Source organism: Natrix helvetica (assembly GCF_964273705.1).
Source record: "Natrix helvetica genome assembly, chromosome: 12".
Taxonomy (NCBI): domain Eukaryota; kingdom Metazoa; phylum Chordata; class Lepidosauria; order Squamata; family Natricidae; genus Natrix; species Natrix helvetica.
In genome coordinates, this window is record NC_138556.1 from 1,046,177 (window position 1) to 1,116,911 (window position 70,735).

The 70,735-nt window shown below is 47.8% G+C and overlaps 2 protein-coding genes across 10 annotated transcripts in view; one reads left to right on the forward strand and one right to left on the reverse strand.

The window, feature by feature from the left end:
• The first annotated feature begins 408 nt into the window (after window positions 1-408).
• On the forward strand, window positions 409-45,976 carry LOC309398231 (transducin-like enhancer protein 3). 6 transcript variants are annotated; one of them, XM_081964927.1, is made up of 20 exons: window positions 409-712; window positions 1,257-1,357; window positions 2,739-2,802; window positions 4,383-4,427; window positions 14,956-15,018; window positions 16,815-16,934; window positions 32,780-32,984; window positions 33,434-33,450; window positions 34,278-34,400; window positions 34,659-34,709; window positions 34,979-35,125; window positions 38,189-38,321; window positions 38,749-38,921; window positions 39,743-39,807; window positions 40,107-40,356; window positions 41,122-41,369; window positions 43,088-43,235; window positions 43,685-43,835; window positions 44,188-44,264; window positions 44,507-45,976. In XM_081964927.1, exons 1-20 carry the CDS (start codon window positions 689-691, stop codon window positions 44,612-44,614), a joined length of 2,313 nt encoding a protein of 770 aa, XP_081821053.1. In that variant the 5' UTR covers window positions 409-688; the 3' UTR covers window positions 44,615-45,976. The 6 variants fall into 6 exon arrangements, with proteins under 6 accessions (XP_081821053.1, XP_081821054.1, XP_081821055.1 ...); XM_081964928.1 differs by having other exon boundaries at window positions 32,783-32,984; window positions 44,507-45,975; XM_081964929.1 differs by having other exon boundaries at window positions 16,860-16,934; window positions 44,507-45,974.
• Window positions 45,977-67,910: 21,934 nt separating this feature from the next.
• The window catches only part of KIF23 (kinesin family member 23), a gene marked incomplete at its 3' end in the record, with an annotated part of 44,091 nt that continues 41,266 nt past the window's right edge, over window positions 67,911-70,735 (reverse strand). For 3 of the 4 annotated variants that reach the window (XM_081964921.1, XM_081964922.1, XM_081964919.1), the window contains 4 exons: window positions 69,980-70,062; window positions 69,308-69,389; window positions 69,150-69,220; window positions 67,911-68,468 (listed from right to left, as the gene is read on the reverse strand). In XM_081964921.1, coding sequence (XP_081821047.1) covers window positions 68,453-68,468; window positions 69,150-69,220; window positions 69,308-69,389; window positions 69,980-70,062 — 252 coding nt within the window. Of the gene's footprint in view, window positions 68,469-69,145; window positions 69,221-69,307; window positions 69,390-69,979; window positions 70,063-70,735 lie in introns of those variants that run through there. The other variant, XM_081964920.1, reaches the window with a different exon arrangement.

Here is a 70,735-nt window from a genome sequence, read left to right on the forward strand (position 1 = left end):
GACGCCTGCCATCTCGCCCGGCGCCGAGGCTTGGACGGCCCCGAGATGCCCCGGCTGGAAGGGGCGGGAGGGGCCCCGGCGAGGGCATGGAGGGAGCCCGCGGGGGCCCCGGGACGCTCCCCGCCCCCTCCGCCCAGGCCCCAATCAGAACGGGAGCTCCCCACGTGGGATCCCGGCGCGGTGATTGGCGCAGAGCGGCGAGGAAGCCCCCCCCCCCTGCTCGCCTCGCTTCCCTTCTTTCTTCCTCCGGCCGCCGCTTCCCCCGCGCCCCCCCCCTCCACCACGCGCAGCTGGAGCGAAGCCCGACGGTGCGGGGCGACCTGGGAAGGAGCCCGCGCCGCTTGCGCCCCGCCCGGACACCGCCGCTGCGAGTGCGCGCGGCTCTCCGGCTTGACTGAGCGGCGCCGGATCGGGATCGGGCCGGCGAGAATCCTCGCTAGCCTGGGGGGCTAGGATGCCCGGGAGCGGCGGCGCAGCCAATTCGGCCGCCGCCCGCCCGGGGGAAGGTCGGCCGCCGCTGCCGCTTCACCCGGAGGAGGACGACGACGAGGAGGAGGCGCGCCAGACTCCCGGGGCCGGCGGGGGGTGTGAGGGGGGCGGCGGGTGCTGAACCGCCCGCGCTCGCCTCTTTTGTCCCGGCTTCAGGAGAGTCCTGGTTCCCGTGGCGGCGGGCCTGCTGGGGCGGGCCATGTATCCGCAGGGGCGGCACCCGGTGAGTGGCGCTGGGCCTTGCCCGGAGAACCTTCCTTTCTCGGGCAGAGGGCCGCCTCCATCTCCCAAGGTTCAAAGCAGCCCCCCACTCCCCTCGCCCCCGCCGGCTGGGCTAGCGATGCTTTTCCTCCGCTCCCTCCTCCCTTGCAATCAGTTAAACGGGTCGGGGGGAGACGAAGCGATAGATTCGCCCCGCCGGCTCTTTGAATGCCTCCAGGGTCCTGGCAAGTTGGTTTATTTGACTTTTGAATCAAATGTGTGTAAAACCACATCTCGGGTGTCAGGGAGGGTCTGGAGTATTATTATTAATATATTATTTGTTGTCATTTGCTCACTAAGGGCCCCCTCCAATAGGCCTTTCTTTTCAAGGAGCCCCCTCCCCAAGCTAGACTCTAGCCAACCCAATGCTCTTTTGGGAAGGGAGCCCAGATGGTTCTCCTGTGATGCTGGGAGGGGAAGGGTCTGAAGTCCCACCCCTGTGGTGCTGGCATAGGGAGGGGTGGCTGGGCTCCCCCTAGCCTCCAGTCAACGTGTCTCTTCCTTAGGGCCCTCACCAGCCTGGACAGCCTGGCTTTAAATTCACAGTGGCTGAATCCTGTGACAGGATTAAGGACGAGTTCCAGTTTCTGCAGGCCCAGTACCACAGGTGAGCATCCTCCACTCCTCCCGCTGGATCCTGCAGCCGGGCCTTCAGGGGGCCGATAAGGGGGCAAGAAGTTGGCACGGCTTCTCTGTGGAAAGCCCCCTCCCCCTTCAAATGCCGTTTTCTTCCTCCCTTTCTCCTCCAGCGGCTCCCCTGAGAAATGCTTTGGATTTCAATCTGTGCCCTAAAGCTTCTGGGCTTCAGGGCCCCCATTTGCTTGGGAGAAAAATCCCATCATTTCTCCCGCTCCTCGCCCCAGGTTCTGCCCTCCTAGCAGTTCGAAAGCAGGCAAATGCAAGGAGATGAATAGGTACCACTTCAGTGGGAAGGAACAGCGTTCCGTGCGCTTTTGGCATGTAACCATGCTGGCCACATGACCATGGGAATTGTCTTTGGACAACGTTGGCTCCCTTGGCCAAGAAGCGGAGTCGGACATGGCTGACAGGGAAACCTTTACCTTAGGAAATCCTGGTGGTGCCGGAGCTCTTGAATGAAGGGCTGCTGGCTCTTTTGCCTTGGCAGTCCCATCTTCTGGCTTGTTAAGGAAGCCCAAAGCAGCTGGTGGCTTCCTCCCCCCTCCCTCCACTGGCTTTGCCTGCTGTTTGTTTTACCTGTACAGGTAGTCCTTGACTTATAACAGTTTATTTAATGACCGTTCAAAGTTACAGTGGCACTGAAAAAAGTGACTTATGACCGTTTTTCAGTTATGACCATTGCAGCATCCCCATCATTGTGATCAAAATGCAGATGCTTGGCAACTGATGCATACTTATGACTGTTGCTGTGGTCCAAGGTTCAGTGATCACCTTTTGTGACCTGACAAGCAAAATCAATGGGGAAACCAGATTCACTTATCAACCGGGTTACTAACTAATCAACTGCAATGACCCGCTTAACAATTTTGGCAAGAAAGGTGCAAAACACACTTAACAAATGTCTCACTTAATAACAGAAACGTTGGGCTCCATTGTTGTCATAAGTCGAGGATTACCTGTATGAAAAGAAACTCCAGGAATGGTGGCTCTTTAACTGAAACCTCCAAGGATTTCCTTTTTCCCCAGCCTGAGTATGCTTTCTCTGGCTGGATACTTGGCAGGCTGGGATTCGGATAGTTAAGGGCGGTCACACTGGGCCCTTTAGCTTTAGGGAGTGGAGAATCTTTCTCTAGGCCTTTGGGCCTCCAGTCCTGAGTGCCAGAATTCATTTTTGTGAAGGCTTACAACTTTTTATGAGCACAGCTAGTAAACATGCAGGAAGGAAGGAAAGAAGGGTTTCATGTCAACATATTGGATTTGTGGGCATATTTTTTCTTGTTTCCTTTCCTTGTATTTGAAGGGATGATGTTTTGTATATCGTGTCACTTTAAAGTTTCCTATTTTTTTAGTCTGAAAGTGGAGTATGACAAGCTTGCAAATGAAAAGACGGAAATGCAGCGCCACTATGTCATGGTAAGAGACATCTTTTCAGGCTCTGCAGGAACAGAACTGGGAGGGATCTGCTTGCTCATTGCATTTGAGTCCCACTTATGGGGGTTCTCAAAAGTAGCCCCAATGGTCATGCTCTGGAGGGGAGGGGAGAGACAGCTGAGCTAAATTGCAGTCTGCGATCTCCCTAGCTGCAGGGCCTGGGGGCTCCCATGCACAGCCCTGTGCGGAAGGCACTGAAAATTCTCTGGTTAACATGGGCCTGTTGCTCAAAAGATGCCCTGACTGCCCTGGTTGTGTGACCTGAAAATTGTTTGTTGTATTGTGGATCCTGGTTTGGGATTCCTGGCCTGCTCTTTGTTTCTCTTAAGGCTCGTGTGGCAGGGCCTCTGAGTGGTCTGTGGGTTTTGCAGGCTCTGAGCTTCAGCTCCTTCTGCTGCCTCTGAGCAGATTGCTGGTGTATGTCCAAGTTCTACTTGAAGAATACATCAGGAAGGGCTGCTCTGCCAAAGTACCAAAATTGTGTTCAGTGTCACTTCTCTTTTTGGGGACTCACCAGAAGGATGACTGGGCTGGAGATGGCCTCATAATGTTCCCAGGGGGAATATAAGACCGGTGGTGGGTAAATGTTTGAACCCTGTGATATGTAGTCAGCTGCTTTTGCTCCTGCCATCCTTTCCTCAACACACTCACTGCTGCCACAAATCACCCCTATGGTTGTGGCTGTTCAATAATTATTCCAGGCAGACGTTAATAACTTGGGTGGCAGGGCCGGTACAATGACGTTTGGGTATGCCGAGCTTGCTGAGATTTTAAGGCAGCTGAAGCTGTCCCAAAACTCCTTCTTTGTCTCTGGGAGTCTAAAGATTTGCATTGGGTGGGAAGCATCTCTCTCCAGTGGCTTCATCAGGCTGGGAAACCTGGGGCAGTCTGACTTCAGAGCAGTGGCTGAGTCTCCCACCAGGCCTCCAAATAACACAGACTGGCATGTCGGTGGCCATTTTCTTGCATGTTGAAAGGGCTTTGTAAAGAAAATAGGTTGGTTATGTATTCCTTGAAAGACCCTCAACTGATTTCCTCTTCCTGCTCGGCTCTTGATTTGTGAATGGAGTCTTTCCCGGATAATTATTGTCTAAGCATTGTATTGTGTCCCTCTGTGTAGGAAAGCCTGGCCTAGTTGGCGTTGTTTGTAAATTGGATGCTTGCGGCAGGGAGCTTATGCTGTCCTGGATCATTACGTCCCTGAGTTGGTGGGTGGTGATGCATCCAGCCCCATGGCTTCCTCAGTGCTGAGCACCTTATGCCTTACTTTGTACTGTTGGAGGGAGCTCCAGGGAGGCTTCCCAGAACTGCATGGACTGTGCACCTCCTGGAGACAGCAGGGGCTCAGTTTGTGTCTGGGTAGCTGAGAGTTCAGCTCAAGGGAAGAGACGTTTTATGACAGGCTTTTTCTAGTTTTGCTAGGGTGACTGTACAGAAATGAGGTGTTCAAGGCCCTAATAAATCCAGTTTTGTCGTTTTGACATTGAATTTTGGGCATGCTTAGTTTCTTCCAAAATTTCTTGCATCATTAGTAAAAAGCTTGTGCCTCTTTTGTTTTTCAGTACTATGAAATGTCTTACGGGTTGAACATTGAAATGCACAAGCAGGTGAGTGCCTTCCTTGAAAGCCCCTGCCTTTCCCAAGGGAGTCTCAGAATGAACCCTGTAGACTTTGGGGTGCAATTGTGGGTGGGGAGTGCTTTTTTCCCTGGGCCTGAATTCGGGATGACTAAAGGATCCACAGAACAATGGGGCTTCCTTGACTTTGCGAGTAAACTTCATTTCAGCTGTTGTAGCCACATTCTGGCAGTATTTTTTCAATTGTAATATATTTTGGAATTTCAAGAGTGCATTTTACTATATTTATTTCCTTATTGGGAAAATATCTCACCATTCAGGAGCTCAAGCCAGATCCTAACATGCTGTCCGCTCATTTCCCCTTCTGACAGCTCTGCCGAATTGGTTGGCAAACAGAAGGCAACCTGCTTGACACCCCTGTGAGCCTCTCCCAATTGGAACCCAGATTCCCCTTTCCGGTTCCCTCCCTTCACCATCTGCTGGGCATCTTGCAGTTAGCAGAGATGGCACTCATCTGGCTGATGGTTTCACCCCATCAGATGCTTCATTAAGGTCATGAAGCCATCTGGTTGCTGCTTTTTGCAGGTGCCTTGAAAAGCAGGTTTCTGATTATTTGTTTTTATTAAGTAGTCAAAAGTGAGGAGCCAACTGCTTATCTCATAAGGAAATGCTTTTCATTAGTATTTGATAGGAAATAGTGGAAGAGCACTGTGCTCTGTTTATAAAGCAGATGTCCTGTATTGTACAGAAGGGTCTGGCATTATTTTCCATTATTTTCAAGTTGGGTCTTATTTTGGGGGAAACACTACTATTTTAGATATGTTATTATATATAATATAATATATTATGTCATATATATCTATATATGTATTTTGTGTTACAACCCCTGGTATGACTAAATATGGGAGGAAGGTCACTACTCCCTCTTTCTGTCCTTCGGCTTATCACAGAAGACCATGCAGGCAGAAAGTCTCCCTTTATTTATTTATCAGTACAATTACAACACACACACACACACACACACACACACACACACACATATATATATATATATATATATATATGGTTTTGTTGTATTCGGGTCTTTTAAGGTTGAGATTGTCTTTGCAACGTTTCAGCAGGATGTCACCTGCCATCTTCAAGCGTGGGAAGATGGCAGGTGAGATCCTGCCGAAACGTTGCAAAGACAATCTCAACCTTACACGGGAAAAGACCCGAATACAACAAAACCAGCATACCTACACCCGTGAAAATCTACGAAAACAAATTTTATATATGTGTGTGTGTGTGTGTGTGTATGTATGTATGTATGTATGTATGTATGTATGTATGTATGTATATATATATATATATATATATATATATATATATATATATATATATATATATATATATATATATATATATATATCTCAGATATATTACGTGCTTTGCTAGATGGGACTGAATGGCAGACAAATAACAGATATTTGAGGACCTAGATTGTTGAAGGCCATATGCTGACTCTAAACTGCTAGAGAAGGCTATAAAGCATATAAGTCTTAATTGCTAGTGCTATTGTTAATATTCAGGCAGTGCATTTCCCATTTCTGAGCTTAATTCAAGGATGACAACTTGTCTCCTTGTATCTTTATGATTGTATTGGGAGGATTTTTATGTCACATGCTGTAAGACCAGGGTAGGACATCAAAGATGCCTCTTTACTAATAGGACTTTTTGAGCAGTCTAGGAGAGAGAAGGAAAAGCACCATCCATATTGTATCTTGTAAGTTGCCCAGAGTCATTCTAGGAGATTGGGTGGCCACATAAATCAAGTCAGCCAATCAATAAAATAAACTTCAGGTGAACTTCAGGGGGTTTGTGAAATCCCCTGGTGCTGAGCTTGGCTCAAAGGAAGCCAAGCCTTTTACTTCCATCAGTTGCACCTTTCACTCCTGCCTTGTTTTCTTGGGGAATGACTCTCATGAAACAAAATACTATGTTGGGGGGGGGGGGGGTTTCTAGAAGAAAATCAGATTTCGGACTCCTGATCATTTGGTACAGGTGTCCTGGTGATCATTTACTGATGAGGCTGATTAAAGAGCTACCTAGGCTAGGGGCTCCCACTGCACAGAAGGGGGATGTTGACATGCATTTTAAATATGAAGGAATCTTTTAACAAAAGTAAACTGCTCCAACTTAAAATTGTGCAAAAGTGCCCTCCCTCTATGTGCAGTCCATGTCTGCTCTTAGAAATCATGTCCTTGCAGATCCATGGCCTCAAGCTAAAGGATCTGGGCCTGATTTTCTCATTTTTGTTTTCACGTTGGTCCTCTTTGCCCTGTGCATTTGGGAACTCCGTAACATCTGCTTGTGCCTGCATACAGACTCCTACCTGTGAGTAATTCTCATCAGCAGCGTTCTTCACAAATAGCAACCACAAATAGCTTTCAACATGCCTTGGAGTGTCTGACACTAGAGAGCACTTGAATGTGTGCTAGAAAGCTGGAAGTGTCCCTAATTGTCTGCCTGAGTGAGAACCACCAATGCTCAAGGACTTATTTTCATCTGTTTAGAGAGACAATATTCTGCTTTCAGCAAGTACTGGAGGCACTTGGGTAGATGGCTGCATCTCTCTTAACTCTGGGACTTGTTGGGAAACAAGTGGCAGTGAACAAAAGCCACAACAAAGGCCTCTGAGGAGTATCCAGTATTTCCAGCAGAGGTGAGAAGCTTCAGTTCCCTTCAGAATGTGATAGTCAAGTGATAGTCCAGGGACCTGCAGTCTTCCTTAGCAGCACCTTACCTGTCAGGCCTGTGATGCAAATAGGGGAGGATTGGTGAGAAATACAGGGTGCTAAACTGTACTGGGCTCTAGGACCAGGGACAGAATAGGCTTGGACAGAGGGGCTGCAGGGGCTGCTGTGTACAGAAAAGAGGAAATCCTGGTGGAGAAGGGATGGTCAAAACACAGGAGATGATACCTTGGTTGCTTTCAGTCACCAGGCTCCTGCAACAGAGATTTGTTCCGAGACTTACAAAAACAAATGGAAGGGCTGCCAAGGCAATGAGGGTTGTGAAGAATTCTTAAAATAGCAAGATATGTTCTGTTGGCTGAAGAAAAGGCTGTCTTCAGATGTTTCCCTTCATTGGAGATCTTCAGGCAGAGACTGAAAGGCCATCTATCCCAAATACTTTAGCAGATCCTGGACTGTTCCACTCTATCATTGCCCTGTGTGGGTGATCGTAGCTGTTTTCTGCTGAATAAAGAGGAATAGCATGAATCTTTGGACTGGAATTGATCAGGGAATTTAAGGAGCCCACACCTTCCACTGACATACAGGTTTGTACTTGGCATGATGAAAGCCTGAAGCAGCAAATGGCCACAGTATCGCCAATAAGAAGGGTGAGGATTGATGAGTTCAAAGAAAGGACATTCTGTAGCTGGAATTGGCAGCAGAAGCAATTCTCTGTCGGAGGCTGCCTAGTAAAGAGGAGGGCAAAGAGGTGGTCTCAACAGACACAGAAGAATATCCTGTATCGCTGGAGCTAGAAACAAATGCTTTCAAGTCCTGTGGAGTGATACAGGTTTTGTCCTGGGGACAAGAGGTTGTGTTGCTAAAGAGCAGGGAAAGGGCACCTGTGCCTTGGAAGAAAAAGAGCCAACGTTCTTTTTTTATATATAAAAGTTTTTTAAAAATTTTAATTTTCAAAACAAACGCACAACACATCCTCCTTTGCATACTGTAGAAAGTGTATCAGTTGGTTACAAAAAGGCTTACGTGCATCTCTTCCACAGTCATCAACCATAATTCATATTAACAAGTATTTTAACTCAGATATTTATACATGTTACCCTCATCATACCTCCATTTTCATTTGACTATAATTGTTTAAATGTCCTTCATCATAAAATATACCAAGATTTAATACATAAACACATACTGGCATTTCATTTACTATTTCTAAAATCCCCCAATAACACTGAATCTTTATATCCTATTCTAGCTAAACATCCATAGTACTTAATAACAGTTTTCTAATCCCCCTTTCCAAATCACTGTTTACAATTTACATCCAGTTTCCTTACGTTGTGCCCCTACCTATATATACGTTGTTATCATTATCCTTCCTTTATTTAACTATATCCTGTATCATAACATTTTCCCCCAATATTCAAGACTTAACTGTATCTAACTTAGTTCTATTTTATTAACCTTTATATATAATCCAAAATGATTTCTAATCTTCCTTTCATGGGTACCATTCAATATTCATATCCAATTATTACTTATCATAACACTGCACATTGTATACATTATTATCATTATTAATTATTTATCAATTTATTTATTTAACTATATCTATTGTCACTAAATTTCACTAAGTTTAACTAGTTTTAAATTATACTCTTCCATCTATCAACCTGCATCTTTCCAATAGCAAAACAGTCTCATATCTTCTGCCATTTGTGGTGTCAGTCCTCTAATCATCTCCTTAATTAACTTTGTATGGACTCTTCTTAGCAACTCTTTGCTTATAGAATCTCTCATGTAATTTCAATGCCCTTCTTCTGTTTCCTTAATCAGCTTATCTTTGATTGTCGGTAGTGTTATCAATGATATTGCTAATAAAATTTATCTCTTTAAATCCATAAATTCTTTTCTCTTCTGTATCTTGCCATCTGGGGTAGATTTCCCCTCCATTTAATTCCTCTTTCCGTATTCCACTCTTTTCATTTTCAGAGACATACTAATCACCATAAATATCAGCAATTTTAATTTCTTTATATTCATTTTCCTCTTCGGTTTTTAGGATTTTAATCACTTTTTCCACTTGATAAACATTTCCAACTTCTTCATCATATTTTGCTGTTAGATACTCTAAGTCTTCCAACTTCTTCTCTGTCCTCTCATATGTATTTGATAATTTCTGTATTTCTGAGAATATCTTTTGCAGACTTAAAATTTCTTTCTGCTGTTGAAATTGTGCCATTATCTCCAGCTAACAAACACTGCTGCTCTAGCTTAGAAGATTAAGCATAGATTCACAATAACATTTCATTTTCACCTTTCTCTGGTTAAAGATATACTTCAAAGGGACATCTGTATGCTTTTCTTCTTATCACTCTCTATAAACAAGCAGTGAGACCTTGAAGTGCCAAGCCAGGATAATCAGTGAAAAAAAATAAAAGTATTTCGTTTCCAATACACAAACCTACAGCCTCCGAGTAGCAGTGTTATTGTTGCAATGTTGCAATTTTCTTTGTTTCTTTTTGTATCTTTTTTGTATTTAAGTTAAAAAAAAGTCCGATTCTTGAATGAGTTAGAAAAACACCCACAGTAATGAAAGAGGAGAATTTTAGTCCGTAGGTTACAAAGAATAGTAAAAGAAAAAAAGAAGAAAACCCATTCGTTTTAAAAGGCTTGCATAAATTCCATCCATGAAGATAGCATTTAAAAAGTAAGATAACCCACTGTCCAAAACCATTCCAAATTTAATTCCGCCGCTTATTTCTTCTGTTCTTCAATTTAAATTAATTTTAAGTTTTTTATAGGCAGTCTCTTTTAAACAATAAAAATTCCTCACCAGCTGGAAACACTTTCTCTTTCCATATCCTTCTGTTTTGGAGCCGCCCCAACTTCATCAGCCTAATGGCTGGATTTTTTTTCACCGGCTTGAAGAACTTCCCTTGGATCAATCAGGGACTTTGTGATGTCCCTGAGATCAGCAAGACGTATTCTTCCTGTTCACCGTCTCTGCGGGACGGTTTAGGTCCGTTTGGACCACCCAGCGGCAAAAGTATCGACTGCGATCTCAGAGCATTGAGATCGCAAGCCGTCTCATCGCGACATCGGCTCCTCCTCCAAAAGCCAACGTTCTTAACGGAGGCCTAAGGATAAAGATCAGGGGCAAGACAAAATATCACATCAGGTACCACTTCCTGCTAATTGGGCAAAACTAATGCTGCAGTGGACAGCTCTGAAACACAGCTTGGTGAATAAAATGTGAAGTTGACTAGGAATGAAAACCTGAGTTGGGGACCTCAGATAAAGACTGGCTTTGGTATAAGTCTCCCCACTAACACCAAGTGCGAGGGGCATGAACAAGAGAGCAAAATGGCAAATGTAATTTAACAGGTAAAGCGAAGACCTGAAGGGGGGATTCCATGGAATGCAGGGAATGAAAGACAGTTGTTCAGAAGGAGCAGAAACACTAGATAAGCCTGCACTGGAAGTTAACTTCACCCATGAAATGCCATGGAAAAGCCATGGGAATGAATTTGGCAGACGTGTACATTTTCTCTGGGTTGAAAAAAGTGAAGGAACAAACAGGCAACCTCTGTATCTTCTGTCACCTGCCCACCTAAGGGGAACATTCCCAGCAGGAAATTGCAGTTCTTTACAAAGATAAGAGTCTTTAATTACCTTAATATCTGTTGGGAGACAAACTCAGGCAGGATTGGACATGATCAAGTTATCACTCTTTACTTTGAATTTCAGTCTCTGGGACCAGATGAATTACTTCCTGTTGTACTGAAGCAAATAGCTGGCGATTTGGCTGGCTCTTTATGTGCAATCCTTAAATGCTGTGATACTGATGAAGAGCAAACGTTTCCCCCCATCTTCTAAAAAGGAGGAGGAAGATTCAGCAGACCAATTAGTCTGATGCTGATGCCTTCTGGAGTACATTATAAAGACCTGTAAACCAAAAAGGTAATTTTACCAGAGTCAGCCTAGATTTGTCATAAAGAAATATTGCCAAATTAATCTTGTCTCATATTCTGATCTGGTAACTTCCTTAACTGATGGTGTGGATGGTGTGTCTGTGGAGATTCTCAGTCATCCAAGTTATCATCTCAAAGGTGCTTTTCCAAAAGGTAACCAGACTCTCTGGGTTTTTAAAAAAAAAAAACATTTCGCTTCTCATCCAAGAAGTTTCTTTAGTTCTAGCTTGGCTTAGTTGGAAATGAACAAGTTTTTTGGCCAAGAAGTGAAACATTTTCTTTCTCCAGCCACCTGTGGAGAATTAGCCATGTGAAGTTGTCCTGCAGCAACTTGGTGGCGGTGAGTTGGCAAAAGCAACTTGGCAGTGGAAGCTGGCCGCAGTGAGCTAGCTGTGGTGAGTTGTCCTAGACCGTGATGACACGCATGTCGGAGGTGGCACACAAAGCCCTCGCTGTGGGCACACATGCTGTTGCCAGCTATTCTTCTGGTTTCCGGCAAGCAAATGCGCACCGGCCATCAGATCTTTGTAGACGCCGGAGTGCCAGAAAACAGCCCAAAAACATGGGCATTTTTCACCCCTAAAAGGGCCTGAAAATGGCCCAAAATGCAGGCATGTTCGCGCCGCTGGTCGTCGGGTTTCTTGCACCCCAGCACACATGCACAAGCACGGTCATACACACGTATGCATGCACGTTCCAGTTTGGGCACAGTGCCGAAAAGGTTTGCCACCTCTGTCCTAGACCCTACCTGAAAGGGTGTCACACAGAAGACCAAGACTGGTCTTGCATTCTCTCTGGCAGGACACAACAGTATAGATGAAAATTACAAGAGGGCAGATTCTGACTAAAACAAACAAACGACGTACTTTGACAGATAAACACTGCCTGGGAGGTGTGGCTCTCATTCATTGGGGGCACTATATAGTTTGGATTCCTGAATGAGCAGGAGATTAGATTTGATGGCCATCTCCAACTTGACTGTTTTGTCATTCCACATAAGCAGGAGAACAAAGTAAAGTATTGCACTCTGTGAGGTACAATATATGTAGGGCTTTGGATTAGGGTTTGCCAAAAGAAAACTGGTCATTGGTGTGGTTTAAAAGGATATTCTCTCAAGGGTTACTGGTACTGGGCAAAAATTACAGGTTGCTGTCAACTGTCCAACTAGTGAATCCAAAACAAGGAAACACTCTTAGGAGAATTGAATTCCCAAAAGTAAAACTTCATTGGATATATCATGTTGGTACCAGCTCTGGTTTTCCCAAGCAAATGCTTCCCCAGTTAAACAATAACTTGCCCTTCTCCCTACCCCTGGGTGATCCCATTATCCAATTATGAAATGTCCTTCTGTTATGGGAACAGTCCATCTCTTTCTCAAGCACCTGCAGAGGTGGCCTTGGTGGCTTCCATGCTCTCACGATCTTGCATCCATTCTCCACATTCCATTTCCCCCTCCCCTCCCCCCAGTTCATTGGCAAGTTGAAAAGCATTAAGGTTTGAAAGAAGCAAAGCTGTTGACAGTTGCACTGTAATCTTGTGTCTTGTAGCTCTTGTTGTGAAGCTCCTGATTCTTTTGGGGTGGCCCATCCTACAGGCAAGAGTCATGTGTTTGGTCTGAGCCTTTGAAAGAACAACTGGGCGTTAAATTTAACATCTTTTGCATTCAATGACAACTGTAAGCGAAGCTGTACTCTTGGACTGGCAGGGAGCAAGTTGCCTTGGATTTCCAGATCTCTTTTCAGGAGAAGGTGATGGCGCCCCTGAGGCCTTTTCTCCTTTCTCTGGGGGTCCTTCCTAACACGGGATTTGGGCGGGACTGTAAGATGTCTCTGCAGAAAGAGCAATTTGGTGTGAGTGTCACTTGAAGAGCTGACTCCCAAGGGAGCAAGAGCCCCCTGTTCCTCCTCCTTGCCTCTTCCCAACCTGACCTCCCAGTGATGGGCAGGCCCAGTGTACATGACTTAATCACATGGCTTAGCCAGGTGATTTTTGCAGCTCCCTGCGGTCCATCAAAGAGCAATTGGTTGTCCTCTGATGGGGATTAGGTGGATGTGGCTGCCATAGAAACTAGAAGGTGATGAATGAAGGTCCATTTGGGATAAGGCTCATGTTCCAGGGAAGGTGCCTGTGAGGACTCCTCTGGCTTTGCCTCCTGAGTTTCCCTTCAGTCTGAAAGGAGCCGGAGGCATCTCCCTAACCTATGGGAAATCACAACCTTTTGGGAAGGAAGCTTCCATAACAGACACGCGAAAGAGTGTCTAAATCCTTCTCAGAAATGAATGGATTTGAGGCCTTTGTGTGCTTCTCTGCAGCAGTTTCAGCTCGTGGAGCAAATTGTTTAGGCTTCCTCTCACTGTTTTTAATGATTGGGCTGCCTCGAGGGCAGACATTTGGGATCAAAGTGCAAACTTGGCAAGGTCATATGACAAAGATCCAAGCCTCTCTGTATCTGGGAATACGTTTCCCTCTCTAATCACCTTGCAGAGCAAACCACAGATACACAATGGTTTTGCTTTCGGGAAGGAGAGGAAGAGATCAAACGATACAGAATCTGAGTCTTCCTGGTGAAGATGTCCCAGCCTTGACCGACAGTTAGCTCTTGTGTCTTGTCCTGGCCGAGGCTGAGCAGGAGACAAGCATCTTCCCCAGGAACCCTTGCCAGAAAGTGTCAGGCATGAACGACCAGATCCTCACAGTGGAGCCCAAAGCAGCTGCTCTCCTATTGTACTCTGCCTACTTCACAGGAATCTCCCCACACTGGCAGCTTCTGCCTGGGCAAGGCGAAAGGATAGGAATAGGGTGGGGGGGGGTTTCCTCCTGAATGGGACGTTCTTTCTCCCACCACAGCCATTCGGATGCCATGGCACTGAAAAAAGGGATTGATGACCATTCCCCACATTTATTACCACTGCAGTATTACCATTGTCATATGGCCAGAATTTGGGCACTTGGCCACTGGCATGTATTTAGGACAATTGCCCTGTCCCAGGGTCATGTGATCACCAGTTGCAACTTTCCCAGCTGGCTTCCAGCCGACGAAGTCAATTGGGGAAGCCGATTCACTTAATGACTGCATAATTCACTTGTGCAGTGATTCACTTAACAAATATGGCTAAAAAAGGTTATAAAATTGGCCAAAACGTCACTTGCTTAGCAACTGAAGAATTGGTCTCAATTGTGATCATAAGTCAAGGACTACCTGTATATTTTAAGTGCATTTCCATTTTATTCATACTATTTATTTTACCTTTATAGTTATTCTAATTAGAGCAACTTTTACTAATAAAAATAGAGACACCTTGATTTTTAAAAAAATATGTCACTGTTATTTGTTGGCTGCTTTGTGAGCAGCGGGAGATGCTTGTCTGTTGCTGGGCCTTGTAAGAAGCAGCCAATTTGAAACCCGGCAGGAGGAAATCCCAGGAGTAATATGTAGCGTGATGTAATTTTTTCCAATGCAGCTCTGCTCCTCCAACCTGGCTCCCAGGACGGAGCTTCATCAGAGCTGCAGGCCTTCCACAAACGACTCCACTTTCTCTAGCTTAGGCAGACCTCCTTGGATGAAGGCCGCTCCACTTGGCTCATTTCAGAGGAAGGCCTGTGCCCTCACCTGTGCCCAGCTGCGGTGTGGTTGTGGCTGAGGGCAGGTGTGCTTAGATGCTTGCACATGTTTAGCTTCTGGGGTCTGCAACTGGACCTGAAAATGATGCCCCATCCCAGGTTTAACTCCATTTTTCAAGTACTTGCAGTCTGTATAAATGTTGATTCCAGAAGTTTTTTTCTTCTGAAAACACAGTCGCCAGTGACAGTCAATCGATTCATTCTCTCTTTCCTTTCTCTCCTCACTTTCAGACAGAGATTGCCAAGAGACTGAACACGATTCTTGCCCAGATCATGCCTTTTCTATCACAAGAGGTAAGACGCTCTTTGGAATGTGGGGAGACTTTGCAGGGCAGAAAGTCTAAGCCGGACTTGGGATGCCCTTCCACAGCACCCACTGTCAAAGTCTGCCTCCTGCCTCCTGCATCTTACCTGGGCACCCCTAAGGAGCAAGGCAGGAGCAGACCTGTGGCAGGAATGTTTTGGCCCCAGTTTGGCTTTCGCCTGGAGACAAGCGTCTGTCCTCTCCCTTCTGTGCCAAGTACTTTGGAACACTTTCCCCTCTTCTAAGGACACCTGCTTGCAAAGCTGCCTGAGCCTGTCACAGTCCTGGTGGTCCGTTTCCTGTGCCAGGCCAGATGGCAGCCTGGTTTCAATATGCCCCTTAATAGCCTGGTTTTCTTGAATGAGGTCCGTGTGGGGCAAAAACCCAGAGACCCCATCTGCCAGCTTCTTAGCTGCTGGCAACCACTTCGTTTCTGTGGCATCGGTTGCCTGCCTGCCCCTTCCGCCCCCGTCCTTTTTGCTCTGGGACAGCTTCTTTGCTTAGGCATGTTTGCTGGTGATATTTAAGTTTCCTTTCCCCAAATATTGCTGTTTTAAAGACTTGCCCACTAGATGCAATTGGCTTGAGTCAATTATGGGCCCTAATACACTCTTTACTTTTTCTCTTGCCAAGTCTAGCTCATTTTTTCCACTCTCTAAGCTACCATGTTTCCCGAAAATATGACATGTCCTCATAATACAGTCATGCCACATTTTTCTGGTGGGCAAAAATATAAGCCCCCCCCCACATATAAGCCCCCTGGACAACCCCCCACCTCCTGCCAAGCAGAGCGCGCTCACCAACCTAGCAGTATCCCGAAGCCGCAGGAACCTGGAGGGAGGCAAAGGTGACCGCGTTGCTTGGCGCCTTCGGGATACCGCTAGGTTGGTGAGCAGCGCTGTGCCCAGCTGAAGAGAGGGGTTGCCAGGCAGCTGCTCTCTTACGAGCGGGCTCCCAAAGAGCCTGGGACAGCCTCATGGGCGACAGCGCAACACAACAGTCATGAAGTGACCATGCTCACGAGCAGTCACCCGGCAAACCCCCTTTCCAGCCAGGCACAGCACCATTCACTGACCTAGGGGTATCGGCAAGCCGCAAGAGCGCCTGTTTGCCGTCGCCCGGCTCCCGCGGCCTGGTGCCTTCCAAATGCCAGTGAATGGCGCTCTGCACGGCTGGAGAGGGGGGTTGCGCGAGCGGCTGTTCCGCTCTCACTCACCCACCTCCCAGCCTCATGATGCATGGCCCAGCTCTCTTTACAGAGCCAGGGCACCTCCGCCGTCATCCCAGCCTGGCTTTTTCCTTAGCTTCCAACCTGAGTCTTTCCTGAGCAGCCACTTCCTGCTGTGCCTGGCTCTTTGGGAGCCTGCTCGCAAGAGAGCAGCCGCCTGGCAACCCCAAAACAATAAAGCCTCCCCCAATAATAAAGCCCAAGCCATATTTTGTAGGTAAAAAGAAAATAAGACCCTGTCGTATTTTCGCGGAAACACGTTAGTAATAGAGTTGGGAAATCTGTGACTGGTTCCTCTCATCCCTCACCCACCGGTCTGCCTGCTAGGGACACAGCACTCCACCATCTGGACAGCCACATATGCTCCCCACTTCCCTCCCTCCCTCCCTCCCTCCCTGTCGGTGCCATTTTCTTAATGACCGAGCAAGGACATGCAAGAAGTGTGGCTTGAGAATCCATTGAGCTTTCTCTTAGGCGTGGCCACCAAGTTGCAAGAGCTCTGGACTTTTTCTGGGGCAATGCCTTCAACTGCTGAATTGGCTGACTTCTGAATCATAGGTGTGCCCTCGGGAGGCTTCCATCTTTCTGCCTGTCTTTCCACAGCACCAGCAGCAAGTGGCTCAGGCAGTTGAGCGGGCCAAGCAGGTGACCATGACGGAGCTGAATGCCATCATTGGGGTAGGTGGAGTTGTGGTGGCCTCTCATTGAGGACACTCACTCTGTTTCTGTTGGGTACCATGAATCAAGGCAGAAGGGCAGAATAAATGACTTAGATGAAGGAATAGCAGGGGGACTCATCAAATTCGCAGATGACACTAAACTGGCAGGAATAGCCAACACCCCAGAAGACAAGCTCAGGATCCAAAAAGATCTTGACAGACTTGAACCCTGGACCCTATCCAACAAAATGAATTTCAATGTGGAGAAAAGCAAAGTTTTACATTTAGTCAGGAATAAAATGAATGATTTATGTATAGATTGGCGAAAGCTGGCTCAAAAACAGTAACTGTGAGAGGGACCTTGGAGTCCTAATGGATGATCATTTGAATATGAGCCAGCAGTGTGCAGCTGCCGCCAAAAAAGTTAATACAATCTGGGTAGTATAAACAGAGGCAAAGAATCAAAATCACATGAAGTATTAGTACCACTTTATAAAGTTTTAGTAAGACCACACCTGGAATCCTGCAACCAGGTTTGGTCACTACACTACAAAAAAGATATTAAGACTTTTGAAGACTTTTGAAGTCATGGAGGAGGAGCTTCCAACGATGGCGATCGCCTCCTGAGCTCCTGAGAGAACTATGGAGCGCCCGACCGGGTAAGGGATTGCAACCGGCCCTATGACATCAGAGGGGCTGAGAGTTGATAGCCCGACCACCCTGGCCTGTTTTGGGCCAGTTTTGGCCTGCCAGGGTGGTCGGTGAAGATCGGAGGGCAGGAAGGAATGGAGGATCGTAAGCGGTAAACGGCTGGGAGAAGCTTGTGAACATGGCGACGGCGCAGTGCGGCTGCGCGGGCGGCGCTGACGCCGGCAAATTTAAAAAAGCCGGAAAACCTGAAAAACAAAAAGGGAAGGAACGAGAACCACCGGAGAGCCCCCAGAAAGCCACCGGAGGCACCGGAGGGTCACTACCAGCACCGGGGGCACAGGGAGGAACAGGGAGGAACAAGGAAGGAACAACGGAGCTCCGGAGAGCGTCGGAGAGGCACCAAAGACATCGGTGAGGCACTGGAGAGGTGAGCAGGGATGGGAGACAACCAGTGGCAGCCAGAAGAAGCAAATGGGAGACAGTTGCGGCGACGGAGGAGCAGGAAGAGCCGCAGCCAGGGACTCCTTCATGATATCTCGCCGCTCCTGGCGGCTTCGCTTTGGCTGAGAAGTGAACGAAGATCTGAAATAATGGCTGGGGATGACTTGGAGCCTTGAGGCCACTGGAGATCCTGACCTGGGGCTATGGACAGGCCTGAGCAGCTGCCTAGGCTAAAACAATCGGGCCAAGAAGCCCCCCCCCCCACCCATTAAGGAATATATATTCACCTGGGACCATTTGAACCATCTCCCTCCCATTTACCATCTTTGCCTCTCTCCACCATTTGCGACACTTGAATACCTCCCACCTCCCCCCCCTTCCTTTAAATTTACCATCTAGACATTATTTACCATCTAGACTAAGACTCTTGAGACTCTAGCCCTGCCGGCTATTACCTATTAACTTTGTTTTATCAGCACCTTACCCTACTGGGACTTTTAGCATTCAACAATTTACTCGAGGTTAGACCTGCTCCACCTGCGAGAAGCCCCTCTCTCGCAGGTATGGCCCCTGGCTCTTTCAAGGGCCAGCCTTGATGACGGGTTTGTGAACCCCGAGAGGTGGAAGAAAAGGAAGCTGAGGGGCTTTTTATCAAAATGTTTTATTCTGTTTTTAGGGGGTTCTAGGAAGGGGGGGGGATAACCAGGCCAGGAGGGAAGCCAGCGCCAGACGAACAGGTGAGTCCACGAAGGAAGTGAGCGGGGTGAGGGGGGAGAGGGAACAAGTTATTCCAGCAGAGGGTTGTTTTATTACAACGGTCGCGGGGAGGGGGGGATGCGAGGACAAGAAAAGATCGCAAGGTCGGTTGGGAGACCGTGGCTGCTGGCTACGCCCGGTCGTTTGTACCAACCCCCGCAGCCTAGGTGGTCAGGAACTACAGAGCCAGGGCCTGAGGCTGATGCTCTGCAATGCAAGGTCCGTGACCAACAAGGCCCCCCTCATTAACGAGTTGATCTCGGAGGGGGAGCTGGACCTTGCAGGGATAACTGAGACCTCGTTGGGTCACGAGGGTGGCTTACCCCTCGTGGAAATGTGCCCACCGGGTTTCCGTGCATTCCATCAGCCTCGGGCCCTGGGTAAGGGTGGTGGGGTGGCGGTAGTTATACGGGATTGTCTAGAGCCGAGGGAGTTCACTGTTCCTCAGATACCCGGGTGTGAGTCGCTGGGTATGAAATGGGGCCCAGGGAGGCAGTGGGTCTGCTGATTGTATACTTGGCTCCTTGCTATATGTCAGCGGCCCTGCCCGAGCTCCTCGAGCTGGTCTCGGAGATGGCGGTTGAGATACCCAAACTTCTGGTTATGGGGGATTTCAACCTGCCGTCGACGGGAGCAGCGTCCGAGGTGGCTCGGGAGTTCATGGCTTCCATGACAGCCATGGGCCTGACCCAACTAATTCAGGGCCCCACACACGAAGGCGGCCACACACTGGACCTTGTCTTTGTATCTGAGCAGTGGACGAGTGATCTGGGAATAGGGGTTTTAGAGACTACGCCCCTGTCATGGTCAAATCACTCATGTCTCCGGCTGGACTTCCCTGGCGCTACCCTCCACCGCGAGGAGGCGGAGCCAGTTTGTTCAAGCTGGTACCGCCCCAAGCACTTGATGGAACCGGATAGGTTCCAGTGGAGCTTGGGCCTTTACCTGTAGCCCTGACCCGCGCTCGGTCGGAGGACCTAGTCGACGCCTGGAATAGGGCGACAGGGGCCTTGGACCGGGTTGCGCCTCTGCGACCTCTCCTACGGCAGCGACCCACCCGGGCTCCCTGGTACACCGAGGAGCTAAGGGTGATGAAGCGCCATAGGAGACGTCTAGAGAGCAGGTGGAGGTCCTCACGCTCCGAGTCTGACCGAACACAGGTAAGAGCCTATTTACGGTCCTACCTTGTGGCATTGAGAGCGGGCAAACGTAGACATTGTGCCGCTCTCATTGCGTCTGCGGATAACCGCCCTGCTGCCCTGTTTAGGGTGACCCGCTCTCTCCTGTCGCAGGAGACGCGGGGGGCACCCTTGCAGGGAAGAGCAGAGGAGTTTGGGGAATATCTGCAGGACAAAGTCGCTCAGATCCGGAGCGGATGGGCCCCCCCCAGTGGACTGGACGAGCCGTCATCAGTGAGTCTTGTGAGCCCACTCTGGGAGGAGTTTGACTCTGTTGCCCCCGAGGATTTAGACGGGTTGCGTGGACGGCTGCGACCCACCACATGTTCAATGGACCCATGCCCCTCCTGGTTGGTACTGGCATCCTGGGAGGTGACGCGAGGCTGGCTTCTGGGCCTAGTGAACGCCTCATTGAGTGAGGGTTCCTTACCGACTGCCTTGAAAGAGGCGGTGGTGAGGCCCCTGCTCAAGAGGCCTTCACTTGACCCAACGGAGCTAGCTAATTACCGTCCAGTCTCCAACCTCCCCTTTTTAGCGAAGGTTGTTGAGAATGTGGTGGCGCAGCAATTTCCACGTCGCCTCGACGAATCCGTATATCTAGACCCACGCCAGTCCGGCTTCCGACCTGGGCACAGCACCGAGACAGCCTTGGTCGCGTTGGTTGATGATCTCTGGAGGGCCAGAGATAGAGGTTGCTCCTCTATCCTGGTCCTATTAGACCTCTCAGCGGCTTTTGATACCATCGACCATGGTATCCTATTGCGCCGGCTGGAGGGGATGGGAGTCAGAGGCACCGTTTTAATGTGGTTCGGCTCCTACCTCTCCGGCCGGATGCAATGTGTGTTGACTGGGGGGCAGAGGTCGACCCCGAGGCCACTCTCTTGTGGGGTGCCGCAGGGGTCGGTCCTCTCGCCCCTTTTGTTCAACGCATATGTGAAGCCGCTGGGTGAGATCATCTGTGGTTTGGGGGTTGAGTACCATCTGTACGCTGATGATACTCAGTTGTACATCTCAACCCCAAGCCACCCCAACGAGGCTGTCGAAGTGATGTCCCGATGTTTGGAAGCCGTCGGGGTCTGGATGGGGGACAACAGACTCAAACTCAACCCCTCCAAGACCGAGTGGCTGTGGCTACCAGCACCTCGGTTCAGCCAGCTGACTCCATCACTGGCCATAGGGGGCGAACAATTGCCCCCTGTGGAACGGGCGTGCAATTTGGGCGTCCTCCTAGATGCCCGGCTGTCAATGGATGATCATGTGGCAGCCGTGGCAAGGGGGGCGTTCCACCAGGTTCGCCTGGTGCGCCAATTGCGCCCCCTTCTGGACCATGATGCCCTACGCACAGTCACTCATGCACTGGTGACGTCTCGCCTGGACTACTGTAACGCTCTCTACATGGGGCTTCCCTTGGGACGCGCCCGAAGACTGCAGCTAGTCCAGAACGCAGCCGCGCGGGTAGTCATGGGGAGTACTAGGTACTCCCACGTAACACCTCTCCTGCGCAAGCTGCACTGGCTGCCTGTAGTCTTTCGGGTGCGTTTCAAGGTTCTGATTACCATCTTTAAAGCGCTCCATGGCATAGGGCCTAGTTACCTGCGGGATCGCATCCTCCCACATACATCCCTGCGGCCAATTCGCTCTCACAGGGAGGGCCTTCTCCTGGTGCCGTCCACGAGGCAATGCCAACGGGCGACACCGAGGAGTAGGGCCTTCTCTGTGATGGGCCCAACCCTCTGGAATGACCTCCCCCCCGACATTAGAACCACTACTGACCTCCGCTCCTTCCGACAGAAATTGAAGACACACCTGTTCCGACTGGCTGGTCTGGCATAATTTATAACGTCTACCTCCTGGCATACACATTCTTACTGGTTTTTAGAGGGATAGTTTTTTAAATTTAATTTGATATGATATTGGGATTTTAAATTTTGTACATTTCGATTTATTTATTTAGCTGTACAGTTTGGCATATTTTATCCTCCTCTCATATACGTATTTATGTAGTTATTACTATGTTTTAATTTGTTGTATTTTGATACGGACTGTACACCGCCCCGAGTCCCTTTCGGGAGAGGGGGCAGTATATAAACGCTAATAAATAAATAAAATAATAAATAAATAAAGAAGTTGAGAGAAGAGCAACTAAGATGATCAAAGGCCTGGAGACAAAAACATATGAAGGACAGTTGCAGGATTTGGGTTTGGGTAGTCTAGAGAAAAGAAGAATTAGGGGTGACATGATAGCAGTTTTCCAATATTGGGGGGCTGCCACAAGAAAAGGGGGTCAACCTATTTTCCAAAGCACCAGAGAGCAGGACAAGAAACAATAGTTGGAAACTGACCAAAGAGAGAAGAAACCTGGAATTAAGGAGAAACTTCCTAACAGTGAGGACAATTAACCAATGGAACCGCTCGCCTTCAGGAATTGTCGGTGCTTCATCACTGGAGGTTTTTAAGAAAGGACTGGGCAGCCATTTGTCTGGAATGGTGTCGGATCCCCTGTCAGAGCAGGGGGTTGGACTAGAGGTTTTCCAAGGTCCCTTCCAGCTCTGCTCTGTTCTATTCTCTCATCCCTCTGGGGATAGCATGTGTGAACTGGCTGGCTGGCTGCCTTGGGCTGCTGGATTGTGGGCCTCCCACCTTTATAGGACTCCTAGAAAAGGCACATGGGGGAAAGAAGAGGCCAGATGCATCTTTAGCCAGTGATGGGAGCTTCAGTCAGAGGTTCCTCTGGACTGTCTTCGGGTCAGGAGCTGCCGTAGCTTGGGTCTCTGCTTTGGAAGCCTCTGCAAGGGGATCTCTGAAGGCCGTCTGCGTGGAAGGAAAACCTTGGGAAAGCATCGTCCTCCTTCTGGTCTTTCAGGAAGCAGAGCGAAGGCAGATGGGGGGAAAAACTCCACAGCTCTATCTGGCACATTAGAGAGTAGTTGAGTTACTCGTTTGTCTTTAAGATGCCACAAGTGCTTACATTTTTCCCTCCTTTGAAAACTTTCCAAATAGGAATTGGATAGAAATCCTATTGTGGTAGCTTAAAATGCAGATGGAGTTACAGCCCCTCCCAGAACATTTCCTTCCCAGTTAGTGGGGGTCTCCTGGTCTGGGCATCCTGGTTGAACCGGCGTCCCTAGTTAGCACTAACCTCCTGGCATGCAAGGAGCCCAAAGCCAGAAGGAAGCAAAAGAAAGTGGGGAGAGGGGCCGCTCCAGGCCAGCCTTTCTTCCTGACCCTAACTGGGCTTCCCTCCCTCCCCTCCCCTGCCCCCTTTGCTCCAGGCCTTTGAAAGGGAGCCTGATTTGCTTTATAGCTCTGGAAATGATTAGAAGGCTTGAGCAAATTTAATGAAAGTGATGAACCATTAAATCAGTGAACAAAGCCATGAAGCAGGATGTGCATAATCCAATTAAAACTGTTCAACATACCAAGATGTTCCACTGCCAGACTTCCTTACCCATTCTTCCTGCCTCTTTGCCGAATACAGTGTGTCTTTGGAGTGAACAATAGGTGTGTTGATTGCTAGTTTCCCCTCCAGTAGGAACTGGCTCCAAGGCCAAAGTAGAGCTAGAGATATTTTTTGGGGGGTGGGTGGGGGTGAGGATTGGAGCTCAGCAGTTGTCCGGCTGTGCAGATTGATCCTTTGACACTGATATAAGAAGAAACGCAACATGGTGGCAGCTGACCAGGGCTGGGCATGATGTTTGATGAGCAAGAGGGTTGCAGAGACCTGCCAGGGAGAACTGGAGGAACTGGGAAGAGATGAGCTGGAGGGCTTCTAGTTGGATGCCGGAGCAGACCTGTCCTCCATTCCTTCAGAGGACTAGAATGCTTGAATGCCCTGCAGGGAGGCTGGCTTTGATAGATGCCAACATTTCCCCAAGGAAAGGGGCCCTTTGGAACTAGCTGCTTCAAGGGAACCTGATGGGACTGATGGGTTAACTTGATCTGGACCCAGGACAAAGCCTACATATCCTATCCTGCAAATCCTCCTGCTTTGCTTTTGGGGGCAACCTGATCTGGCTGGGTTTTGGAGGTTGGAATGGAAGTGCCCTGCCTCCCAAAGGCCCTGTATGCCATTGTGTCATTTTGTCTTGTGTCTGATATTGAGCAAACAGGAATAGTGAGAAATAAGTCCTGGTGTCCCCACTCCCAGTTCTTTTGGCAGCAGGAGGGCAAAAAGAGGACATGTGAACCATCATGCAACCACAGGTAAATGAACCAAGTCAGACTAGTGCTCAACAAGGCAAGAGAGGGAGACTAGGAATGATTCCACGGATAGTAATCCTCAAAGGAAAATCAACTCAAGGGGCTTGGAAAACCCTGAAAAAGGAGATAATGAAGGCCAAGCAAAAAACAAGACCACAGAGAAACAAAAAAGAGACCAAACGAGACTGGCATGGTTGCACAAAGAACTCTCTGACAAATGGAGGGACAAAAATGTTTTTAAAAATGGAAAGAGAGAGACATAACTAAAGCAGAATACCAACAAACATCCTGAGTCTGCGAGGAGGGAATCAGGAAAGCTAAGACCCAGAACAATTTAAAACTAGTAACTAATGCTAAAAATAATAATAAAGGTTTATTTTAATATGTAAAAAACAAGAAAGTCAAGGAATGGTAAGTCCACTAATGGGAACAGAAGAACAGGCAAGGAATCAGTAAGAGAATACCTAGAGTCCCCACCCCTGATGAGTACAAATCACCTGGGCCAGATGGGTTTACATTCCAGGGTTTTGACGGAGCTGTTAGGTGTCATCTCGGAGCCACTGAACGTCATGTTTCAAAGCTCCTGTAGCACAGGAGGACCGGAAAAGAGGTGATGTGATTCCAGTCTACAAGGGGGGGGGGGGGAATGGATTCAGGAACTTATAAGCCAATCATCTTGACATCAATAGCTGGGAAAGATAATCAAGTGGTGGATTTGTGAGCACCTAGAAACAAACAAGGCTATTGCTATAAGCCAGCATAGGTTTGTTATAAATGCCATAGAAGTGGGTCAGAGAAATGCTGTGGACATAATATACTTGGACTTCAGTGAGGCAATTGACAAAGGGGGAAAATTTGTTTAACAGCAGTCTTGCTTAGCAACAGAAATTTTGGGTTCAATTGTGATTACAAATCAAGGACTGTCCATATTATGATATAGGATACCTAGGGAGATTCTCAGTCATCCAGGTTGTGGTTGTCCCAAAGATGCTTTTTCAAGAGGCAGCTAGACTTTCTGGCTTTTCTTCGAAGATGTTTTGCTTCTCATCCAAGAAGTTTCTTCAGCTCTGCCTTGGATGGTGGGGAATGGAAGGATTTATATTCAAGAATACACTAAGGCAGAAATTTGTCCTCCCCACGGATAAAACACCCAAACACAACGTGGTACATGCAGTACAAGGCAGTGTGCCATATGCAGATCTATACATTGGGAAAACAAAACAACCACTTCATAAACACATGGCAGAACATAGAACAAACCCATCAGAACTATATTCAGCAGTCCATCTGCTTTTAAAAGACAAAGGCCACATTTTGGACAGAGGGCAGCTGGTTGGAAAGAAGGGCCAAAGAAGCTGCGTCAAAACTGAACAGCCCTCTCAACATCATCTATGTCCTTTCAACAGTTCCAAGAAGGCTCCACACCCATTTGCACCACCTTGATGACCCTGATGGTGAGGGTGGTGGTGGTGGTGGTGGTGATGATAAACCTCCAAGTGGCCTTAACGACTCATTAAGAGACTCATTTGCACAGTGCAGACTCCTGTCTGCAAGGAGTATAAAATCATTTCATTCCCCTCCATCCAGCTGAAGAAGATTCTTGGATGAGAAGGCAAACAAATTCTACGGTTTAAATAATTTTATTAGTTTATAATATAGCATACAAAGAAAATAAAAAAGTAAATAGTAGGGAAATTAGGGAAGGGAAAAGGGAAGAGAAGAGTGGGGCAAAACAAGGAGAAAAAAGAAAAAGACATTGGCTTCTGACTCCCTTTGGCACAGTAGAATAAGGCATTAACATCAAACCTCAACTTTTTACTTTTAAATAATAGTATAAGCTAGCCATAGAAATAAAGATATTGGTATTCTTTTCTTCAGTCAAAATCAGAGGTAGGTTTATGCCAATTCGCCCCAGATTGGGCAAACCAGTAGTGGCGGTGGCAGGAGGCTCCTCCCACCTGCTCAGATGCTTCGCGCGCGCGCACATGAGCAAACTGGTAGTAACCAGCTAATCCATCTAGCCTTCAGAATGCCTACCACCACAATGGAGCAGCCTGGGCCTTTAGGACACGGTAGCTCAGGCAGGAGGAGGAGCCAATGTCACGACGAGACGACATGCAATCTCAACGCTCTGAGATCACGGTCGATATTTTTGCCATTGGGTGGTCCAAACGGACCTAAACTCTCCTGCAGAGACGGTGAACAGGAAGACTATGTCTTGCTGATCTCAGGGACATCACAAAGTCCCTGATCGATCCAAGAGAAGTTCTTCAAGCCAGCGACAAATTATCCAGCCATTAGGCTCCAAAACGGAAGGATATGGAAAGAGAAAGTGTTTCCAGCTGGTGAGGAATTTTTACCTTTTTAAAAGAGACTGCCTATAAAAAACTTAAAATTAATTTAAATTGGAGAACGGAAGAAATAAGCGGCGGAATTAAATTTGGAATGGTTTTGGACAGTGGGTTATCTTTTTAAATGCTATCTTCATGGATGGAATTTATGCCAGCCTTTCAAAATGAATGGATTAAGTTTTCTTCTATTTTTATTTTATTATTCTTTGTAATAAATATAATAAATATAAAAAAGATACAAAATGAAACAAAGAAAATTGCAACAATAACACTGCTACTCGGAGGCTGTAGGTTTGTGTATTGGAAACGAAACACTTACTTCTCTCGCTGATTATCCTGGCTTGGCACTCCAAGGTCTCACTGCTTGTTTATAGAGAGTGATAAGAAGAAAAGCATACAGATGTCCCTTTGAAGTATATCTTTAACCACAGAAAGGTGAAGAAGTTGGAAGACTTAGAGTATCTAACAGCAAAATATGATGAAGAAGTTGGAGATGTTTATCAAGTGGAAAAAGTGGTTAAAATCCTAAAAATCAAAGGAAAATGAATATAAAGAAATTAAAATTGCTGATATTTATGGTGATTGGTTTGTCTCTGAAAATGGAAAGAGTGGAACACTGAAAGAGGAATTAATTGGAGGGGAAATCTACCCCAGATGGCAAGATACAGAAGAAGAAAAAACAAAAGAATTTATGGATTTAAAGAGATAATTTTTATTAGCAATATCATTGATAACACTACCGACAATCAAAGATAAGCTGATTAAGGAAACAGAAGAAGGGCATCGAAATTACATGAGAGATTCTATAAGCAAAGAGTTGCTAAGAAGAGTCCATACAAAGTTGATTAAGGAGATGATTAGAGGACTGACACCACAAATGGCAGAAGATATGAGACTGTTTTGCTACTGGAAAGATACAGGTTGATAGATGAAAGTGTATAATCTAAAACTAGTTAAACTTAGTGAAATTTAGTGACAATAGATATAGTTAAATAAATAAATGATAGTAATGTATACAATGTATAGTGTTATGATAAGTAATAATTGGATATGAATATTGAATGGTACCCATGAAAGGAAGATTAGAAATGCTTTTGGATTATATATAAAGGTTAATAAAAAAGAACTAAGATACAGTTAAGTCTTGATTATTAGGGGGAAAATGTTATGATACAGGATATAGTTAAATAAAGGAGGGATAATGATAACGTATATACAGGTATGGGTACAACATAAGGAAACTGGATGTAAATTGTAAACAGTGATTTGGAAAGGAGGATTAGAAAACTTACTAAATATTATGGATGTTTAGCTAGAATAGGATATAAAGATTCAGTGTTATTGGAGGATTTTAGAAATAGTAAATGAAATGCCAATATGTGGTTATATTTTAAATCTGAATATATTTTATGATGGATATTTAAACAATTACAGTCAAATGAAAATTGAAGTATGATGATGGTAATGTATAAATATCTGAGTTAAAATACTTGAGTTAATATGAATTATATTTGTTGACTGTGGAAGAGATGGACGAAAGTCTTTTGTAACCAACTGATACACTTTCTACAGTATGTAAAGAAGGAGGATTCTTTGTGTTGTGTTTGTTTGTTTTGAAAATAAAAAATAAAAGATTATAAAAAAAAGACGGTAGCTTAGGGCCGCCGGGGGCCAACACCAGGGGCAAGGCCAAAGGGAGGAGCAGGGTGGCAGGCAAGGGCAAGGCCTTGGGAAGCAGCCCCAAAGGCCCAGCGCCAGGGCAGATCTGCTGGGCTTCAGGAGGAGGGAGATCCCTCCCCCGTTAATCGCCCAGACCCCCTGCAGGTGTTGGTGGAGGAGGGCAAGGACCTAGATTTGTCCCCTGACAGTTCAGTGGTGGGCCCCAGCTCTCCAGGCCATTCTTTTTGGTCAGAGCCAGGCTCTCCTCCCCAGTCTCCTCCCAGGCTTTCAGGCCCAGAGTCTTCTTCCCCCCCTCCTCGGGCTAGGCATAGCTCCAGGGAGGATAGGGGCCTAGTGTTTTCTTCTGATTTGCAGGAGGTGATCGTACATGCCATTTCACAGGGCATAGCTGAAGGCCTTCAGCACAAGAATAGCCAATCAGAAGAAAGGACCCTGGGGTCTCCACGCGCAGGGTGAGGCACCCATCCCTGGAATCTTCTGCCATTAGCGAGGTTTCTGTAGGGGATGAACAGATCTTCCTCCAGACACCCCTGCATTCTCGGGGTTGTTCAAACCCATTACATTCAAGTCCATTTTGCATAAGGCAAAAGCCATCACACAACTTGCTGGGTCTCCCCAAACAGGACAGACAACCCCGGAGCGGCCGTTCCTAATCCCAGGGACAGCATGTTCAAGAAGCAGGCTCCGGCCCAATGCAATGTCAATGGTCCAGCCAGGCTCCCTGGCCGCTCCTACCGGTGGGGACAAGAGATTCTATTCAGTGGAGGCGAATTTGGAAGATGTCCTCAAATTACCCCCTATAGATCCTCCTGTGGCCTCCTTGACATCTAATTTGGTTCTTCTAGCTGACTTTATGGAGGTCTCAAGACAGGATAGGAAGGCAGAAAAGGCTTGCCACAAAACATACCAAGCGGCAGCCTGGGCCATTAAGGCCTCTATTTCTGCCTCCTTTTTAAATAGGGCTTCTATCCATTGGTTGAAGGACCTGCAGGCTAAGTTACTTGGGGAGGACACCCACCTTGGTCAGGATGTCAATAAGATTATTGCAGCGTCCCAGTATTCAGCCGATGCCTTGTTAAATGCGGCAAAATTTGCTTCCAGGGCGCTGGTGTCTAACGTGACATCTCTACGCCTCCTTTGGCTTGGCCATTGGCAAGTAGATATGAAATCAAAGTGGAACTTGGCCGCTGCCCCCTTTAAAGGTGACAAGCTATTTGGGGAGGCCTTGGATTTGGTGCTGGTCAAATCCAAGGATAAGAGAAAAATATTTTTCACCTGTAAGAAAAAGCAGGAGAGGAAGAACCAACCTTATTTTAAGAGGCAGTCCTTTCGGGCATCTGATTCTTCCTTCAACCTGGAGAAAAGCCTCTTGGATCTGACCACCAAGCTCCTTCACTTAGGCGCGGAAATAGATACCTTAGCGTACAGGGGTCACCTATCGCAGGAAAGATTAGACAGCCTAAGAGTCCTAGTTCTAAAGGTGCAGGAAGCAAGGCAGGTGCCAGTCATTCGTCTGTCCCAGTTATTGGGCAAGATGATATCCTGCATATCAGTGGCTCCCTGGGCAAGGCTCCAGGCAAGAGCACTCCAGGGGCTCTTGTTACCACTATGAAGAGCCAACAAGAGCAGCTCCCCAATATTAGTTTGGCTCCCCCCGAAGGTGAGGCGCTCCCTACGGTGTGCTATCCCCGGCCGTCAAAAGAGGCATCCTGTTCAAGGAACCAGAGCGGCTGGTGGTGACTACAGACGCCAGCCTGTTCAGCTGGGGTGCTCACCTAGGCAATAAAATGATGCAGGGCAGGTGGTCTCGAGAGGAATCAGCACGCAACATCAACTGGCTGGAGCTGAGAGCAGCGAGACTCACCCTTTGCCATTTCAGACGGGACATTCAACACAACCACATCTTATTAATGTGGGCACCAAGGTCCATATGAACTGCCAAGGGGAACACGCTCCCAATCCCTCATGGCCCGATGCGGAGGCCCTGGGCAGGTGGGTGGAACAACGTCTTGAGTCAATTTGGGCGGACCACATCTCAGGAGTGGACAACACTCAAGCGGACTGGCTGAGCAGGACCACCATAGACAATTCGGAGTGGTGCCTGCATCCGGACCTCTTTCACCAACTCACCCGGAGGTTCAGAGTTCCAACAGTCGATCTTTTCACATCAGGAGAACAGGCAGCTTCCCCGCTTCTTCTCCTGTTTCCACTTGGGCAGAGGGGATGGATGCCCTCCACTGCAGGTGGCCGCCCGGACTACTGTACGCCTTCCCGCCTCTCCGTCTGCTTCCACAAGTAGTTCACAAAATCATCACCGAAGGAGTGGAGGTTCTCCTGGTGGACACTCATTGGCCCAGCAGATCCTGGTACCCTGATCTAGTCAGTTTTTCGGTGGTGAATCCCTGACACATCCCTCAGGATCAAGTCTCCCTCAGCCAGGGAGCCATTGTCCATCCGGACCCCCAGTGGCTGCAGTTGGCCGTCTGGAACTTGAGGGGGGTCTCCTGAGGAGGGACAACTTCATGACCAAGATGATCCAGACTATCCAGGCAGCCATCAGAATCTATGATTCAACTTGGACCACCTTTACCACCTGGTGCTCTGCCTGTGCCCTTGACCCGGTCACCGCTTCAGTGCCACGCATCTTGGACTTCCTGCAGGAGGGCCTGGACAAGGGTCTTGCCCCGAACACCCTCCGGCGTCAAGTGGCGGCATTGTCTACCGTCTGAGCAGGGAATCCATCCCAGACTCTCAGCAAACTGCCAAGAGTAGGTACCTTCCTCAAGGGCGCCCGAATTCATCACTACCCTACGTGGCAGCTCTCCGTAGTTCTACAAGCCTTGACATCATCTCCTTTCGAACTGCTCAGCTCTGTTAGCCTCAGGCATCTGACTCTTAAGACCGTTTTCCTCATTGCCATCACTTTGGTAAGGAGGATATCGGAGTTGGCGGCCCTGTCAGTTCGGGACAATTTATGTATTATTCATCCTGACGGCCGTACTCCGCTTGGACCCCTCATTTATTCCCAAAATTAACTCTTGGTTTCACAGATCACAGGAGGTTATTTTACTGGACTTTTGCCCGCAACCCAGACATCCCAGGGAACGTACCTGGCATACACCGGACGTGCAACAGGATCTGCACAGATACGTGAAGAGGACAGTTCTATAGGTGTGAGGCATTGTCATCTCTTTTCAGCCGGGGTCGATGGGGCGGAAGGTGACATCATCCACTATCGGCCGATGGCTGAGGGCATGCTTCACCCTGGCATACGAGCATCCGTCCAGGGCAGTTCCACGCAACATCACCACCCACTCCATGAGGAGTGCTTCCACAACGGCAGGCTGAGTGACCCAGGCGACAATAGAGGACATTTGCAGGGCGGCAGCATGGTCGTCGCCATCTCCATTTGTCCGGAACTATAAGTTGGTCACGTTGGCCTCGGCTGAGGCTTCATTTGGCAGACGGGTGCTGCAGCAAGTTCATTCTGTGGCCGAACCCTTGGCCTCATCTTCTACCCTCCCAGTAGAAGACAGTTAACTTGGGTATGTCCCATGCTTGGACTCTCCAAGCAGCGCACAGGAGAATGACCATTGGCTTACCTGAAGGGTCTTTCTCTGTGCACTGTGGGAGAGTCCAACCCCGCCCAAAATCTTGTGCAGGCCCAGGGTTCGGGAACACCAGACAATCTCCACACCATCTCATCGCACCTTCCAGTTCCAGGAATTGTTAAAAAAGTGGCCTTAAGGAGTCACAGGAGGCGTGGCTAAAGAATTTGAACTCAGTCCTTGGGCAACCAGATTAATTTAACCCCTGCTTCGACTCTCTTGCAGCGCACAGAGAAAGACCCTTCAGGTAAGCCAATGGTCACTTAAGTTATAGTAAGTTATATGTAAAATTTTAACCTTTATTCCACATAATCTCCCATTTTGCAAGCATTACATCCAAAGTTTCTTACCCATTGTCCATATTCAAAACTTTACTTGCTCATTTTCCAGATTTAAATTTCAATAACATTTTGTAGACTAGCAATAATATGTTCAACACTACCACACAATAGGATTTTCAAAATTTCTTCCAAGAAAAAACAGGAAGTCGAGTTGCCTCTTGAAAAAGCACCTTTGGGATATAGGATACTGTTCAGCTTTCAGATGTTTGACCAACAGATGTACCTGGCTGAAGGTTTCGCTCTAGCCTTTTGCTCATGCTGTAATGTCCAGCTCTTCTCAATGGCCTTTTTCCCAGACCTTCTTTCATGCTGTCTTAGGCCGAAATCTAGATTTTCTGTTGAAGTAAGAAATATTTCACTAATGCTGAAACAATCCCTATCCTGAAATTGAATGAACACACCCAAACTGGCGATTTGCATGTTTTCTAAGACCTTTTGCGGAAGCTCCAGGAAGTCCTAAATCCTGAACTTAACAGTGGTCCCTCCTAAACGCTCTCAATTCATTTGAATCCCACCGTAGCTCTTCCTTCAGTGGTTCTGCAGGAGGTGTTCTGGGAGGGGTGAACCTTCCCCCCCCCCGCCCGTCCCTCTGGTGAAGCGAAGGGGTATGTGCAGTGTTTGGACTTCCTACTGCTTCTCACTCTTGGCTTTTTCCCAGCAGCAGCAGCTCCAGGCCCAGCACCTCTCCCACACCCCTCACGGGCCCCAGGTACAGCTGCCGCCTCACCTGTCAGGCCTGCCACCCCCAGGAATGCCCACTGTCACAGGGAGCAGTTCGGGGCTCTTGGCCCTCGGGGCCCTCGGCAGCCAAGCACACTTGGCTGTGAAAGACGAGAAGCATCTCCACGATCTGGACCCTCGAGGTGAGGACATGCAAGCTGGCTTCCTCCTTCAGACTTGGCCTGCCAGCCTCTTGCTTTGGAGGCTCTGGAGGCTCTGGAGTACCCTGGGAGGGAGGGAGGGAGGGGCTAAGGGCCAGCCAGTGCCCCCTCCCCTGAGTTCTTCCCAGACTAATGGGACTCTACCCAACAGCAACGTGAACGTTGCACTGGCTTCTCCCACTTCTTCCAGGTGTGTGCAAAGCTGTTGCCTTGCTGCCTGCCTGCCTGCCTCTTGGTCTTCCTCTCCACTATTTTGTTTGGGCCCCGGTTGCTTCTCCAGAACAAAACCCCAAATGGAACTTTTATTGAGCCAAACCAGAAAGGCCCACTTTGCAAGACTGATGTTCTCTTTTGTGCTTGTTTCTCTCCTGCCCCCCCCCCCCTCTTGTCTTTTCTCTCCATTGCTGGGCCTTGGGCTGCATTCTGGAAAGACCGTGACCCCAGTGCGGTAAGTCTTTGTTTTGCCACCTCTATTTTTTGACCTTGGATTGCTTTGTTAGTTGTCTGTCTTCTGAATCTGGCTGCCTGTTCCGTTTCCCCCCCCCCCCCCTTTTCATCTAAGTAAAATCCAAATGTCTGGCCATTGAAACTGGATTCCTGGGGAGTGTGTGTGCCCTTCTCTGCTCCCTTTTGATTCTGTCTTCCTGGCTGCTGAAGTTTTGGACATAAACAGCAGCTGGATCCATAATTAAGAACACACCCCATTGGCTTCCCTTTTTCCTTGGGTCCTTTTCCCTCCATTTCCTACAATTTGGGCTGGATCGAGGGGAAGCCCATTGTGGCCATTGGATTGTTTCTATGTTCAGTTGATCAACTGCCTTTCATTCAAGTGCCTGAGGTGGTGTGAAGAGCATGATACGTTGTGAGCTGGCTTGGACTAAGACCGAATGGCTGGCCTGCCCATCATCCCCTAGCAAGTTTCTAGGGCTGAGGGTGGGTTGGACCCCGGTCTGTCCTGTGCCGGTCCTCTGTCATAGAATGAAACCGTGCCCCAATCACTTCCCAGAATAGAATCGAGAGGCTTCTGCAGTTTTCTAAAAGCTTCTCTCTCTCTCTCTCTCTCTCTCTCTCTCTCTCTCTCTCTCTCTCTCTCTCTCTCTCTCTCTCTCTCTCTCTCTCTCTCTCTCTCTCTCTCCCTCCCTCCCTCCCTCCCTCCCCCCCCTCCCTCCCTCCCTCCCTCCCTCCCTCCCAACACTGATTTCCATATTCCTGGTGGGAAAACATTTCTGGATCTGGGATGTGATTTATCACTGGCATTTTCTCCTGCTTCCCCAGAACCCCTCCATCTCCCCATTGGAGAGCCTGCGTACCAGCGAGAAGCACAGGGGCTGCTCAGACTATGCCGGCATTGAGCCCAAGAAGCGGAAGGCGGAGGAGAAGGAGGGCTTCAGCCGCTATGTGAGTCTTCTGCTCCAATTGTCTTTTTGGGTCACTATCAGCCAGTTGGGGCAACCACCAATCGCTCTTGTCAAGGAGGGCTCTGAATACTGGCCAAACATTCTTCCCATGTCCTGTTTGGAAGATGAATGGCTGCGGCAGGGAGATGGAGGGGTGCGTGGAAGGTGCACCCGGAGCAGTTAGGGGAGCTGCCTGGGGGCTGCTTCTGGGCATGGGCCTGGCTTCCTTTGACAAGCCCTCAATGGTTTCCTGTTTCAGGATAGTGATGGCGACAAGAGTGATGACCTGGTGGTCGATGTCTCCAATGAGGTAGGCCTGGCAGTGGCCCTTTCTTGCCCCTGGCACTGCACCCCATTCCCCAGAAGTGCAGCGGCGGCATCTTCAGAGGGTGGGCAATGCCAGGGAACCAGGGCAGGCTATCCACCACATGGAGATGGCTAAGGAGAAGCAGGCTCCCCTACTTCCTTCCCTTGCAATTTCTCGTGCTTAGCGGGTCTGGAGCCGCACTTGCAGCCTCTCCAGCTAGGGGAAGGGGCCCTGGAGGGCTGCTTGTGGTAAGCCCTTGCTTTTGTTGCCAGGATCCGGCCACCCCCCGGGTGAGCCCCGCCCACTCACCTCCGGAGAATGGGCTGGATAAATCCCGTGGACTGAAGAAGGATGCCCCAAGCAGCCCGGCATCCGTTGCCTCCTCCAGCAGCACCCCCTCTTCCAAGACGAAAGACCAGGTGAGCCACAGCATGAACAGCCCCCTCCTTTGTGGGGGGCTCCATCCCGCAAGTGTGGTGGGTGGTCTCCATCTCTAGGAACACTGGCCAGGTTCTCTGCTTGAGCCTAAAAAAAGTTTATGCTGCCCGTCTCCCCTCCCAGGTGGTTAGGAGAGCCAGGCCTGTGAAAGAGCTGCAATGAACCGTCAAAATAAAGCTTGCTTTCTCCACATCTAGTGACATACGATAAAGTATCTTCATTAGGCACTCGAATGGGAAACTCCAACTTCTTTGAAGTAATTTTGGGAAAATTAATCCCATCTCCAATCTTCATTTATGGTTCTGAGGATGCAGAGAAATTTCTCACCGGTGAATCTCAGTGTCAGCGTTCCAGAAAGACCCAACTCCAGTGAGAAGCTCCCAAGGGAGGCATTTTCTCAAAGCTCCCATTTATTAGAGTAGGTATACAGGCACATCTAGGAAAACCCAAATCTCAGATTTCCGGGCTTTCCCTCAGTAAGTCAAAAGTCCAAACTCAGTAAGTCAAAAGTCACTTCCGGGATCGGACGACGACGGACATGTTTGTCCGCCGCTCGTCTCCCCGGTGGGTCCCTTAGGGGACACAGAAGCCCTTGTAGGGGGGTCCTGCCGAAGGGCGGCTGGCCGAGGCACCCCGCATGTGGCAGCAGCCAGCTGGGGTGCTTTTCGGCTTCGCCTAGGAGCTGGGGAGCGAGAGACAGCTTCGCGCTGCCCGCCCTCTCGTCGGATGGCTCCGGAGGTTAAAAGAAGAGTCGGAAAAGTGCAGCTGGAGACTGAAGGTGGGGATCCTGACCAGCGCTCTTGGAGGATTTAGGAGAAAAGCAACAGTCACTTTGTGAGTCTTTTGTGTTTCTGTTCTTGAAGAGAGATTAGAGGGGGGGGGTACCATTCCCCCCCCCCTTGGACTAAGTGGCTTTGAAAATGGACCCTCGGGAAGAGAGAGGTTAAAAGACTGATTTATTTGACTTTTAATTGAAAATGACTTTCATAATTGCTGGAAACGACTCTGAACTGTTGTTTTAAAACAAAAAACTTTCGGCAACTTCTTTCCCTGCGAAGGGGAGGGCCAAGATGGCGCTCGCCCCTCTTTCTTTGTCTTTATGCAAATGAAGTCTGTCCTTTGAAGCTACTCCCAAAGAGAGAATAAAGAAAAGTGGATTGTTTGTTTACTCTCCCAAAGGGAATATGGGACCTCCTCCTGTGCATGGATCTTCTGATCTTTGGCTGACTTTTCTTTTCATCATCTTGGAACTGCAAATTGGGTGCCGTTGCGATTGTTTTCCTTTGGAGACCAGCGTAGCTGTGAAACCCTCTGACACCACTTTCCTTGGCAAGGATTTGCACCTCTGAACTTAAACAAATGGCGGCAAGGAAACCCCCTACTGGCAAAGCGCACTCAGCTCCCTCATCGGCTGCCCCAAGCCCCACGATGCAACAGTCCAAGATATCGTCAACGTTGCAGAAAGCAGTGGCTGGGGAGGATCCTAAGGAATTATCTGTTACGGAAATGTTTAAAGAACTCATGAAGGGACAGAATGAAATGAGGGCTGAGATCAAAGAAGAACTCAGAGTGGTTAAAGAACATATAGCTGAAAATACACAACGAATTTTGGTGTTAGAGGACGGAATGGCGGGGCTGGGGGAAGAAGTGAAAGCAATGCGCAAGGGAAACACAGATATGGAAAATTTTCAGACAAAAGTAGAATTTGAAAGAATGTCCTTTTTTCTAAGATTCCAGAACTTACCAGAAACAGAGAATGAAAACCTTAAAGATATTATGAGTACAATTTTAGCAGATTATCTCAAGAGAGATAAAAAACAAATATGGTGAGATATGGATCTAGTATATAGGATAAATTCAGCATATGCTAGAAGACACAATGTTCCGAGGGAGATACATGTTAAGTTTGTCAGGAGATCCACAAGGAACGAGGTACTTGTGACCCAAAGGGAGGGACCATTGAAATACAAGGGTGAAGAGATCATCATTCTCAAACAGATCCCGAAAAAAATAAGAGATAGAAGGAGGAAATTTTCCTCCCTAGCAAAAAAATTATATGAAAAAGGGATCTGGTTTAAATAGCTGATTCCGGAGGGGATGTTAATCTTCTGGGAGGGAAATAGGATCAGAATTAATGTAGTCCAGGAGGCGGAGGCCTTCATTAAAAAGAATTTTCCACTCTCAGAGGAGGAATTGAGTGGGAGTAGTGAAAGAGACAGTAAAACACAAGATAGTAAGATCCAAGACGGGAAGGAGGGGGGCACTGAGGCTCTCTCTGGCGACAGGGAGGAAGAAGCAATATCGAAAAGGCTCAGATCTCAAAAATAAAATTATTTGGAACAATAGCAGTTAGTGATATATTAGAAAACGACAAAGAGAAACATGTAGGAACACAAGACTAACAATATAGAGTAAGATTTGGTTTACTGTTTTCTTCTATAAATTTGTTGTACAATGTTATATAAATGAGTATCGTGCTGGGATCTCTACCAGCAGTATGAAAGCTGCCAAAAAATTTTGTATACCTATTTACCCTTCCCTATATATTTGAAAACCAATAAAACTTTGTTTAAAAAAAAAAAGTCCAAACCGAAACCCTGCACCCATCAGCCCCTCCCATGGTCCAATCCCCATCCGTCCCAACTTGAGACGTCACTCCAGCCACTCCTCCTTCAGATGCAGGAATACCCTCACCTTGACTGAAAGAAGAATGTTGTTATGTCTAACTACATTCCCTCTACTAAATCCCCCCTCCTTAATTTCCCAAGCACAAGAATGTGGCAGCGTGGAAGCTTCCGGGGTTAATATGGCTTCCAAAGCTGATACTCAGTTCTGGTTCCTTTTGACTCAGGATGGTGTAATGAAAAATCTTTAGCAAAATCTAAGATGTTTTACAATGTTTGCATCCGGTTTAAAGAAAGTGAATTTTAGAATTGAGTTTGAGTTTGAAAGGCAACCATATATTTTGTCCCTACTTAAAAACAGAAAATGTTTAAATGCAACAGGAATAATCAAACCTTCTCTCAAATCTTGTTTTGACTCAGAATGATAAATCCTCTACGCCTGGTTTAAAGTCCAACACTCCCACGCCAAGGAGTGATGTACCGACACCTGGGACAAGCAGCACTCCGGGCCTCCGACCGTTGCCAGGGAAGCCCCTTGGAATGGATCCCTTGGGTAGGTTGTGTTTCTCCTTGATCCATTGGGGGGGGGGGCAATGGGGGGGGTCTGCTTGCACCAAAAGATGGAGGGAGAGGTTTGGATTTTGAGGGTGGTTCATAAGACTCAGAATGGCGGACAAGAAGGGGTCATCCAGGCCCGGTTCAAGAACCAGCTGTTACAGCCCCTTCTCTTTAAACGCTTCCAGGGCTCTATATCAACTCCTGTCTCAGCGGGTCTTGCTGCTCAGAATTTTTTCCAGCCCCCCCCCCCCCCCCCCAGCCAAAATTGGCTTCCCTGCAAGTTAGACGTGCCGTCCCTTGTCATCTCCTTCCCCAGGGACCTCGGGCAAATCCCAGTAGCAGCCTTGTTTCTTTTGCTCCATTTGATTGCGCAACCTGGCACTTTGTTTTTGACTGTTTGCTTATTCTTTGACTCTTTCTAGCATCCGCCTTAAGGACCCCCATCTCCCTCGCTAGCTCTCATGCTGCCCCCTTTGCCATGATGGGGCATCGCGAGATGAACGGCTCCCTTGCCAGCGCTGTGGCCTATGCGGGATTGCACAACATCCCCCCTCAAATGACAGCTGCCGCCGTAGCCTATGGCCGGTCACCCATGGTGAGCTCTGGAGCTGCACGTAGGCCTTTAGGCTCCTATCTATGGGGGGGGGGAGCACGTGGTCACCCCTGCCGGACAGGAGCCCCCTCGTTTCTTTTTTTATTTTTCATTGTTAAAATGCAAACTTCAAAAAAAAAAGGAGGGGGGGGGAGAAAACACAAAACAAAGCAAAACTAGATATGGCCAAAAAAGAAAAGAAATGTGCATCAAAAGAAAAAAAAATCCATATACCAGAATTGTTCTCCCAAGTGGAATACTGATAAATACATTTCAAGAATAATACCCCCCCCCCCTTACAAAGCAGGCACACGGTTTATGAACTTCTACAGCTCCGTTTACCCTGGGAAGTGGGCTGGGGGCTCCAGAAGGGCCTGGGGGCTGTGGCTTACCTTCAGAGCCAGAGCCACTCGAGGAGGAGGAGGTCTCAGTCAGGGTATCTTGGGTCACTGGGCCTGCCAGCCTCTCACCTGAGGGGAGGGATCTGGATGAAGGCTTTCTTTATGGATGCCCAGAAGTTCTGCAATTAAAGCAACATCATGCAGATAACCTAGCGGGGAATTGGCATCTGTACCATGCATTCTCCAAGTGGCATCTTAGGAGCCTTTGAGTTGGAGGATCCGCACTGCAGATCTCTTGGTTGGGATAGTTCTCCTCTGTCCTGCCTCTGGCCTCTGATCGCTTGTGCTGAAATTCCAGGGGTTGAGGGGAAGACCTTTGTCTCCCTAGGATCAGAAATTGAGGCTGTCTCTAAATCCTCTCCTGGAGGTGAGATCAGGACTTCTATCCTTTTATTGAGTGCTTTTCAAAAATCTCATTTCTAGGTTGGATTTGACCCCCATCCACCAATGAGGACTCCTGTCCTGCCCTCCATTTCTGGCGGCAAACCGTAAGTTGCTCTAAGCCTTTGTCCCCAACTTCAAACTTTTTTTGTCTTGAATCCTGTTCTGAAGAAAGACAGCTACTTAATAAGGATGGGGGTGGGATGGGGGTTACTTGGCTATGTGGCAAGTGCCATAAAGAAAGCCTGTGGGTGAGAATGATCTGTGGGTCTTTCCCAACAAGATCCAGCAGAGTCTTGAAGACGGAGCCTAAGGTGACCCTCGGTTTGTGGGTCGAGGTTAATTCAGTTTTTGAAAAGGCCTTGGCTCTGGACAACAAGAGCTGCCCTTGTCTTCCTCTCCCCAGGGCTTACTCCTTTCACGTCAGCACAGATGGGCAGATGCAGCCGGTTCCCTTCCCTCATGACGCCCTCGCTGGCCCTGGCATCCCCCGCCACGCCCGTCAGATCAATACCCTGAGCCATGGCGAAGTGGTGTGTGCCGTGACCATCAGCAACCCAACCAGGCATGTGTACACAGGGGGAAAGGGCTGTGTGAAGATTTGGGATATCAGCCAGCCGGGCACCAAGAACCCCATCTCCCAGCTGGATTGCTTGGTAAGTGGCAGGGCTGGTGATTGTTTGAGCCTGCTTCAAGATCTGTGCAATGACGTCAGGCGGTCATCCCCTACTGAGCTGTCAACCAGGTTACTTGTGAGCCCCCCCTTCCCCCCCCCCCCGATGGCTTCTGCTCGTCCCATGAGACTTGCAGAGGAGGAGACGTCCTTGGCTCCCTTCTGTTAACTGTGACATCTGACGGGAAAGGGAGCGTGGCATCCTGGCGCTGCTGGCCTTCCTGAAAATGCCAAATGCACAGCCATGCCTCTGAGTGCTGGGCCAGGCAGTGGGGGGAGCCCACCTTGAGGGGATGATTCCAGTTTTGGTGACCATGAAGAGTGTTGGTGGGATTTCCTATCAGTTTTGTGGTCGTGGTTGCTGGCTGCCCAGAAATGGGGGTGTCTGGGAGGCCATAAGGAAAAATTCCTTCACTAACTGTTCCTGCAGCAGCAAGATGGACGGCGTGGCCTTTTGGGGAGGGGGGGGAGAACATCAGTTTCTGGGAGTCAGAAAAGATGGAACTGGAAATGGGAGCACTAATCAGGGTGAGCCAATGTCATTGCTCTTTTAGGGGAAAGAGGCGGTGGCGGTGGGTTTTTTTAAAAAATAACCAAGCTAACTGTGGCCCCCTTAGCCTTGCCGATATTTCAGACTTGTTTTGCTTTTTCCACAAAGAGTTCTCCCCATATAACCCAAACGGGGGGCTCTTCCGGCCTTTCTAAGGGGTCCTGCCCTCATTTTCAGTGTGGAAATTTCTCTCTCCAGAACAGGGACAACTACATCCGTTCCTGCAAACTCCTTCCAGATGGGCGCACGCTGATTGTGGGGGGAGAGGCCAGCACCCTCACCATTTGGGATCTGGCTTCCCCCACCCCCAGAATCAAGGCAGAACTGACCTCCTCCGCCCCTGCCTGCTATGCCTTGGCCATCAGCCCAGATGCCAAAGTCTGCTTCTCTTGCTGCAGCGATGGGAACATTGCCGTCTGGGATCTCCACAACCAGACGTTGGTCAGGTGAGCTTCTCCAAATCTGAGGGACTGCTGGCATGAGGGGTTTGCAGGGAGGGGGCTTCCACGTGCTTTTGTTCAGAAGAAGGCTTCTCACAGTCTGGCATAACAAAATTATGTCCACTGGGAAATAAAGGAGGAGAAGCCGAATAGGGAGCAGAAGAGCCGCTTCTTCAAAGCCTTTCCTTGCTTGTCAGCATTCATCCTGATCGAGAACCCCAAGTACTTACCTTGCTTGGCTCTTCCGTCTTCCAGCCGGATGCCTGAGAATTCCTTCGGGATGTTGGCCAAAAGCTTCTCATCCTTGCAAGGGGAGAAATTTGGGCTCGTGAATCCCCAGATTCTGCTGGAGGAGAAAGTGGCCAAGGAAGCCTTTGCCCGGTTTCATCTGCTCTGCCGATTGTGTCCTCATCTGGAGCAGGGTTCCTTTCTTGTAGCCCCTCGTGTATGGAGTACTGCCTTGGGCTGTCCGGGGGCTGCCATTGAAGACCACTCAGAAACTGGAAGGGATCAGAATGCAGCCCTAGGGGGGGCTACAAGCAGTCGCGGTATCAGACTTGGGCTAGTTACCAGTGAGCATCTGGGTACAACTGAAGCCTATATTAAGCCATGGGGTCTGGTTATCCCAGGACTGCCTTTCTCCCTTTGTGTCTGCCCAGGGTCCCGTCCTTAAAACAGGGTCATTTAATGCAGTGGTCACCAACTGGTGGTCCACGAGAAACGTTTGGTGGTCCACAGAAAAATTATTTGCATTTTTTACATTGCACTAAATCAGGGGTCCTCAAACTACGCCCCCTGGGATGGATAGGTGCAATGGACGCTTGTGTCGCTGCAGAGAGTCTCCCCCTTCGGGGTCTTTTTGTGTGGGTCGGAGGGGGGCAGAAATTCCCACTTGGGGTCTGCTTCTGCCTCCTGGTGGGGGGCTTTGGGTGATGGCTGGAGGGAAGCCCCACTGGGGGCAAAGAGCCGGAGGGCCTCGTTCCAGTGGGACTGCATCATGGCCTGGAACTGGCTGACCATCTCAGCCCGCTGAGCCTCCAGGCGTTGGCACCTGGCCTTGCACTCCCGCGGGTCTTCTCTCTGCTTGGAAAGCCTATGCTCCTAGTCCTCAGTGAGGTGCTTCTACTGAGCCTCCTTTTTGGTCAGATCCAATTTGAACTGAGCTGTTTTGCCAACTCTTTCTCCTGGGGGCTGCTTAGCTCCAGCAACTGCTTCCTGTTGGGGCCCTCAGGAGCCCGGGTGGGCAGGCGAGGAGGGGCTGGGAGGGGAGGGGCGAGTAGAGGCTGGTGAGGTGCCCCACGTGAGTTACATTGAGTTGGCCACCCCCACCCAGCCGGTCATTAGAAAGATCATATTGAAAATTATGAATGTAGTGGTCCCTGAGTTCCGAAAGGTTGATGACCCCTGAGCTAAGGAGTCCTAGGAAATGTACCGTCTCGGTGGTGTCACTTCCCCTCTGGAGCAATATCCCCCGGGGAGTTTGGTCCTTGAAGTGAAAGCCTGCCCCTTCCCCAGGTGCTGAGATGCCCTTTCTGTGGGCATTTTGTATAGTTAGACTTCGTTACTTGTTTTGTTACCCACCCTCTTATGTGGGGGTGGTTATAGGGTTGTTATTGTAAACTGGCCAGAATGAACTGAGTGGCTCTATAAATTTCATAAGAGAAGTAACAATAAATAAGAGAAGATTCAGAAACCCTCTTTCCTTCGCTTGGTTCGCTTCTCAGGCAGTTCCAGGGTCACACCGATGGTGCCAGCTGCATCGACATCTCCCACGATGGCACCAAACTCTGGACGGGGGGCTTGGATAACACTGTGCGCTCCTGGGACCTTCGGGAAGGCAGGCAGCTCCAGCAACATGACTTCACCTCCCAGGTGAGTTTTGCCTTGACCCCAGAGGCCCAACCTCTCTGAGCTGAAATCTCTGCAGGGAAGAGGAGCTAAAAGGACCGTCCAAGAAGCGCCAGGTTGATGGAGGTGGATTCTAGGACCCAAAGGAGCCTGGTGGAGGCAGGGGGTTATTGGTGGTCCATCACAGCTACCAAACCTGCTCCTGGAATCCCAGCCTGAGTTGGATTTAAAATTCATGAAACCCAACAAGGGGCTTCGGTTTGCAAGGCAAAGCCAGGCTGAAGTAAGAAATAACCTGATGTAGGAAAAGAGGGAGGGGTGTCCTGGGGACATTTCCTTTTGAGGGACAGGCAGCCTGGCAGGAGAACCAGCCCCCCCCCCCCTTTCTCCTCCTTGCTTTGGGAGCAGTTCATTTTAGCCTTTGATTGAGCCGAGAGGCACCTCGGGACAGCTGCTCCTGGTCTTCTTTGTAGATCTTCTCGCTCGGCTACTGCCCAACGGCCGAGTGGCTTGCAGTCGGATTGGAGAGCAGCAATGTGGAAGTGCTGCATCACACGAAGCCTGACAAATATCAGCTCCACCTGCATGAAAGCTGTGTCCTCTCCCTGAAGTTTGCCTATTGTGGTGAGTGCCTCTTGGGTCGAGGGTGCAATTCAGTGGCAGGGATTGGATCTCGCAGCTTGGTGGTCCTGGATGCAGGAAAAGGCTGCTTGAGACCTGGGAGGAACCAGGCGTTTCCTGAAGCTGCAGCTAAGCATCTGCAGCTAGCTTTTTACCCCTGCATCAGGAAGGGAAGGCACTTGCCTGTCCTGCCCATTTTGAGAAAAGGTGCGAATAGGAGCAGGGAATAGGCCTGGTCACCCGTAGCACTGGCTTCCTGGCAGGAAATTAAGAAAACCCTTTGGATTCATGGTGCTCTCCGCATTCTTGCCTTGTTTTCTTGTTGGGGAAGCTAACGCCCGCTTTGTGCCTGTAGGAAAGTGGTTTGTAAGCACTGGTAAAGACAACCTTCTCAATGCCTGGAGGACCCCATATGGAGCCAGCATCTTCCAGGTGAGAGCCTTCCCCTGGGTTGGGGGGGCAGCAAGCGTGGCTCCTCTGAGTCTTGAGTAGTCTGCAAGGCTCCCTGTTCTGTGCCAAGAGAGCCCCCTGCATGCTTGTTCTCCATTCTCTTGTGCCTACACACAGTTGCAGAGCATGTGCATGCAAGCGCCGGCAAGACACTTGCTGATATTACTGTCTGATCCTGTGGAAACTAAAAGGGATTGTTTTTTCTTTTTCTTTTCCCCATCAAGTCAAAAGAATCTTCTTCCGTTTTAAGCTGTGACATTTCAGCAGATGACAAATACATTGTCACAGGTTCAGGTGACAAGAAGGCCACAGTTTACGAAGTCATCTACTGAGTAGCTATGACTTGGCTAATGACTCTGGCAGAAGAGCGCAAAAGGAGAGCATCGGAAGAAGGGTCCTTTGATGCCGTCTGGAGGGCTTTATGACCTGGTTGGATCTTCTGGAAGGGACTTTGAAGCTTAATCCAGCTGATCAGTGGCAGCGCATTGTCCATGCTGGTTTGTGTTTTTCTCCTGGTTCTTAGGCCTCATGCCAGCGATCAGAAGGCAGCTAACACCCTGGATGGGCATTCAGGAGGGGTCTCCTTTCCCCATCAGACTTGTAGGAACTGTAGATAACAGGAGCTTCATGCTGTGGCTTCCTTGTTCTGCTGCTCAGCAGCGTGTTGTCGCCCTCTTTGATTTCTGCTGCTGCTTTCTTGGTCTGCTCTTGCTGTGAACTGCTTCTGTTTTGTTTCCATTCTGGTGGTAACCACCATTATTTTTCTCCCAACCCTGCCCTCCCCTCCCCTTGAAAATATGCTTGGAGATACTCTTACCAGCCTCGTGACCAGCCTGAGCAAAGGTGTCCTCCATGAAATGGTTTTCTCTCTTGGATGTGTGAACTGGTTCTTCTGGCATTGAGCCTTCAGCTGGACCCTTCTCTTCCAGTTCTGCTGGCAGCGGAGAAGTCGCCGTTTCCAAAGCACTTGTCAGTCGGGGCAACAGGATGCCTTGCCCCTCAAGTGGGCCCTTGCCCATTACAGCGTTCAGACCCAAACACTGAGAGGACGGGGGTTCGGGAACGCAACCGTTAACTAATAACGCTCAGGGAGCAAAGAAAACGAGAATAGCAACTTGTGGTGGGATTTTTTTTTACTCCAATGAAAATAAAGTAATAGATAATAATGTTTAAATGCAGGTTGTTTTTTAAGTTTACTAATGAACATGGTTTCTTTATGGGGTGGTGGACAGTGGGATTTCTGTGGCTTTTGGCAATCCGTGTTTCAGCCTGTTGGCCTGAATAAAAGTTGTATGTGGGGAAGGGAGCAGGGAGGGAGGCCCGTTTCTGGCATTTTTGTACTAAAGGAGAAAATAAAATTAAAATTAAAGACGGGAAATTACGTATTTGTGTAGCAGAACTTGCCTCGCAATGTAGCATATGAAAAAGAATTTTTATACCACATTTTATGGATTATTTTTTAATTGTTGATTTTGATCTGGTTTTTAAAAAGGTAACTGTAGCTTAATGGTGAAAAAACTACCTGTTTCTATTAAAAGCCCTGCTGATGCACAAAGGCAGATGGAGTGGAAGGGTCTTTGTCTGGGAGGCCAAATCCTTTTTGTCGGCAGGCCGAAGGGGCTGAAGCTCGATTGCGTGTGGCTGGGTTGGGTCGTGAAGATGCCCTCTGCATTTTTCCAAGATAAACAGGAGCATTCATGTATGTAGCTCCCCCCTCCCCCAATTGTTACAAATCATCATTCTGCTTTGTTCTGGTCTACATTTTTATGCTAATTAAACTTTGCAAATGAGCAAAATATTTCCAATATCTTGAGGTGTGAAAAGTTATCACTTTTCAACCCAGCGATAGCTTCCCCAGTGACCTGCTTTCTAGCAGAAATTCATTCTTAGCATCCCGCTTCAAGAATATCCCCAAACGTTCCCTGTTTCCCCATTGTTTGTAGACTGTCCCCTTATGGTTCAAATTGTCCTGTGCGGAAGAATTGAAAATGAGGTTGATTGGAGGAGGAGTTCGTCCAGTCCATGATTACATTGTATATGTATGGTCCTTATCTTACATGGTGGTGGTGGTGGTGATGATGATGAAGATGATGATGATGATGATGCAACCTGTTCCGTGGTGTCTGATTCTCCGTGATTGAATGGGCCAGTTCTCTCCCCATTCTACATTTGTTTGGCTTCTTTCATTTGTTTTATGCCTGGCTGGTTTCGGCTTTGATGTTCTGGGTGGCTGGTTTCCTTTTTCCTTCCACTGACCATTTTGAGTACAACTGCCTTTTCCAGTTATCTGAAGGACTATACGTAAGGCAGTTTTTGGTGGTTTTGGCTTTGAGTTTGGTTTATACCGGTACTTGCTTATTTGTCACCTTTGCTGTCCAAAGGATGCGCTTCAGAAGCCGCCTCCTGCATCACAGCTCGAACAAGTCCCGTCTCGTTTTTTTCATGACAAACTTTCAGAACTGTAGGTTGCTATGAGAAATGCAATAGTGCGAGTAACCTGCATTTAGTAGCCCAGCTGATGTCTTTGCTTTTCCATACTTTGTTTTTGCTCATCAGTGCAGGGCCACCCAGTGCAGTTTCATGCTTTATTTATGGACCACATTCACGGCTTTGATCAAGCTGCGATCCTAGGAGTTCTTGCATGCATTCAATCTCTTCACCCTGGTTGTTGCGACATTGCCATTGCTTGATCTTTTGGATAGGAGAAGAGGCCAAATTCTGAGCTGCTTTGGTTCCTGCTTGGAGCTGTAATTGTACTTGTTATCTTTATTGGAAGGGGAAAGGAGACAAGGCAGCCCCACTTCTTTGGGGGCAGGCATTGTGCTGTGTGAGGACAGGACTCCTGCTGCCAGAGGGCAATTTTGATAGTTCTGGTGCTGGTCCATGGCCAGGGGGCGCATTGTGCCCATGAGAATGGAATTTAGAATTTAGGCAGTCTTAGGAGTCTTCTTTCCTGTTACGTCTTTTCTAAGCAAATTTGCACAGATGAAGTGGGAAATTATTTTTACACCCTGGGCAATAAAATGCCAGCCATTTGGTCCAAATTGCAAAAAAAGTAAATAAATGGTGAAGTCAGCTTTGGCTTTGGAAATTTATTTATTTTATTTATTTTATTGAACTTATTAGTCGCCCCCTCTCCCCACAGGGACTCGGGGCGACGTACAGAGCAATAATCAAGATAGCACCATATATCGTGCAGAGGAGGTAAAAATAAGTCCATAAATAAGCATACTTACAAAATTTAAAGCCCCAAAAATATTAAACTCTAAAAACTTTAAAAAACAAAATTTCCCATTATAAAATGACCTGGGGTGGCAAGATTGTAACGTTATGCCAGGCCGGCTTGACAAAACAGGTAGGTCTTCAGCTTCATACGGAAGGAGCGAAGGTCGGTTGTTGTCCGGATGTCTGGGGGGAGGTCATTCCAAAGGGTAGGGCCCACCACAGAGAAGGCCCTACTCCTGGGCACCGCCCTCTGGCACTCTCTAGAGGACGGCACCCGGAGTAGCCCCTCTCTGTGTGAGCGAATGGGTCGCAGGGATGTATGGGGCAGGACGCGATCCCGCAGGTAACTGGGCCCTGTGCCATGGAGCGCTTTGAAGATGGTAACCAGTACCTTGAAGCGCACCCGGTAGGCCACAGGAAGCCAGTGCAGCTCGCGCAGGATAGGTGTTATATGGGAGAATCTCGATCTCCCCATAATAACCCGCGCGGCTGCATTCTGGACCAACTGCAGTCTCCGGGCGCACCTCAAGGGGAGCCCCATGTAGAGAGCGTTACAGTAGTCCAGGCGGGACGTCACCAGCGCGTGAGTGACTGTGCGCAAGGCCTCCCGGTCCAAAAGGGGCCGCAACTGGCGCACCAGGCGAACCTGGTGGAACGCCCCCCTTGCCACGGCCGCCACGTGATCTTCTAAGGTCAGCCGATCGTCAAGGAGGACGCCCAAGTTGCGCGCCCCTTCCACCGGGGCTAATTGCTCATCCCCGATGGTCAGCGATGGAGTATGCTGATTGAATCTGGAAGCCGGGAACCACAGCCACTCTGTCTTGGAGGGGTTGAGCCTGAGCCTGTTGTCATCCATCCAGACCCGTACGGCTTCCAGACACCGGGCCATCACTTCGACAGCCTCGTTGGGGTGGTTTGGGGTGGAAATGTACAACTGAGTGTCATCAGCGTACAGATGGTAACTCACCCCAAAACCACGGATGATCTCGCCCAGCGGCTTCATATATATGTTGAACAGGAGAGGCGAGAGGATCGACCCCTGAGGGACCCCACAAATGAGGGGCCTTGCGGTCGACCTCTGCTCCCCCGTCAACACACATTGCGTCCGGCCAGAGAGGTAGGAGCGGAACCACCGTAGCACGGTGCCTCCAACCCCTCCAGCCGGCGCAATAGGATACCATGGTCGATGGTATCGAAGGCCGCCGAGAGATCTAATAGGACAAGGATGGAGGAACAACCCCCATCCTTTGCCCTCCAGAGATCATCCACCAACGCGACCAAGGCCGTCTCCGTGCTGTGACCGGGTCGGAAGCCGGACTGGCGCGGGTCTAGATAATCAGCTTCCTCCAGGTGGCGCGGAAACTGCTGAGCCACCACACTCTCAACAACCTTCGCTAAAAAAGGAAGGTTGGAGACAGGACGATAATTTGCTAGCTCCTTTGGGTCCAGAGAAGGCTTCTTGAGCAGGGGCCTGACCACCGCCTCTTTCAAGGCGGCCGGCATCAGGCCCTCCCCCAACGAAGCGTTCACCAGTCCCAGTAGCCAGCCTCGTGAGCCCTCCCAGGAGGCCAGCACCGACCAGGAGGGACATGGGTCCAGTAAACATGTGGTGGCCCGCAGTCGCCCGCGCAACCTGTCCAAATCTTCGATGACAACAGGGTCAAACTCCTCCCAGCATGGTCTCTCAAGACTAGTCTCGGACGTCCCCACTGGAGCACTGGAGTGGGTCCAACCTCTCCGGATATGATCGATTTTATCCTGCAGGAACTCTCCAAATTCCTCTGCCCTGCCCTGCAATGGGGGGTCCCGCTGCTCCTGTGACAGAAGGGAGCGGGTCACCCGAAACAGGGCGGCAGGGCGGTTCTCTGCGGACGCTATAAGAGTGGCACAATACTGACGTTTGGCCACTCTTATTGCCACAAGGTAGGTCCTTATGTAGGCTCTTACCTGTGTTCGGTCAGCTTCGGAGCGGGAGGATCTCCACTTACTCTCCAGGCGTCTCCTAAGGCGTTTCATCGCCCTTAGCTCCCCGTTAAACCAGGGGGCCCGGGTCGATCGTGGCCGTCGGAGAGGCCGCAAAGGCGCCACCCGGTCCAAGGCACCGGCAGCCGCACTATTCCATGCGGCTACCAGGTCCTCAGCCCGGGGGCGGGACAGGTCAGCAGGAAGTGGCCCAAGCTCCGCCTGGAACCTATCCGGTTCCATCAGGCGCCTGGGGCGGAAATGAATGGATTCTTCTTCAGGGAGATTGACTATTCAAGCCATTGGAGATGTTGGTTGATCTTTGAAGTGCCTCTGATTTCACTGAGATTTATTCTCAAGTAGACAGAAAACGTCAATGTCGGAGTCACTGACACCTATTGCTTGGATAGGACTGTAGCTTAATCCTGTCATTTTCCAACCTTGCTCTGTTCCACCATCTGTGAAATACATATGGGACATATGTTCTATGGGGCATCTATTTTGGCCCCATTGAGGCAGCGCTTGGTGCCTTGAAGACTTCAGTTGTTGCTCTTTCTATCTTGTTGAGATAAATGGATGATTCAGCCCATTTTGCATATGCTGGTGTGGCGATACAAAACCTAACACCTATATATAACAGGGTGTGATTGAGGCAGCAGAAAGTATTTGTCAGATCTTCATACCTCCTAATGCAAGGGTCCCCAACCCCCAGGCCATGAGTCTGTACTGGGCTGCAGCCCCTTTGGAATTGGGCCACGGAAGCGGTGGGTGAGTGCGAACACATGCGCAGCTTCACTTTGCGGGAGTAGCAGGTGAGCATGCGTGCCACAGCTTGACTTGCATGAATGGAGGAAGAGTGAACACATGCACACTGCTTGCACAAATGAAGCAGCATGTAAGTATTTGCTTGTAATCCCCTCTCCAGTCGCAAAGCCAGAAAGGCTGGGGAACTAATGGGCTTTCTGTGTGGCCAAAGTCAAGTAAGATCTGACCTGCTGCCTGAAGTGCCATAACCTAACTTTCTTAGCTCAATGATAGTTTTGGAATTGGAGGGGTACCCTGCATGGATGTGCAAGGGCTTCCTGGCTGTCTGCTCTACCCCCACCCTTAAAGTACATTCATCTCTTTTGTATCCAATGGTTATCCCCAATGTTTTTCAAGCCTGTAGCAGAGATAAAGAGTGATTAGAATAACAGCTGATTTTATATGCAGAAATGCAGGAGCTGAGTGGGAATGAAATAAGACTGAATTAAATGAAGTAACAGCTCAATTTCTGTTAGCTATTAGTTAGATATTGGGCTTGTTGAAACTTCAGAGGCTCTTGACAAAATGGCCGAGGGGTCTCCATTTCTTGAGGCTCTGTATAGGATCAGCACCTTCCTTTTTTGAATAAGCCGGTTGATAGATTGTGGCATTAGAAGGACCACCAAGCCCAGTCCCTTTTCAGCACAGGGCTTAGGCAAAACATGGTCCTCCGCTCAGGAGGCCCATCTGCTGTGACTGCTTAATAATAATAATAATAAATATTTATTTCTTAGCCGCACCCTCTCCCGAAGGACTCGGGGCGGCGTACAATGAAACATATGAAATAAATATGGACAAAACAAACATATAACAGAGACATATACCGAGACATACACGAGGAGGAGGTCGGCTGATAAATAAAACAATTAAAATACAATATTTAAAAACCCCTAGATAATTAAATATAATTAAAATACCCAGTAAAAGCCCGTCAGGAGCGATATGGTTAGATCAAAGTTGAGCCAGGCCAGCTGCTTGGAATAGGTGGGTCTTAAGCTTAATACGAAAGGAGCGGAGGTCAGAGGTATTCCTAATATCCGGAGGGAGGTCATTCCACAGGGCTGGGCCCGCCACAGAGAAGGCTCTACTCCTAGGCGCCGCCCCCCGACACTGTCTTGTGGACGGCACCTGGAGGAGGCCCTCTCTGTGCGAGCGGATTGGTCGCAGGGATGTATGGGGCAGAATACGATCCCGCAAGTAACTAGGTCCTGAGCCATGGAGCGCTTTAAAGATTATTATCAAAACCTTGAAACGCACCCGATAGACCACAGGAAGCCAGTGCAGCTCGCGCAGGAACGGTGTCACATGGGAGTACCTAGTACTCCCCATAATTACCCGCGCGGCTGCGTTCTGGACCAACTGTAGCCTCCGGGTGCATTTCAAGGGAAGCCCCATGTAGAGAGCGTTACAGTAGTCCAAGCGAGACGTCACCAGCGCATGAGTGACTGTGCGTAAGGCGTCCCGGTCCAGTAGGGGGCGCAATTGACGCACCAGGCGAACCTGGTGGAACGCCCCCCTTGCCACGGCTGTCACATGGTCATCCATGGACAGCCGGGCATCCAGGAGGACGCCCAAATTGCGCGCCCGCTCCACGGGGGCAAGTTGAATGCCCCCAATGGCCAATGATGGAATTAATTGGCTGAACCGGGGAGCTGGTACCCACAGCCACTCCGTCTTGGAGGGGTTGAGCTTGAGTCGGTTGTCATCCATCCAGATCCGTACGGCTTCCACACACCGGGACATCACTTCGATGGCCTTGTTGGGGTGGTTCGGGGTGGAAAAGTACAGCTGAGTATCATCAGCGTACAGATGGTATCCCACCCCGAAACCACGGATGATCTCACCCAGCGGCTTCATATATGTGTTGAAGAGGAGTGGCGAGAGGACCGACCCCTGTGGCACCCCACAAGTAAGGGGGCGTAGGGTCGACCTCTCTTCTCCTGCCAACACACGCTGCGTCCGGTCAGAAAGGTAGGAGCCGAACCATCGCAAAACGGTGCCCCGGACCCCCAGCCCCTCCAGCCGGCGCAGCAGGATACCATGGTCGATGGTATCAAAAGCCGCCGAGAGGTCTAATAGGACCAGGATAGAGGAACAACCTCTGTCTCTGGCCCTCCAGAGATCATCCACCAACACGACCAAGGCCGTCTCCGTGCTGTGACCGGGGCGGAAGCCGGACTGGCGCGGGTCTAGATAATCATTTTCCTCCAGATGTTGTGGAAACTGGTAGGCCACCACACTCTCTACAACCTTCGCCAAAAAGGGAAGGTTGGAGACAGGACGATAATTGGCCAGCTCCAAAGGGTCCAGGGAAGGCTTCTTGAGCAAGGGTCTCACTACCGCCTCTTTCAAGGCGGCCGGGAGAGACCCCTCGCTCAGCGAAGCATTCACTAGGCCCAGGAGCCAGTCTCGTGTAACCTCCCAGGATGCCAGTACAAGCCAGGAGGGGCACGGGTCCAATAAACATGTTAGCCCTTCTCAAATAGTTTTTAGTAGTGATTCAGTAATGAGTAGTTTTAATCGAATAGGGTTAAGCTTCATTTTTCATTGTGTCTGAAGTTCTTTAAACATATTTGAGTGGAAATGGTCAGTGCTATATGGTGTGGGACAGAGTGCCCATATTTGGCTTGCCATGCAAAAGAGAGTCTGCAAGGCTCACTGGCCTTTGATGGGCCTTCACTCATGGCGGTGAGCTTCACTATTACAGATTTCAAAGTTGGATTATTCTCACATCAACTGAAAGGAATTGATATTTGGTAGACTAATTGTGTAATATCATTTGAACCTTCCTGAAGCTGGGATTGAAGCTGCTGGATAGAAGGGGGGTGAGTCAGAGAGACAAAGAGACTGAGGTGGGGGCCTGCGCGCCTAACGGCGTGCAAATCATATATCTATAAACCAAAATCGCAATAATACATTCTCGATTAGTGTGCTTGAGATTGTGATTTTATTTTATTTCAAAATGACCGGCTTAGTTCAATGTAATAGCTGTTTTGCACCTGTCTTTCGCAGTACTCTTTTCAAATTTGGATACTGTCCCCTTTGTAAACAAATTACTAGTCTACATAGACAGATTACCTATCTAGAATCTGTAATCTGTGCTCTCCAAGCAGAAACTAGGTGTCTGCTTCAGCCATTCCACTCTATGGAGATGCCATGCTATCAGTCTCCTCTGCCACAAAAATCTTGCAGGAGAAGAGCAGTCTGGACAACCGTGGGATCTGGCAGGTTGAGAGCTGTGAACCATAAACACAAAGCTTTTGCTGTGACCCAGCAAAACAGATATACAGTGGGGCAAAAAAGTATTTAGTCAACCACCAATTGTGCAAGTTCTCCCACTTAAAAAGATGAGAGAGGCCTGTAATTGGCATCATAGGTAGACCTCAACTGTGAGAGACAAAATGTAAAAAAAAAGACCAAACAATCACATCGGCTGATTTGGAAAGAATTTATTTGCAAATTATGGTGGAAAATAAGTATTTGGTCACCTACAAACAAGCAAGATTTCTGGCTCTCACAGACCTGTACCTTCTTCTTTAGGAGGCTCCTCTGTCCTGCACTCATTACCTGTATCAATGGCACCCGTTCGAACTTGTCATCAGTATAAAAGACATCTGTCCACAACCTCAAACAGTCACACTCCAAACTCCACTATGGTGAAGACCAAAGAGCTGTCAAAGGACACCAGAAACAAAATTGTAGACCTGCACCAGGCTGGGAAGACTGAACCTGCAATAGGCAAGCAGCTTGGTGTGAACAAATCAATTGTGGGAGCAATAATTAGAAAATGGAAGACATACAAGACCACTGATAATCTCCCTCGATCTGGGGCTCCACGCAAGATCTCACCCCGTGGGCTCAAAATGATCCCAAGAACGGTGAGCAAAAATCCCAGGATCACACGGGGGGACCTAGTGAATGACCTGCAGAGAGCTGGGACCAACGTAACAAAGGCTACCATCAGTAACACACTACGCCGCCAGGGACTCAGATCCTGCAGTGCCAGACGTGTCCCCCTGCTTAAGTCAGTCCATGTCCGGGCCCATCTGAAGTTTGCTAGAGAGCATTTGAATGATCCAGAAGAGGATTGGGAGAATGTCATATGGTCAGATGAAACCAAAATAGAACTGTTTGGTAGAAACACAACTCGTCGTGTTTGGAGGAGAGAGAATGCTGAGTTGCATCCAAAGAACACCATACCTACTGTGAAGCACGGGGGTGGCAACATCATGCTTTGGGGCTGTTTTTCTGCAAAGGGACTAGGACAACTGATCCGTGTACAGGACAGAATGAATGGGGCCATGTATTGTGAGATTTTGAGTGCAAACCTCCTTCCATCAGCAAGGGCATTGAAGATGAAACGTGGCTGGGTCTTTTAACATGACAATGATTCCAAACATACTGCCCGGGCAATGAAGGAGTGGCTTCGTAAGAAGGTCCTGGAGTGGCCTAGCCAGTCTCCAGATCTCAACCCCATAGAAAACCTTTGGAGGGAGTTGAAAGTCCGTGTTGCCCAGCGACAGCCCCAAAACATCACTGCTTTAGAGGAGATCTGCATGGAGGAATGGGCCAACATACCAGCAACATTGTGTGCCAACCTTGTGAAGACTTACAGAAAACGTTTGACCTCTGTCATTGCCAACAAAGGATATATAACGAAATATTGAGATGAACTTTTGATACTGACCAAATACTTATTTTCCAGCATAATTTGCAAATAAATTATTTCCAAATCAGCCAATGTGATTGTTTGGTCTTTTGTTTTACATTTTGTCTCTCACAGTTGAGGTCTACCTATGATGCCAATTACAGGCCTCTCTCATCTTTTTAAGTGGGAGAACTTGCACAATTGGTGGTTGACTAAATACTTTTTTGCCCCACTGTAGTGCCCTTGCTGACCTTAATGGGGACACTAAAGAGATAGGTCAAGGTGGTTGTGATAATGATGACTCAAATAAGCAGGGGATCATGGTCCAAAATGAAGAACTTTCTTCGGAAAGGCGAAATGGGGAACCAGGTATCACACATCAGTCGCAGAAGAAGAGCAAGATATACAAAAAGAGAAGCTACCTTCTGGTTGGTGATTCAGTCGTAAGGGATGTAAATTTAGGAGAGGATATGGAGGTTTTAAAAGAGGTCAGGTGTCTGCCAGGTGCTACTGCCAGCAGAGACAAGAGGCGTATTCTTAAGATAGTCAAGAATGCAAGTAAGGACTGTGACGTTGATGCTATTATACATCTTTGCCCTAATGATCTGTCCCAAAAAGATGTACTTTCTGTGCAGAATGATTTCCAGAACTTGGGGTATGAACTTAGTAGTATAGGTTGTAGGCTTATCTTTTCAGAGGTTTTACCAGTATATAAGGAACAAAAAGGGAAGGGCCAGCCAATGTTCCCTCTAATTTTTTTTCAATGTGAGCAGAAAAGTATAGTGTTTGAGCGGCACATTTTCATGCCTGAGCACCTGAATTTTTTTCACAGATGTCACCTAAGACAACAACGAAATCAGTATTATTTGAAACTCAAAGTTATGTTTCTTCAAGGTACACGCTTAATTAAAAGTGTTATATAATATCAGTATCACTTAACAACGCTCCTGCTTAGCAACCAAAATGTTGGCTCAGAAACTCTGGCATTTGAAGCACGCAACTCTTAAAGCTGTCAAGTTACAAGACCCTTGCACCCCTAACCCTTTAGGAAAAAAACCCAGGGGTCTTCAAACCTGACAGCTTTAAGATTTGTGGACTTCAACTCCCAGAATTCCTCTTCCAGTCATGTTGGCTCAGGAACTCTGGCATTGAAGCATGCAAGTCTTAAAGCTGTCAAGTTACAAGATCCTTGCACCCTAATCCTTTAGGGAAAAAACCCCCAGGGGTCTTCAAATCTGACAGCTTTAAGACTTGTGGACTTCAACTCCCAGAATTCCTCCTCCAGTCCTGTTGGCTCAGGAACTCTGGCATTTGAAGCATTGAAGTCTTAAAGCTGTCAAGTTGCAAGACCCTTCCACCCCCTAGAAAAAAAACGCAGAGGTCTTCAAACCTGACAGCTTTAAGACTTGTGGACTTCAACTCCCAGAATTCCTCCTCCAGTCCTGTTGCAGCGACGTCATCTGCGTGGATCTGCTCCATCTTTACTTTCTTCATTGTGGGCAGGGCTGCTGCTGAAGATGTCGACGAGTTGCCACCAGAATAACTGCTGCTACCTCCTCCTCCTCCAACAGCCCCACCAGATTTGCTCCTGAGCTCAGCGCTGGAGCCCGCTCCTCCTCCTCCGTGCTTTTGAGGAGCCATGAGGCTTTTTTTCCCCCTGCTCCCCCCCGCCTTCCTACTGTCTCCTGCAGCCTCATGGCACCTCAAAAGCACAGCGGAGGAGGAGGAGGAGGGGGCAGGGGTAACCCAGTGCTGAGCTCAGGTGCTCTGAGCGGAGGGGAGGCGCCGCTGCCACGCGCGGAGATGCCGGCTGGAGCTTTGGCGGCTTCATCTCAGCCGCAGCGCCGGGCGGCAAATCCGGCAGTGCTGCCTGTTAGAGGAGGAGGAGGAGGAGGTCGCAGCAGTTCTTCTGGTGGTGGTGGGGGCTTTGGGGCTTCATAACTAGCCTCAGTCGCCCCGTGCTCCTCAAAGCAAGTCTGGGGAAGTCCTTTGCGGGCGGCCCGTTCTAGCTGCCTGCAAAGGACCTCCCCAGCTTCTGGAGCCTGTGGCAATAGAAATCACTGCGCAGCAGTTGAAAACTGCTGCACGGTGTTTTCTTGCCACCTGCACGGGCGGGCAGCCGCGCACCTTAGAGGGAACGTAGGGGCCAGCGTGTAGCAGAGTTTAATGTTTGGCTAAAGGAGTGGTGTAAAAGGGAAGGCTTTGGTTTTTTAAGTCATGATGCCTGTAGCTGGTCCAATGAAAAACTGTACAAAAGAGATGGGTTGCACCCACCCAAGAAAGGGACTGAATTACTTGGCATTAAATTCACAGATTTTCTTGATAAACATTTAAACTGAAGAGCGGGGACAGAGAATTAATAGATACAGAACATTTCTGTCCCTAGCAAACTAAAATTCATAGGGCTATAAGTGCATGTAACATAGATTTGTGTGTGGGTAAGATTATCACTCCTGCTGTCAAGCAAAACCAAGCATTTAATAGTGATTGCCATACCATGTGCATGAATCACACAAGTGGCAAGAAAATAGAGGCAGTCAGGCATAACACAGGTTATGTAGACAGTAAACACAAGGTCAATCAAAATGGACTCAAATGTCTATACACCAATGCACAGAGTATGAGGAATAAACAGGGCGAATTAGAAATTCAAGTAAAAGAGGGCAGATACGATATTATTGCCATTACAGAAACTTGGTGGGATGAAACTGACAAATGGAACATACAGCTAGAAGGATTTAAATTATTTAAAAGAAATAGACCAAATAAAAGAGGAGGAGGAGTTGCACTATATATAAGAAATAATTACCTCTCTACAGAAATAGAGCACAACAATGATGAGAACTATCTTGAATGCATTTGGGTCAATATTAAAGGTTGGGGGGGGGGGGAAATGACATTGCCATAGGTCTATACTACAGGCCACCCAACCAAGCAGAAGAAGTAGATGAACTTTTTTCTAGTCAGCTAACTAAGGTATGTAGGAAGCACACCACAATAGTAGTGGGGGATTGTAACTACCCTGACATCAACTGGGAAACAAACTCTGCACCAAGTGGAAGATCCAACAGATTCCTAACAAACCTAGCAGACAACTTTGTTTCCCAAAAAGTAGAGAAGAGAACAAGGGTATCAGCCATATTGGACTTAATTCTCACTAACAGGGAGGAAATGATAGAAGGTGTTGAAGCCACAGGAACCCTGGGGGCAAGTGACCATGCAATATTGGAATTCAACATTATGCAAACACAAGTAGTAGAACAAAGTCAAACTAGAGTCTTGGACTTTAAGAAAGCTAATTTCAATAAACTTAGAGAGAGCTTGGGAAAAATTCCATGGATGAGAATCCTCAAGGGGAAAACAACTCAAGAAGCTTGGGAAATTTTGAAAAATGAGATTACAAAAGCCCAGTCTAGCACAATACCAATGAAGAAGAAAAATAACAGCTCCCAAAAGAAACCAGCATGGCTGCATAAAGAACTATCTGACAAACTGAAAGACAAAAAAGGTAAGTATAAAAAGTGGAAGGAGGGTGACATAATTAAGGCAGAATATCAGCAAATAGCCCCAGCCTGTAAAGATGAAGTGAGGAAAGCTAAGGTTCACAATGAAGAAAGGCTTGCCACAAAAGTAAAAATTAACAAAAAAAGCTTCTTCCAACATGTTAAAAGCAAGAAAAAAAGTTAAGGAACCAATTGGTCCATTGCTGGGAGAAAGTGGCAAGAAGGTAACAAGCAAAAGGGAGAAAGCACAACTATTTAACTCATGTTTTGCATCTGTCTTTACACAAAGGGATAAAACAGTCCAACCTATCAAAAGCAGCACCACAAAAATCAGATTAGGAACACAAATTGAAATAGGGAAGAAAATGGTAAGTGAGCACCTGTCTACCCTAGACGAGTTCAAATCACCAGGACCGGATGGATTACACCCCAGGGTTCTGAAGGAACTAGCAGACGAGATCTCAGAACCACTGAATTATATCTTTCAGAGATCCTGGAACACTGGGGAACTACCAGAGGACTGGAAAAGAGCTGATGTGGTTCCCATCTTCAAAAAAGGGAAAAAAATAGATCCAGGAAACTACAGACCTATCAGCCTGACCTCAATACCAGGAAAGATTCTGGAAAAAATAATCAAGCAACGAATTTGCGAACACCTAGAAGCAAACAAGTAATAGCCAAAAGCCAACATGGATTTGTCAAAAACAGTTCATGCCAGACTAATCTTATTGCATTCTTTGATAATGTGACAAAATTAGTGGACCAGTGGAATGCCGTCAATATAGTTTACTTGGACTTCAGTAAGGCTTTTGATAAGATAGACCATAACCTACTACTAGATAAAGTAGAAGAATGTGGGTTAGACAGCATCACCACCAGATAGATACGTAACTGGCTGACCAACCGCACTCAACGTGTAGTTCTCAATGGAACTGCATCTACATGGAGGGAAGTATGCAGTGGAGTACCCCAAGGCTCTGTTTTAGGCCCAGTACTCTTCAACATCTTCATCAATGATTTGAATGAGGGAATAAATGGGGAACTCATCAAATTTGCAGATGACACCTAGCTGGCAGGAATAGCCAACACTCCAGAAGATAGGCTTAAGATACAGAAGGATCTTGACAAACTTGAACATTGGACACTATCTAATAAAATGAAATTCAATGGTGAAAAGAGTAAGGTTCTACATTTAGGCAACAAAAACGGAATGCACAGGTACAGTATAGATGATACCTTGCTCAGTAGTAGTAACTGTGAAAGGGATCTTGGAGTCCTAGTGGACAACCATTTAAATATGAGCCAGCAGTGTGCAGCAGCTGCCAAAAAAGCCAACACAGTTCTAGGCTGCATCAACAGAGGGATAGAATCAAGATCACGTGAAGTGTTAATACCACTTTATAATGCCTTGGTAAGGCCACACTTGGAATACTGCATTCAGTTCTGGTCGCCATGATGTAGAAAAGATGTGGAGACTCTAGAAAGAGTGCAGAGAAGAGCAACAAAGATGATTAGGGGACTGGAGACTAAAACATATGAAGAACGGTTGCAGGATCTGGGTATGTTTAGCTTAAGAGAAAAAAGGACTAGGGGAGACATGATAGCAGTGTTCCAATATCTCAGGGGTTGCCACAAAGAAGAGGGAGTCAAACTATTCTCCAAGGCACCTGAGGGTAGAACAAGAAGCAATGGGTGGAAACTAATCAAGGAGAGAAGCAACTTAGAACTGAGGAGAAATTTCCTGACAGTTAGAACAATTAATCAGTGGAACAGAAGTTGCCTCCAGAAGTTGTGAATGCCTCAACACTGGAAGTCTTTAAGAAGATGTTGGATAGCCATCTGTCTGAAACGGTATAGGGTTTCCTGCCTAGGCAGGGGGTTGGACTAGAAGACCTCCAAGGTCCCTTCCAACTCTGCTATTGTATTGTATTGTAATAACTCATTAAATTCAGGAGCAAAAAAAGCTAAAGTTGCTGGCAAGATTTGAAAAGATGTGCTTTTAATGGTGACTAGTGTAAGACCTGCCCTTGGAACCAGAGTCTCCCACTCCAGAGAGAGTTGGTGCAGCATCCCAGGTGTTTGAGTAAATGGGAAAAGGTTTGGAAGGAGTTGTTTCTGTAGCCAGATGTCTGCAATCTTTTCAACTCCAGCTGCTGGTGGTCAATGGTAGGTCTTGAGAGGAGCCTTTAGAGTCCCATCTTCCTACCTGCTTTTCTTTCATGTCTTTCTGTTAAACCCCAAGAATTTCACATGCTTTATCATGATCAGCCTTTTTCAACAGATACTGGCAAACCTTTATGTCCCACTGTGAGTAGTCTCTGGATTGCATGGCACATGAAGCCAGGGCAGGATTAGGAGAAAGGAGCGGAGGAGCACTTTCATCACAATTTACACCTCTGTGTATAGGAGGCTGTAGGAGCTCAGTAACCACATCATCCAAGGTGAAGGAAACTGTCAAAGGGGAGCATAGGTGTGGTTACTGCTAGGCAGCATTTTGTGCCTCGTGTGTTCATGTGACCCGAATTCCTCTCTCCAGGGCGGTACGGCCATAGCCCAGAAGGGTGGTGGGGCTGACCTTTTATTCAGTCCTGATATCGGGAGACACCTTGCTCCATGCCAGGGGCCTCAGTCCCCTTGTCTCCTGCTCCCAGAGCAGATGGCGAGATGCAGCTTGGAGGGCCTCCCCCGCCCTCATCTGTTCGCTGCTGAATCCCCCCAGATTCAATTACTGTAATTAAATGTAAAAGGAAAACCTCTGGTTCCATTTGTAAAATTCTCTGAATTAAAATACATAATTGGTTCCAATATTTTCTAGTTTTCTTACACGCCCATCAAAGATGATAGAAACTGCCTTTCTAAATGGTTACATTTCCAACCTACATTTGACATTCCTGTACACATATTTGACACTTTATCATGTATTAAATGCCACATCATCTTATAAAATTTCAAATTATAATTCAATGTAAATTCCAGTCCTTTGCTCCACATATTCTCCCACTGATCAAGCATACCATCTCCCAAATATTTTGTCTGTTTAATTATAAAGTCTTATACTTTGTTGCTTGCTGTCCAGGATGGATGAGGGAGTGGATGACTTTGAGAAACATGAGATTATTGGAGTTGGAAAGACATGATTTGAGATTTAGGTGGAATGTCTATTTATGGTTAAAATTAATACAGATATGAAAAATCATTTTATTAGGCATGCCATATTGAGGGTTTGTAACAGGTGTCCAGCAAGATTGATTCCCCAAATTCCTTCATGGTTGTCATCCCAAGAAACCTTTTTGAGAAGAAGAATGATAGTTACATAATCTGGATTGACGGGTGCTGATTAACTTTTTTCAAAGGAATATAAATTAAAAAGAATTGGAAATAAAAAGTCATACTTGTCAATGATTTGCTTATGTTCAGTGGACAGAAAGACTGATGGGTTTTGAGCACATGGCATTCTGTCTATCACCAGACAGAGACTGGTTTGCCCCAGGAGAGATTTGCTTTTTGGTGCAATTGTGAGAGAGGAGAGGAGATTCCATGCCATGCAAGGTTAGGATCAGAAGCAATCTATCATATTAGTGCAGTCAGTTCCATGTATGTATTTGGATGGTTTATTTCTCACTTTAGTTCTTGCGGTAGTATAGTAGTTACATGTATGAAAAAAGGTAAATATATCATACTTTTCTCTTGAGAAAGGCTCCCTAAGTGCAGGTTATTGGTCTGTTAAATTATACAGCATACCTCAGCCTGATACACTGTGATCTAGGCATTGTTTACCTTAGTTTTCTTTTGAAAATGTCAATGCCATCATTTCCCCATTACTGCACTCTGTTATCAGCAAAAGCAATGCAATGTCAATAAAAGACCCCCATCCAGAAGCGGAAGCATCCGTGAAAATGCAGCCCTCCGGGAGAGCATCTGATGAGCCACTGCAAGGCCTCCTTTCTCTATCCAGAGGACATCAAGAAGAGTCTCTCCTGACTATGGTATCCTCGAGTGCAAATAGCTGATCCTCCTTCGGTTGCCTGCAACTTCTGAGCAACCTTCAAAGACAGCAGAACCTGTCGGCTACTCAGAAACAATCACATTTGAGAAGCCTAAATAAACAGAAAGCAAAGAAGCCTGAAGAAACTGATTTTCACATTGATTCCATTTTGAGATGTTAAGTAATTAACTAGCAGCTGAAGATTTACAGTATTTGAAAAAAATATTAATAAATATATACACAGCCTTTCAGCTTGTAAACTCCCAAGTAGTTTATTGTGGCATAGGAAAATAAAAGCTATAAAACATGGCTGCACAATCAATATAATTAATACCAAAATTAGCACCAATGCAATTACAGTTAAAAGCTTAGTGAAAGAGCTTGTTTTGCAGTCTCCATCCTGAATATTCAAAGAGAGCTTCCAAACATACTTCTTTGGGGAATGATTCCACAGTCTGGGAGCCACACAGGAGGGGATCTTCTCCTCATTGGCCAGAGAAGAGCTTCTGGCAATGGGGTCGTCAAGAGGCAGAAGGATCTCTCCTGCTGATCCAAGTAAAGGGAGAGCTTCATGGGAAGCCATGGGGCCACACAGCATCTTAAATCATGCCTGCTTAGCAGCCAGCAACCTCTGCCAATCTCTCAGCGTAGGTGCTATATGATCCCTGCTTCTTGCACCAATCTGGTCACTGCCTTTTGCACCAAATGCAATTTTGGCCACTTTACAAAGGAAGCCCTATTGCAGTTGTTGGGATTGTTTTGGACAGATGTCAGCCCGGGGACCCGACAGAGGTCTGCGGAGCAGCACCATCAATGATCAAGGGGATGAACATGAACATCAGGCTCTCCAACGGTGCCCTTGCACCTGGCACCTTGCTGGGTTCCTGTCATCAAAGGGGAAGGGAGGGATAAGGCATTTTGGGCAATCCACACCTGTGTATCAAATGGTGGGAAATGGGGAGGTGGTGGTGGGGGGAATGGGAGGGAGAATTGTCAACAGAAGACTAGATCATCAAACTGGCTTGTACCAGGATCTTCAAGGCCATTTGCCCTGAGAATGGAATGATACTGGTTTCACACCTCAGAGTTTCTTAAAACATCATCATGTTCAGTCCCCTGGCATCATACTGGTTGACCGGGGGACTGATCATGGGGGGAGGGATTGGGAATTGGAAGTAATAGCTTTGTATTTTGTATGGGAACACCAGATTCTGCCTTACTTTGCTGCAACCAGTTTCTTTCAGTAAAAGTTCCTTTGTTTCAACTAAATGGAGGCATGAGTCATACTTTCCTGAGAGAAAACTGAACAGGCCTGACAATGAATCCCCCAGCACCACCACCTGGGTATGTTGCAACAGGAATGGATGGAATCACTGCAAAGATATCTCCCTACTTCAACTCCACCAGGCAATCGAGAAGGACACTGTGGTTGATGATAGGAAAAGCAGTGAAAATTGAATCAATCTGATGCAGTTCCTCATCCACCACTGGGAACAAAGCAGTCTCACCAGCAGGTCAGAAAATGAGCAAATAGCTGATGGGTCTCCCCTCTCCCCTTATCCTGTATACCTGCTTGAGATCCACAACCTGAAGATTCCTTATGAACAGGCAAGCTATTACCAAGGTTACCTCATAGATCCAAACAAGGTGCGAGGAATCCAATAATCCTGTCTGTGAAGAGCTGTGAAAATTGCGTGAAAAAGCATCACCAATCTGTACAAATGCAATGGAAGGTGAGAAACTTTCTCTCTGCTGCAACTACTTGAGAGGATTAGGCTATCCAATGGATCTTTAAAGAGGCCCTACTTGAAATTTTCAACTTCTGCTCCAGCACTTTACTTTCTATCACTCGGCAGTCATTGCTCTCAGATTCTGGCAAACCAAGGTACCATGGGAAAGAGGTGCATAGGGATGAGAATGAACTACCGCAATACCTCTACACCTGACAGAACAAGCAGGACTTCAACAATGCCACCAACCTATAAACAGCTGTCACTCATAATTGTTCACTGATATTTTGCGCTGACCCGGTCAGCATTGGAAAATCAGCACCCCCTCACCAGCTCCCGTGCGGGGTGCTGGTGATTTAGTTTAGAGAGAGATTTGGGATAATGTCAGCATTCCAAATATCATGCAGAATTAAATCAGAGTCCAAGGCAGAGCTATCCTTAAAGTTCCAATTTAATAAGACAGACGTGTTGCCACATCTGTGGAATCCCAAATCTGAAAAGCTCCCTGGGATTCCACCCAGTTTAAAGTTCATGATCTTATCCCCACACCCATAAATTCATCACATGGTCCAATCTTCTTCTTCCACGCTGGCATCTCCACCCCTCTGCTTCCGGTCAGGTATCGAGGTGCGGAGACAAAAGATGACCTTGGGCTTCTAGAAAGAATGACAACAACACATTCCACAATTCTACTTCTTTCTATTTCCCCCTCCCAATTACTACACTAATGAAATAGCATAATGAAATAATAGAAAGTGTGGCAGGCCAAAGATCCTAAAAGGAACATAACTACAGGCCTGACATGAGGTGGAACTAGAAACTGGAATACACGTGACTATCCTGGGGGGGGGGGGGCAGGGAAGCTGCAAGGGTGGTATACTCTAGCCAGTGAAGTCAAGATTGATGTATCCCTGAGCAAGGCGCCCGGGAATGATGGGGTTCCTATGCAATGAGAAACAAGGAGACTCCGAAACTGGGAAAAGGTTTGGGTCCCCACTGAATTACCAGCCCTCAATGTCGCATGATGGAGTGCTTCTGATGTGGCAAGGAAGGCCATGCACCAGAGAATACCTGACCCCCAAGCCAGTGGTAACACTGATGCCAGGAGCCAAATGATGGGGGAAGCCCAGACTGCAACCAAAAAGAGGGTGGAAAGACGTAGAGGTCGTTGAGTGCACCCCATCCTCTAGTGATGGTTAGGGAACTCTGACAAAAGGTTTCAAGTTGCTTGTTGAGAGCAAAGAGGGGGTGAAAATAATCTCGCAATGAGGGAAACAATCATCCCAGTAACTGAAGGCAGAAATTACGAATCTGATCTTGGAGCAAAAGGGACTGTTGACTACCCTGTTAGACTCAGTGTGCACTAGGTATTTACTCAGCCTGGTCATGGTGGAGAATTTAGGGATATGCCCCAGGACCCTAACATACTGCCAGTTGGATGGAACCACAGCAGGGGAGGGGGGTTAGTGTCCCCACCATGCTCCTCACCGAGCCACTGGTGTTATAAATGATGCCCCACAAAGAAACTCTTAGCTTCATTCATATCCAAGCCAATGGTGTTTCGGGGTCTTGCATGGCTTAAAAAATGGGACACAATCATTTATTGGAAATTGAACATTTTGAGAAAGTTCACCAAACACTCTAAAGGGGAACCCTTGGGGAAGCCACCACCAAGCGGCCACATGCCACGCAGAGACTGAGAGATGAAAGTGTGGCACCAGAGGGGGGCCCAACCCGGCCACCCCTAAAGAATATTAGGACCTGAAAGAGGTTTTCAGTGAATGTGAATCCATGTCCTACCCCCCCCCCCCGAGCCAGACTGTGCCATTGAAATATTGCCCGGAGCAAAACTGCCAAAATTCAAACTTTTATTTGATGACTCACAGGGAGCTGGAGGAGCTGAGGGCATTCATAGACAAGAACCTGGCCAGGGGGGTTGCGGTGCTGTTTCGGGAAAAGAAAGATGGCTCGTTGACACTGTGCATTGATTACTGAAACTTAATGTGACATGTGTTGAGAATGCTTAGCCCTTACCACTCATTAAAGACTTAATGCACCTGGCTTGAGGGAAGCCTATTATGAGTGCAAATTAAGGGGACAAATGGAAAACCACTTTCAATTGTCCCTTGAAGTGCTCCCAATTCAGGGGCCTTTCCTTTGGATTTGAGGGAGCCCCTGCTCTGTTCATGCAGCTGATAAATGAAGTCCTGAATGAGCATCTATATAAGGGGGGGGTGGGGTGTTGATGTATTTGGATGACATCCTAGATGCCCGGCTGTCAATGGATGACCATGTGGCAGCCGTGGCAAGGGGGGCGTTCCACCAGGTTCGCCTGGTGCGCCAATTGCGCCCCCTACTGGACCGGGATGCCCTACGCACGGTCACTCATGCGCTGCTTCAATACAATAACAACTGAAAGGAAGTGGTAACCTCCATTATCCCCTCTACCTAAATAGCAGTCCTGGCTAACTAGGCCGCAGCAGACCAAGGGAAGATTTGAAAAAGGCACTGAAGAATACCCTAACAGGTGACAAATGGTTTGAATTGCATGAAGAAGTCACCATGTGGGAGGAATTAGCGTGGGTGGGAGCCTGACTATGTCTCCCTCTAACCCAAAGAATGATGGTCTTACAACGGAGCCATGACTCAGAAGCAGACGCTGCATTAACCAAACATCAGTTTTGGTGGCCTGACATGAAAAAGGACATAGAAAAATATGTGGCAAGCTGCCCTGTGTGCCATGGCTAAAAGATGGCCTTGCAACCCCCCTGGCCTATTACAACTGGTAGCCGATCCTGTAGCCTAGTGATGGCGAACCTATGGCATGTGTGCCACAGGTGGCACGCAGAGCCATTTGTCATGATATGCAAGGCGCTGCCCTGTCAGCTGGCCAGCGCGCATGTGCACGCTGGCCAGCTGAATTCACCCTTTTTTAAAGCCATTTTTCGCCCTTCCCAGGCTCCAGAGGCTTTATAGGAGCCTGGGGAGGGCAAAAAGAGCCTTCCGAGGCTTCATGAAATTCCCTGAAGCCTCGGGAGCACAAAAATCCAGCCCTACGGGCAAACCGGAAGTTCGAGAACGGACTTCCGGTTTGCTCGGAGGGTCGTTTTGACTGCTCCGGAGGCTTCAGAGAAGCATCCTGAAGGTCCCTCAAGCCTCTGGAGGGCTTCCGGGGGGGCAGGGGAGGCTGTTTTCGCCCTCCCCAGGCTCCTCATAAAGCCTCTGGAGCCTGGGGAGGGCAAAAAAAGCATGCAAAAAATGGGGGGTCACGCCTGTAGTGCGCGCATGCACACTGGGGGGGTTCACACATTGCATTATGGGTGCAGCACACCCGCACACTACCCCCCTGCACTCCCCCCACTTATGGCATGCAAGCCAAGAAAGGTTTGCCATCGCTGCCGTAGCCCCATGGAAGGAAACATCCATGGACTTCATTGTAGAGTTGCCTGAGAGCTCCAGCAATATGGTGATCTGAATGGTGACTGACCTTTTCTCCAAGCAAACCTATTTTGGAGCATGAGGAAAAATTGGTTTGCAAAGAAGGTGTCCCTTGAACGACGGCAGCAGCAAAGTTACAATTCCTTTCAATGGTGTGGCTTGTGGATGCTGCCTCAATGTTTAAAGCGTTTGCATAAACGTGTGAATATTTTGGCCTTCAGAATGTGGTTACACAGAATGAGTGTGAAAGGAAAAGGAACCGTTCCATGCTCTGAATAAATGTAGATCCTTCCTCTTAATATGGCCAGGGCAGATCAGAAAGAGCACTGAAGGTAGGAAGCTATGAATGAATTTTTTATTTGCAAATTCAGTTGAAAAAGTCACATCAGCTGTGGATCTGTCACTACAAAGTTGTCTAATCATCGTGAATACACTGACATTCTGTATAGCAAAGAACCTTTCCCATTAGTTCAATTATATGGCAATGCTGTCTCCTGTATACAACTTTCCTGGGGAAAGCACCAGTTTTAAAGGAAACCCAAAAGACGGCTCTTTCTAAATGCAACATTCAAAACGCTACTCAGAGACACTAAAGTGCATGATGACAAATAAATAGCAACAGTCCCCTTAAACGTAGGCATGGAAACAAGTATTGAAGTACGAGAAGAAAAATGGAGTAAAAACTTTGCAAGGAGACAGAGAAATACATAAAATAATAATAAAATGAGGTCATCATCTTCCTCAAAGTCAGGATGTAGATGAAGATCAAGAGAGGCATTTTTTATTTAATTTCCCTTTTGTCACTTTCGAGCATAGCCAGCTATGTAGCCTGAAACTTTAGTTGGAAAAGTAACCCCAGCAGAAACCTCAAAGCTTCAGGGTTTTCTGCGTCTGCAAAGAAAGGACAAGGCTGTTATCCCCAATCATGCTCAAAAAGGCTGCCGTTCCATACAAACAAACAGGTGGCTTAAAATGGGACTGGAATCCAATTTCCCCTCCCAGCAGTGACCCTGGGAGGTTTTTCTCAGAGCACATGACTCTCAGAAGAGTGGCACTGGGCCTGTCTTTGGTCCCCAACACTTCTGTCTTCTTCTGCCCTGTGTTATCTAAACACTGTCCCGGAGGGGGGGAGACAAATGGAATAAAGACTTAGAGCCTAAACCGCTGTATAATAGAGTGAAAGGAGTGTGTGAAACAGAAACTCAGGCGCCACCAGGAGAGTTGCATGGAGAACAAGCTGGTTGTAGACCCAGCCCTCCCTGTAGCTAGAAAACCATTAACTGGGCAGGCTCTTATTTTAAAGAACTCGCATTAACCTCTTTTTACCTCGCATGCCCTCTTTCCTGCCTTGCACAACTGTCAGTGTTCTTCCCTGAGCTGAACTTCCACTTCCACAGCATAGCCAGCACTTATCTGCAAGAGGCCAAACCTCAATAGTGAAGTCTATTTTCAGTCCTAAGCACTGGCTCTTTATCCGACTCCCGCACCAGCCCCCAGGTCTTATCAAGCACCCAGCCTCTCCCGGGAACTTTGGAGAAAGCCTGCAGGGTGAGAGGAACATGGAGAACTTACTTGGGCTGAGCATGATGTTGATAGCCAGGCCCAAGGTGGGAACCTGCTTTCATCTCCACTGCGACGGAACACTGGCCAAAAAAAAAGGCAAGGGAAGCTGTCAGGAGGTGACTCGGGAGCACCCATCCCCTCCTCTGCCAAAGACACTCCTGACTTACCCGTGTTTCTACATCAGTCCATTCTGACTCGGAAGCCTCCTCAGGGAGGCGAGGGCTTGAGGGAGACGATCGCCGCTTGCGCCTGGAAGGTTAGGTATTTATTTATTTATTTATTTTATTAGACTTATAAGCCGCTCCCTCTCCTCGAAGGGACTCGGGGCGGCGTACAATAAAAATACATATCACATATTGCACGGAGGAGGTGTAAAAAACTCACAACATCAATTATTACAGTTCATAAAATAACATAATAATAATAGAGTTAAAAAACATTAAAATACCCTAAAATTTAAAATTGCCATTGGAGGTATAGAAAAGGAAAAGGTTGCTAAGGTTTGAAATAGTTCTGAGGTTAACCTCCTGCTTGAAAGTACCAGGCACAGAATGAGGGGAGAGGAAAGGCATCAATTGAGCCTGCCCTTATTTTATATTAACCTGGGGATAGTTCCAATTTGTAATTTCATTTGTAAAAATTGCATTTTTACAATTTGACCCAGGAGCAGAATATACCTACGGGAGTTCCTGGCCTTCTCAGACCCCAGATTATCCAGTCAGGTACAAAAGATTAAGGCTGATCATCGTCTCCATTAACACCCAGGAATCCCATCAGTTTCCACTCCCACTGAACTGAGACATGAAAGGGCAAAACCGTTTGGGCTGATTGTGACTCACCCTGTTGGTGACTCTTGTTTCAAGGTCTCTATTTCAGTGAACTGAACAGCCTGTCCCCCTCCTCTGGTCTTGAAAACATCGCCCTTCGAAAACAAAATCTGTTTAAGAAAATCTCTGAAAAGAGAACTTTATTGTCACAATTGACAACGTAACAACTTATTTTCATTACATTCTTATACATATGTAAGTTAAAGCTAGAAGAAAAGGCTTTTTTTCTGATCTCCCAGAAGTACAAACCAACTAAATTACACCCATTTTACAGGAATAAAGCCCACTGGGTTTCTACCACTATTTGCCTACAGCCCTGAGTAACAAATCATAAGGTCATTCCATGTCAAGTGGTCTGGTTTCAGAAAAGTCAAGGTAAAAAAAAAACACACACAAGCCAACAATTGAGCAGCTTATCCTAGGTTCCCAAGCCTAAAGTGGGTATTGCTTATTTATTATTGAATTTATGCGCCATGTTCTTTAGTGTTGCTTCTGGGAACTGATACTGTCGAACTGACAATGCAACTGAAGGCGATGGAAGCACGCAAATAAGATGTAGTTCTGGAACCCAACTTCTCTTTCAAGCCAATGAAATGAATGAGCAGAGCGTCGCGGATGCATAAATGTTACCAATGAATCATTTCATTTGAACATGGCGCATAAATTTAATAATAAGCAATCGCTGGAACTTGGCAGTTCATACGAATGCATGTGACGTTGCCATAGCAACGTGCTCAACTTTGTCCCTATTTTTAGGGATTTATACGT

Coding starts and splice junctions, on each gene's coding strand:
- LOC309398231 (XM_081964927.1), top strand. CDS start 689: ATGTATCCGCAGGGGCGGCACCCG. Junction 4,428..14,955: donor ACATTGAAATGCACAAGCAG/GTGAGTGCCTTC, acceptor CCTCACTTTCAG/ACAGAGATTGCCAAGAGACT. Junction 38,322..38,748: donor CCTTGGAATGGATCCCTTGG/GTAGGTTGTGTT, acceptor GACTCTTTCTAG/CATCCGCCTTAAGGACCCCC.